At 37.8% G+C, this 72,089-nt stretch overlaps 1 pseudogene; it reads left to right on the forward strand.

The window, feature by feature from the left end:
• Positions 1-29,142: 29,142 nt before the first annotated feature.
• LOC149148502 (floricaula/leafy-like protein FL1 pseudogene) lies at positions 29,143-57,176 on the forward strand (annotated as a pseudogene).
• The last annotated feature ends 14,913 nt before the right edge of the window (positions 57,177-72,089 follow it).

Genomic DNA, 72,089 nt, shown 5'->3' on the forward strand with positions numbered 1-72,089 from the left:
TATAAATAAGATGATTAGGTTGTTTTCTCTGGGAAACAAAATCCACGTTGTGGCAATGTCATTCACTTGTTTTTCTTTATGGGGGTTTTTTTTAGCGTTGTGCATGGAGATCCAACAAGAGCCATGTGGTGGAACTGTGACTGCTTTTTTGTATAAATGTGTTTTCTGCATGTAAGTTTGAGACATACAAAAATTTGTTCTAAATAGTTGATATGAAAGGGGAGAAATTGCATGCCCAATCATTAACCTATAGTTAACTTTGGAGACCCAATTATTTTTGCAAAAATTGTGATGTACAGTCTAGAATAACAGCATAAAAGTGATCCCATATGTCATGTAGTGTTATGTTCAAATATATAGCCAAAACCTTAACAAATGGACCAATAAGTACTGGTTCTGATTCATGGTGAATCAAATCAGGTGAAAAAAATAACAACGGATAAAATCCATTGTGAATTCGAAGGAGAAAATCTTTTTGAACCTGAGAACAACTCACTTTTGATATCAATTTTAAACATTCTCGTCTAAGTAGTTATTATGTTTTATAATTGGAGTAGGTTCTAATACCAAGCCTTTCCATCCTCTGAACACAGATAATACCCACAAAAATGAAAAATAGGCATTATTCAACTAAAAACTAATTGTTGTGAAAGGACTAAATTTCAACATTGCCAAAGAAACTCAATATTTCAGATTGATTCAATGTTTCCATTATGGGCCTGGTTGTTCAGAGTAACAACTTAGCACCAACAAAACTATTATTTCAAAAACTACATTAAATCATCGAAAATTACATACCAAACTAGATTTACATATATGAAGTCTCATAAAAGAACACATAAATACAAAATTATCTAAGGAGGTGACAAAAATAAGAAATATAGACACCAACCGATAAACTTGTAGCGTTTCCATTAACTATGTCTCGGGTGCCCAATTTTTGGCTCCCAAAAATTCTGACACCAAACCTTTCTAGCTTCTAACTAAATTATACTCAATTTGGCCTCAAAAGATCAATGTTCGAATTTCATAGAATAAATTAGCTCACATTTGTAACATGAGTAGTTAAAAGACTCAAATAACTGATAGCAAGGGCTAAAGTTCTACTATCTTTTAAGGCTTGTCTTCCTTCTATCGAGATTTTTAATTATCAACATGTTTTTTTATAGAAGCTAGATTCTTCTTCTTATGAATTGTTGATGCACCAACTCCTATAGCTTCTGATGAAGCAACATTTATGCTTGGAACTTGAATATTATTGTCCTATTTGTTGTGCATGGTACAAGTGGGGTAGAAGAGGCCACAAGGGTTTTCTTGGGCCTTCATTTGAAGCAGTAGACTCTAAAATTTCCACTTTACTCTTCAATTTAGGCTTTAAAGCATGAATTATCGTATAGAGCAGGCAATATAAACCCATATCAATATATTTTGTTTGTGACATAAGCACCTCATACCTCTTATAAACACATATTTGGAAATAAGAGAAACAAATCAAGTTCTATAATTAACTAGGCGCACAAGTATGTTTGCATTTTTGGTGATACCCTTTTTAGAAGATTTGACTAGATCCACAACCTGTCTCAATAATTTGCATATTACATATTATTGATATTACTATTGGCATATGAATATCCACATAGACAATTACCAAAGTCACATTCGCATAGGAAGACCCATGTAGTTGATTACAAAAGGTAGAATCGCATAAGAAGATCTAGGTAGACAACAACCAAAGGCATATGTATAGAGACAAGTGGAGGTGTGTGGATCTAGAGCCATTAAGAACCTATCACACTATTATTTCTTTTATTGATAAAGAAAAAATTGTCACAAGGAAAATAGGTGAATGAAACTAGAGGCTAGAAAATTGAGTTAACAAGCCTAAGCTACAAGCTATGGGATACAAGTGAAAACAAGAAAGAAGACCATAAGAAAGGATGACCCACAAGTGTTAACCCTAAAAAAGGGACATGTGCTATTCAACATTAGATAGTGCAGGCAGATGTAGATGGAGATGTCGACAAAATACAACCAGGGAAGAACCTCATAAATGTAATGTCTAGACAAAACTTAAAAGTGAAATTAAAGGAAAATTTGAAGAAGTTATCGACCCTGCTTAGTAGGGGCACTGTTAGTAGAAACTATACTTAAAGCATGGTCAACTTTACATGGGGAAATGTCCAGAATTATGTCAATAACTACAAAATTGAGATTTGAAGATCAATACTCATTTCCTCTGACAGGGGTATGTTCAATGTTTCAGTTATTTACTAGTACCCCAATCACTTTGTTAATATTGAATTTTATATTGTCATACTATCTTCTGAAAGAATAGAGAGAAATATTAGGGTTAACCATATATATCCCAAAATTATATGAATAAAATGTAATCATGTAAATACTTTCCAGATATAGATGAAAAAATATAACATACCTGACATGCTTTGCATATGCTTCATAGTGTTCCATGAGCATTTTCCCAGCCTGCTCAATCAAAGCAAACTCCGAGAATGGTTGTACAAGTAGGCATCTAATGACCTACAAGAGTAATCCAAAGTTTAGAAAGGAAAAGAAATTACTATTGTTTATGGAAAAAATCATGTACTCTAGTCCCTGTAACTAAGATTCAAGAATGCATATAGACTGCATGAATGTCCATGCCAGTTTACTATTGCAGAGTTGATAAAAAGTGGAGTTCACACAATAATACAAGATGTGTTAACTATGCAACAAATAAAAATAAAAAATCTTCCAACAAAGCTTCTTCTTCTTCACATGAAGTCAAGTTAGTTCTCATTATGCAATACGCACAGATCGTTTCAAATGTGATATTTTGAATACATTTTTAAAATTCACTTCTAAATCCTAGAACCACAAATATTTCATCCCCAAGTTTCTTGGTTAATTAATTATAGAAAGTTAAAAGTGGCCACTAAAAAGTGATCCACAAGTTCAGAAAAATCCATTGTGTTATGTGCTCATGCGCAACATTAGTTTTCAAATATCATTTAAGCAATATGCAACAAGTGAAAATCCTTTAGATCACCTTGTATCGAAGCAACTAACACACAACAATTCCATTCAAATATCTTATGTGCATCTTCAATTTCCAAATATATTTTAAGAAAAAAATATGAAACAAGCACAATTGTGTTCAGTGAAATGTAACACACTACAATGCTAAACAAACGTTATGATAAATAAGATAAATTGATAAGTGGATGAACAGATACAAGAAGAACGTGTCAGAGTCCAAGGGCTGGATTCCAATTGTTCTTCAAAGTATTAATTATGGGATTTTTGAGGTATAAAATGGGCCTCCAAAGGAAATTATAAAATAATAGTGGAAATAATAAAATAAGATTAGATGACATCATCAAATTTTATAGAGAAAAAAGAGAAAACTACCTTTTCAACTCGTAATATCAACTTATCTCCCTATGGGTTTTCTCAAATTTCGAGCGTAAACACTTGGATGCATAATTTGATTCCTCATCCAATGATTACCCATTTTTCATACTTTCGATGGATCGTGCTACACGAAAAATGAGAAATACAAGAAAAACATGATTGTAATCATGTTTTTTCATGTATTTCTCAGTTTTCGTGTAGCAGGGTCCATCGAAAGTATGAAACATGTTTACTCTTTGGATGAATAATTAAATTTTTCATCCAACAAGTACTCGCGCTCAAAATTTGAGTAACACCTTAGTTGAAAATAAGAATTGAAAAAGTAGTTTTATTATTTTATTATTTTCTAATATTTTTACTTTTTTACTCCAAAAATGGTGAATCATCCCCCATGGTTGACATCATCATCTTGAATCTTATTGGTTCTTATAAAGTTTATTTTGGTTGTAAATTTTTCTTAGGAGGCCCATTTTATACCTCAAAATTCCCCTAATGGACACATATCTTGTTGAAAATGCAACAAGATGATGGATCTTAGTGGAAAGGAGTCACCTTCACTAAGTGGGCCCGCGGGCTATTTTTGGCGCAAAGTCTATTTTTAGACTATGTCTATTTTTAGACATATGGATCATGGTCTATGAGTTGCAGTATGTTATTTGTGGATGATTGGTCATGTTGGTAAAAATAGATGGACTTCTATTTTTAGACATATGGGCAGGTTTCTATTTTTAGACTGCCAGGCTAAAAATAGAACAATCGAATATTATTGTCTCATAATAACATTTGGACTATAAACATTATCTTATCCTCTTGGAGCACTTCAGTTTGAGCTACAGATGTGGCACATGCAGCTGTTAGAAGGAAATATGCTTTCTTTGTGGGTCAGTTGAGCTATTGCGTGCAGGACATCAGTTAGAACTCATGTGGTTGAGTTTGGTGGAGTTGATTGTGGAGTTGATGGAGTTGTGTTCAGTTTGACTTTGTTAAACTAGTTGTATTTTAGTCTAACTAAAGAATACCCTAGTGATGAGTTGTGTGAATTAAATTATTAATTAATTCACTAATTATTAACTCATAAAGCAACTGAAGAATACATCAGTTAACTCAGTGCATGTATAGTTCAGTGGAGACAGGTGTTAGAGGTTGAGATTGCTATCAGTTGTGACTATAGATGTGACTATAGTTGTGCATGAGATTTGCACATGCATGGATTGAGTTATGCCAATGAGGACTACGCAGTGTGGGCCAATACCAAGGTAATTGTAGCCTGTGCTCAGATGTTTTTCACTTTGTATTGTGCAGTGGAGGCAGGCAAAGCAGTGAAGGAGATTTGAACCTGTGATTGATTCAGATCTGAGCTAGTTTTGTGAGTAACGGATGGAGACAGTATTGAGTACCTGTGACGAGTATTGTACTATGTATTGTTACATGTTATCAATCATTATAATATACAGATAGTGTGTTGTTTTTAGTTGTATGCTTTCCTCAGGTTACATATTGTGTTAATGTGTGCATGCGATTGATGTTTAATTGATTTTAATGCTGCTAAATTGATGATCAACGTAGAGGAGGTTATGTATTGTGCATGTATTCCACAATAGTGCATAATCGGGATAATCTCCGTGAATAAGTGATTAATTATTCAAAATTTCTACATGGTATCGGAGCTAGATTTGTAGAGAATTTGCAAGAAAATTTTTGCATAGTATCGGAGTTGTTGATCATCAGATCTACTATTCAGAAAGTGTTTACATTTTATTTCTTCAGACAGAGTTTGTAATCGGGCTAGGTAGCCTCTAGATTCATCCTTCTTTTGGAAGGTGAGATATCCGATAAAAGCCCATACAGTCAATCTCTGTACGAGAAATACTTTTTTCTCACGAATTTTAGATCAGAGGTGGTTGAGTTTTGAGCTGGTGGAATTCGAATTTGCAGCAATGTTTTCTCGGTGTCAACGTTGCAATGTCTTTCAACGGATTGTGATTGGAGTATGCTCTTGAGGGTAGCTCCAACTATATTGCATGGAAGGACACGATGGAGGCAGTGTTAGATGATAATGGGCTGAAGGAGTTCATAGAGGCTGAGGTCCCAAAGCCTACTGATGCTGCCGAAGCTGAGGTTTGGCAAAAGAAGACAGAAAACTGTCAAAGGATTCTGTTGGAGGGTGTGAAGGATCACATTGTGTCCAGCCTGCATGGAAAGGCTTCTCCATACATGATGTGGAAAGCGTTGACAGATCTATTCCAAAACAATAGCGATCAGAGGAAGCTGGTGCTCAAAGATAAACTCAGAAACATCAAATGAGAGAAGGCAGACAGTATGCCCAAGTATCTCACAAAGTTCACTCAGTGCAGGGATGAGCTGGGAAGTGTGGGGGTGACTGTCGATGATGAGGACTTGGTGAGCTTGGCTCTCCTTGGTCTTCCGAAGAGTTGGCATTCCTATCAGGACTCTGTCAATGGTCAGGAGAAATTGCCAGGATGGGAGAGACTTTGGTCGGATCTTGTGCAGGATGAGATCAGATGGAGCACCAGAGACAGTTCTTCATGCATGCATGATGAGGAGAACTGTGTCTTAGCGAGTAAGGTGAAGAATGGGAAGGAGAAGGTTTCTCTTTCCGAATCCAGTTCTTCCAATGATGGGAAGAAGGTTGACAAGTCGAAGGTGAGATGCTTTCATTGTCATGAGTTGGGCCATTATGCTGCGAATTTCCCAAAGAAGAAATCCAAGAAGGGGTCCGGGGAAGGATCTAAAGGTGAGGCACTTGCTTCATAGTTCGAGTTGGATTTCACACTCTTCGCATGCATGGTTTCATCCATGGTGGGAAGTGGTTGGTTTCTTGACAGTGGAGCTTCTTTCCACATGACTAGTGACAAGAGTTTGTTGAGTACTTTGGAGGAGAAAGATCTCCAGATACTCATAGCGATGGGTAATGATGAGAAGCATAGTGTCTCAGGTGTAGCCACGATTATTTTTCAAAGGGAGCATGGAGCTCGCCTTACCTTGACCGATGTTAAGTATGTACCAGGACTGAAGAGAAACTTGGTGTCGATCGCGATGATGGAAGACAAAGGTTATGGTGTAGTCTTCAGTAAGGGAAAGGTTTTCCTTAGACACATCATCACTAGACAGGTGAAGCAGATTGGTTCACGGGTCAAGAACCTGTATGCTCTTGAGTTTCAAGATGCATGCAAAGCCTTGAGCAGCGAGGCAACTGATGGAGACTTGGTGGTTGATAGGGGCGTATATTACCTCTCAACATACAGAGCCAGAAGAAGTCTCAGATGATTGTGGAGGAGCCACGATTGGTGCAGTAGCTTCAGGAGGTTGTGGAGCAGCCACAACAAGGGAAGGTGAGAGGAGATCGAGTAGAGACATCTACTCATGCAGAGACCTCTCATAGGGGGAAAATTCGAGCCAGGTGGGCTGAGGGATCACATGCAGTCGTACCTCCAGGTAGGATGTGGGGAGATGTGGATTGATCGTCCCAAGGAGGAGGGGCAATATCCTTGAGGTACCCAACCTCGTGGACGAGACCTTGCTATGGGAGCCCTGATGTGGAGTACTAGGAATTGACTGATTGGGTAGAGATAGATGTGAATGGAGTGGTAGAGAGAGCGAAAGTGTAGGGAATCCCAGGAAAGCGCATAGCTAGCACTCTGCAGCAATGGGAGAGGCACACGTGTTTTTCACAGTGCTAGGTGGAACAGAGAGGTGTGCAATGGTGTGAGATGCATGGAGATGTTGCAGTAGCACAGATGTCAAAGAGGGAGCACTTGTCAGTAGCAGGTATAGCTTCAGCATCAGAGTCTGTTCCTAGCCCAACAGAGTGGTCAGTTGGGAGTGTTTTTGTTCCAAGTGTTGTTGGAGAAAGTGGACCGGGCAAATGTGTTGCATGCAGAACATTCCAAAGTTGTAGGATAGGTATTCTTGATAATCCATATCTTTTTGAGAGGGAGTGTTGAAAATGCAACAAGATGATGGATCTTAGTGGAAAGGAGTCACCTTCACTAAGTGGGCCCGCAGGCTATTTTTGGCGCAAAGTCTATTTTTAGACTATGTCTATTTTTAGACATATGGATCATGGTCTATGATTTGCAATATGTTATTTGTGGATGATTGGTCATGTTGGTAAAAATAGATGGACTTCTATTTTTAGACATATGGGCAGGTTTCTATTTTTAGACGGCCAGGCTAAAAATAGAACAATCGAATATTATTGTCTCACAATAATATTTGGACTATAAACATTATCTTATCCTCTTGGAGCACTTTAGTTTGAGCTACAAATGTGGCACATGTAGCTTTCAGAAGGAAATACACTTTCTTTGTGGGTCAGTTGAGCTATTGCATGTAGGACATTAGTTAGAACTCATGTGGTTGAGTTTGGTGGAGTTGATTGTGGAGTTGATGGAGTTGTGTTCAGTTTGACTTTGTTAAACTAGTTGTATTTTAGTCTAACTAAAGAATACTCTAGTGATGAGTTGTGTGAATTAAATTATTAATTAATTCACTAATTAATAACTCATAAAGCAACTAAAGAATACATCAGTTAACTCAATGCATGTACAGTTCAGTGGAGATAGGTGTTAGAGGTTGAGATTGTTATCGGTTGTGACTATAGATGTGACTATAGTTGTGCATGAGATTTGCACATGCATGGATTGAGTTATGCCAATGAGGACTGCGCAGTGTGGGCCAATACCAAGGTAATTGTAGCCTGTGGTCACGTGATTTTCACTTTGTATTATGTAGTGGAGGCAAACAAAGCAGTGGAGGAGATTTGAGCCTGTGATTGATTCAGATCTGAGCTAGTTTTGTGTGGAACGGGTGGAGATAGTACTGAGTACTTGTGAGGAGTATTGTAGTATGTATTGTTACATGTTCCCAATCATTATAATATACAGATAGTGTGGTGTTTTCAGCTGTATGCTTTCCCCAGGTTACATACTGTGTTAATGTGTGCATGTTATTGATGTTTCATTGATTTTAATGCTGCTAAATTGATGATCAACGTAGAGGAGGTTATGTATTGTGCATGTGTTCCGCAATAGTGCATAATCAGGATAATCTCTATGAATAAGAGATTAATTATTCAATATTTCTACATATATTTCCATTGCTTGAAATATTAGGGTGGAATATTTTTGTGAAAAAATACCCTACAATCTAAGCCAATCATTACTATTGAAGGACACAAAATTTTATTTATCCGTTTTTACAAGTCATGCATCCCCCTTATATACTTGATGATTTAGATAAGAAGTAAGCAAAAAACAAAAAGAATGTCCTATAGGAAACTAAATATCTAAATCAAACATAATATGAGAATGTCAATTGGATGAAGCCTCATTATAAGGATCAACAATTACCTCTGGGATGAGAGTTTGGAAAATCATGAGTTAGAACTAGTTTCATTCGAAAACCACCAAATTCATATGGAGTGCTAGCTGCAAGAAAAAACATCAATAAATATAAATATAGCTCATGTTCCAAAAATATAGTAATAACCATGCAAAAAAACGAATTCAGATGCATCAGTAAATGCAATATGAAAAAATGATCACTTTCACAACATAGAACATCCAAAATATGCTACATTGTTCTGGATTATTCCTTCAGAACTTGTTTCTTCAATGTTCGCAATTGTGATTAAAAAGTTGTCATCATTCACCACCACTTTTATACACCTCCATGAGGTGATTCATCAAGAGTCTTCAACTCCTTTGCAATTTCATTTATCACCCCGAGTGCGAGGTTCTCATTTTCAGCTTGTAACAGAAGATATATATGTATTTTTGTATGATAATCCACTTCAAAATGGAAAGCATCATAAACATTTATGCCTGCCAGAAACCATATTAACTTATCATGAGAAACGTGAAATATAATAGCCTACATGTAATGCTCACCACTATCCAGGATGTTGGCATTTTACATTCTGTAAATTGAAGGCTAATCATAACTCTGCACCTTTAATTCTATCATTGAGGACATGAAAGTAAATGAGACTTTCCTGCAATGTTGAAGGAAAAAAATATGCCAAAAATACATGTATTGGTAAATTCAAAACAAAGCATTCACATGCCAAGTACTGATAGTTATTTATGTATAGGCAAATGTTAATACAAAGCACATCAACCTCCAGTAAGATATGAAAGGCCCTAACTATTTACTGATGTAAGGTTTTTACTTTTGAAAGGAAAATGGACTTCCTTGTAGTAAAAGATAAAGAAATGTATGCAGAAAATCTATGTATGAGGAGAAAAAGGGATAGAAAAATTTCATAATATGATAATTTAGTTGTTGGAAAACCTTTACTAGAGAAAATTGAGTATCTATAATGAGCTAAAACGCCCCACCATCCATAAGTATGGTTAGGATTTCTACCATGCCCCAGTGATACAATTGCCTAAAATTCAACTTGTAGGAATGGCTAAAAACATCCACTTGCTGATATGGCAGATGGGACCTCCCTATCTACCAAGGAAGAAGCAATTTCACAACTCTGATTTACCTTGAAGGCTTGAGAATGAAAAATTTAGTAAGGAATGTGGAAAGAAAAGAATAGATAACATAGTCAAGGAATAATTGACAATCAACATTGAATAATTGACAATCCCAATAATTCACATACTTGAAAAAGCCCAGAATGAAAATTTCATTACACATATTTACAAATCCCTTACAAATACAACCCCCAAAAGATATTAGGAATGCATCTCTATCATAGACACAGGTTTACTATATAAAATTTCAAACTAAGAAGCAATCTAAAAAATCCCTCATCTACTGAATTGAATGCTCAAAGCCTCAATCAAAAAATTTAACCCAATTCCATGATAGAAAATCCTATCCCACATGAAACTAGGGTCAAAATGACACAAATAGAGTCGATTCAAAGTGCGACAAAGGAACCAAACCCCATACCTAAAACCCCCATGGCTACAAAACAAGATTCAACCTTCAAGATTCGTCAGATCTATTTTAGCTTGCAACATGATTGTTTATGTTGCTTCCACATGCTCCACTAACTATAAATCTCACCCAAAAATAACGCCATTGTCAACAGGGTGAATATTTTAATGCCTTTCGTGGATGTTAGAGCACATTTCAATCCATTAAAGACATTTCCATCCTTTGTGCATCATTAACCTATAAACATTGGCCCATCAATTAATCAGACCTCAAACAATAAACTCCTTTGGAAATGGTATCAAAATAGGTTGCCATGTGGATGTGCACCAATCCTTTATAACTGATTACAGAGTGGTTGTTCCACCATCACCAACAAAATGTTTAGCATAGGCTACAACATTTGACTTGATAGAGATAAATAGATCACTAACTGTGTAAATATGTGGCATAATTGATTGATAAAAAAAAATCATGTTCTATGGGAAATGCAAAATGAATAAAACACAAGGTTTTCAACTAACTGTCTAGCTACTAAAGGCATATTTTTCGTGGAATTGGTAGGATGTTGCCACTACATGCCAAAGATTATCTTTGTCATTGCTTGGATCCTCGTTGTACCTTTCATAGCAGTAACCCCATTCAGAATCTCTGCAAACATGGCCATGTCAAACAAAGCACTCTAAGAAATCCAATCGTTAATCTCATTTTGAATAAACATTCATCCAACACACTCAATTCAAGAGTCTTACATCAACTAAAGTGTATTCTCAGGTAAAATGGAATTTAGTGGTCATGAATTTATAAGAATGCAGTAGGACATGGTAGTATGCCAATGGCTAATTAATGATAAGGTAAAGTGTTCAATATTCTTACACTGGATCATTTTACTCTATCTTCAGGCCCTTGATCTCTCCCATGGTATGATTTTTTCCTGAACATTGGCTAGAGAGTCCCAATCTTTTGAATATGAAGAGAACTGTCAAGTTTATATTCTGGCATAGACAGAATTGGTAAATGTCATAGTTTGAAAGTGCTTAGATGGATTATCCACAACAATAGTGGAACAAAATACAATTGAGTACAGAACAAAAAAATACAGTCAATGCTTCCCGACCCGAAAGTTTATGAACATTGTCGCTCCCACTCCTGCTTTCTACTTCCAAGCAACCTTGGGCCAAAGATATTTTTTTAAGAAAAACTTTCAACTACATTACCTAATATGGATTGAATTTTGAAACTTAGCTATGCAATTTTGGCCATTCACGCCAATCCTATTAAGGAGTTTAACTATCACAAGCCTAAGGTTTTACCGCCTTGCGATGTAAAAATGTATCTATATCAAGGTCAATATGTCCATGGACCTTGAAGAATATGTTCTCATTCTGAATAAAATGTTCAACCAACCAATGCAATATAATAATCTATCCAACACATGTTTTATGTGTCAGACCCTTGACCACAAGATTTGGAAACATTCCTTTTTGTCCAAACGAAACAACTGACAAACCTAAGCTCCTCATGCTCAACCAACCACTTAGAATATTCCTAGAGAAATGTTGAACAAACGTTGGAAGAAATAATTCATAGACCAATAAGGCCTTATCTAGCTAGACATGTCCATATTATTAGCCACCTTCAAAGGTCATACATGTCATCAGAAGGCCATAAGCCTTTTAGAAACAAAACAAGGACACAACATGTTCTTCTCGAACACCTTCCTAAGGAAATGTAAACAAGAGTTCTTTCTAACCTCGCGCACTCTTTAATTTTTATACCTCAAAAGATCCCATGGAGGCCCTAAAAAATCCAAAGATTCCCAACTTGCATGACTTCTTCACTCATTTCTTAAGGGACAATTTCTAACTCATTTGATTCCCTAAAAGCATAGGAAAATGAAGACAACATCATGGAATATTAACAGTCTAATGGAGCACTACAGATATAGCATGTTTAAAAGAATAGGGCACTCATTTTGAGAGTCAAATATTTTTATTTATATGATGTGAAAATAAATGTTTCCAACATGAATATTGTTTTAAATTAAATTTGGCTGAACTATGGTGCTTGGTTTGCTAGATGTAGATGAAAAGGGGGATCTTTTCAAATATTGTTTAGCTAGAAAGAAACATAGATTAGCTTTATATGAGGAGAATGCTTGAAGGACTAAGGCAATGCTGGAACTGGTCAACTATGAAATTTGTGGTCCATTGAGGTGACTGTAAATATTCGGCGCAATTTAATTTTTTATCTTTGTAGATGTTTCCTCTAGGAAGATGTGGGTTTACTTTCTTAAATTTAGACAGATTCATATGTTGAATTTAAGAATATTAATACAGAAGAAAATAAATCAAGTAAATTATAAAGATCATTCGGTTTGAGAGTCAATGTTAATTCCACTCTAATGAATTTGTCAATTTTGTAAGGAGGAAGGTATCCAAAGACTTGTTTCTACAACATATATACCTCAACAGATTAGGATTGTGAGAAGGAAAAAATAGGATGATTGTTGGGATGTAGGGAAGTTCAAAATAGGTACTGAGTGAAAGGAGTGCACACTGCCATGTACCATTTCAAGAGGAATCCTACCAAAGGTAGGATGGAATCTCACACCAATGCAAGCTTAGTGCACAAGAAAATTGCATGGTTGCAACTTGAAATATTTTTTATGTAGTAGCATATGTTCTAATTCTATATGAGGAAATGTCAAATTAGATCCACAATGCAGCAAATTGATGTTAATTGAATATAATGAACAATTAAAGTCCTATATCTAGTTAAATATTACATTGAAGTTATAACATGGTGCCTATTTCCCACCCAAGCAGATAACCACTAGGAGAATTGTTTTCTCCCAAATGACAACCTAACAGCCAACAGTCCTAGTACAATCAACATATAGCTATGCCTCAAATCTCTCCACATATGTTTAGTCAATGCTTTCTTCCTCACCTAGCATACATGAAGGAAGGTGGGTCATCTATTATAAGACACACTAACCATTTTTATAATGATCTATTATCATTTAATGCTAAGGGCATTCTAATATGAATCACATGTTTAGCTAGATGATTGACCACTCTTGGTTGTATCCTTGTTCCCACACTTCAGCTAGGAGGTGATTACTTTGTCTTTGGTCCAATGTGACCTTACGTAAGGCCTTTAATTTTCAAAATCTAGGAGGGGCACAAATAGGAGGCACTCATTGATACAACATGCCCGAGGTAATTCAAACCTATTACTTTAAAGCAATCTTTTTTATCCACTTCCATTTTTTGGGTTGATTGTCGTTTGTCACCAGTATTGGCACCCTTCATCCTCATATTTAAGTGAGCACCTATAAGAGGTTAATGAAACTAAAAGAAAGATAAAATAATTTATAGCCACAAATGAAAGAAAATGTAAAATGAAAAATATATCTATGATAAGTAAAGTGTTTGGACAAAGCCCTAGCCTGAGCTCGACTCCCCTCATTAGCGCTCACTTGATTCCTCACATATCATGCTCTATGTAAATATAAGAAACTTATGAATGTCCCAACCCTGATGAGCAAGGAAACACTACCTATTTAAGGGATATTTGAAAGAATCAAGCAACTAGGTTACCCAAGCTAATGCAAGAAAGTAAAAGAAAAAACATTAAGTAAAAGGCACGCCAGAGGGGTCATAAAAATAGGCCAAAGAAAGGGTAACTGAAGCGCCCATGATTATTCCATCTTCTCATCATTACACTCAAGATGTTCAACCCCATTCAATTGGTACTAAGGAAATGGCATCATCCCTAAAGTCTTTCCCATTCCATGTCCACCTTTATCACATGCACCTATGGATTGATGTGTCTTCCTAGGAACTTTCCTTCCTCTTAGGGTTAGAAACACATAATAGGGATAGTGAATAGACATCACAAACATAAGTTTGGTAACTTGCTTACAAATCATCAACTATAATGGCATTTGAAGGCAAGGTTTGTGTGAAGTATTTTGGTGCCCCTAGCGTTAAATATGGTCCACTATGACACTTTCATGGTTTCTTTACCTAATAATGTTGATCTCACTTCATATTAAGGGTATGTAGTGGTTGTTTTCTCTCAAATTCATTGAATATATCTTAATGAATGTCTTGACACTTGTACAGTAACTTGAAGAGGGAGTCTAGTTCAACATGACTGCACTTACCACCTTGCAACCACAATGTCAGCCTGACATAAATGAGTCCTCAGATAGATATATGCCAACTTCTACACCTCCAAATCTTGAAACATTAAGCATAGGGACTAGGATGTTTCCAAAATTGATGATGTTCCCTAGAGGACCTAGGATGCCCGCAATTTATCCTTGGAGCTACTTGATGAGCATTGTCGTGTTCCATATTCGAAATGAGGATGATGATGACCAGAGTGACTTTGGGAGGGTTAATACACCCTTTCAAGATGATGTCATGCACTAAGTTTGCAACATCACAATTGCAAACCCTAAAGTGATGACATGTGGCCTCTTTATGATGACATACGACTTGAGGAGTTATGGCTGACGAGTTGTGGCTTGATGATGCACCCTTTCACATTGATGGGACGTCTCAAAGTGAGGAGCACTGTTGGACACTCATTGGGATTTTTTTTGATGGAGATGTTCAATTGATGATGATGACATTTTATTATGTTTCAACATTATGAGATATATCTTATAGTTTAGCATATTACCAATTTTCCTTTTGAACACTTAAAGTTGTAATTTTACGGATTTTATGTCCAATTCGACTTGGTTACTCCCCCATAAATAGAGGGAAGTCGAATTGAGTGTATCATAGTCATGGAAACTTAATTTTTTCTCTTGCAAATAGTGCACAGTAGTTCTCTCTCTTTCACTTGGACACACTAGCTAACCAAGTATGTGAATTGTCTTGGGGAGGATATGTTTTGCATGTAGATACTTTCTTTGAATTGTTGAAGTCATTATTTCTTGAATGGTGTAAGTTTAAAGTTATTTTTCTTCCATTTTGCATTAACTGTTGAAATTAGGGTTTATCTTTTGCAATATTAAAAATTCGAATATTATCTATGTACTCTTGTTTCTTATTATGTAAAATTTGTCATCAGGTATCCACTCCTTGAATCAAAAGTCACTAGGATTTGGGAGTACAATTAATTCTCTCTCCTTCATATTTGTCCAAGGGTCCTCTTAAACTTTGTCATATTGACTCCATTTCCCAAATGATAGAAGGCACTAGTCCTTGTGTGTCCAATTGAACATAGGGGCTAGGATGTTGGAAAATTGATGATGTGCCCCAAAGGACCTAGGATGCGCCCAAGTTGTCCTTGTACCTTCGTGATGAGCATTGTATTGTTTCAAAGCCCAAATGAGGATGATGATGAATTGAGAGACTTTGGGAGGGCTGGTACACCCCGTCAGGATGATGTCAGGCACTAGATTTGCAACATCATCCTTGCAAATGACAAAGTGATGACATGTGGTCTCTTGATGATGACATATAGCTTTAGGAGTTGTGGCTAAGGAGTTGTTGATTAATGATGCACCCTTTGACATTGATGGGATGTCCAAGAATGAGGAGCACTCTTGGACACTCATTGGCACTTTCCTTGATGGAGATGTTCACTTGATGATGATGGCATTTTATTATGTTTCAACATTACGAAAGCTACCTTATAGGTCAGCCTATGACCTATTCTTCTTGTGAACACTTAAGGACGGAATTTTATGGATTTTATGTCCAATTCGACTTGGTTACTCTCCTATAAATGGAGGGGAGTCGAATTGAGTGGATCATTGTCATTGACACTCAATTCTTTTACTTGCAAAGAGTGCACATTATTTCTCTCTCTTTCACTTGGACACAATGGCTAACCAGGTATGTGAATTGTCTTAGGGAGGATATGTTTTGCATGGGGAGACTTTCTCTGAATTGTTGATGTCATGATTGCTTGAATGGTGTATGTTTAAAGTTATTTTTCTTATATTATGCATTAATTGTTGAAATTAGGGTTTATCTTGTGCCATATTAAAAATTGAAATATTATTTATGCACTCTTGTTTCTTATTATGCAGAATTTTTCATCAAGTATCCACTCATTTGAATCGAGAGCCACTAGGGTTTAGTAGTAAAACAGATTCTCTCTCCTCCCTATTTTTCCAAGGGTCCACTTAAACCTTGTCCTATTGACTCCATTGCTAAAATGATAGAAGGCACTAGTCCTTATTTGTTGATCAACCTAAACTCTCAATTTTTCTTTATTTGATAGTAAAATAGGGTTAGGATCTAGTTAAATCTGCATTTAATAGCTTGATTTCACCTATCTATTACTATCATAAAATTAAGCATTGAATATATTATGTTAAAAGGGAAAAATATATCATTTTATGCATTTTTCACCCCTATTTTTAGGGTTGAGTTCTAGGTTTTCTTTTTATCTGCATTTCCAACTACTAAAAACCTAGTGTTGACAAATTAAACCTTTCAAATTTTGTTGTCAAAACTTATAATAGGATTTCCTATTGCTATCATAAGTTTTGCATGATGTAAAAAGTGAAATATCCTAATTAACTAATTTAACAACAATCCATAAATTGATGGTGGCTAGTAAAAAAATTAACTTGAATATCTATAGGACTTATCTCAGACTCTTAGGCCTAACTAGTGGTTTCCTTCAATACATCAAATCTCCCGCCCCCAAAACCTTCCTTTACTGAAGACCTTTCTAGGGTGGGTAAATTTCTAGGCTCCTTAGAGAGCCATTTGGCTTAGAATCCCTTAGTCATCTCACCTCTAAGCTTATTGGGGAAGCCTCCCTTGTGGGGATAATATCTAACAACAAAAAAAAAGGGGTGAAGCCACCAAGGTAACAATGGTGGCTAATCTCATTGTTGTCCTAAAACTAGAGTGCCTAGTGAGGCTTTGCTATAGGCTACTAGATTTTGCAATAAGAATGACCATAAAAAATGATGTCATTATTGATTAGAAAACAAGTATTTTTCACCCTAGGGAAAATCTAAAATCTAATGTAGGTTATCGGTTTGAGACTAAAATTATCTCATGTGTAAGGTAAACAGTTGATGTAGGGAAATTGTTGGAAGTTGATGGGCATTGATGTGCATTATGCATAGTTTGATGAAGAGGTGAAATTGCTCCAAAACAAAGGTAAGACAATGTCGATTGATAGTGGATTAGGAAAGAAGGTAATAAAGTACACTACTCCATGGAGAAACGAGACACAGAGGACATGAAAATATGTGTCCTACACGTGACATGATTACCCCCAAAGTATGACACAGAGAACACATTATATATATATATATATATATATATATATATATATATATATATATATATATATATATTAAAAATATATATATATTAAAAAAATATAAAAAATTAGTGAATTACACTTAAAATATGAAAATGAAATATATAAAACATTTACATGATGATGATATAAATTCAATCACGCAACTAATGCATATAACCAAAATATCATTGAGTGCAAATGCAATCAATCTCTAAACAAAATACATCAACAAATAGGCCATAGATGGCTTGTATAGTCCCAAAAAAATCATGCTACAAAAAATAACTAGTAGTCTAGTAATATATATCATCAAAATCATTATCTATATTGGGATCCTCATAATCAATATGACCCTCTAAGCATTAAAATAAGATAGAAAAATCTTAGCATCCAACATCAAGGTACATAAAGGGAGTGGTCCTCTTAATTAAATGCTTGTTCCATACCGTCATACATTAAAAACTCCAACATAAACATTGTAACCCCCTCAATTCTAAAATCCTAAAAAACTATTAAGTTTGCTGTATTTTGAGTGTGATCTAAAATTCTATTTTCTCCATATGAAATCCAATGAGGTCGAAACCACTCTCCAACATCCTAAGTCAATTAATGGTAATGTTAAAAATTTAAGTAAAAGGATGAAAATGAAGGATAAGAATTTAACATTACCATTAATAACATCAACAGGGACAAGAAAAATCGACCTCCTAGCACATGTATTCCCTTCTAATATTGCTTAATTATCCTTAGCTACACTCCAAAACCTTTGAGAATCCAACATTGTGACTAAATTGCATGAGAATGAGGCAATAAACCAACTTCAAGATATTTTTTCACTATATATGTGTCCAAATTTCAGGACACCAGTAGCGTTCATGTCTGGCACGAATCAAACTCATGTCCTACAAATAGGAGATGAGTCAAACTCGTGTCACCCATGTGCCACATCTAACATGTAGGATTCAGGACGTGAGGGGCAGGAACTTGTGTGGTAGCTTAGCTACTCCCCAAAGCAGTACTAGCATTGCTTAACTACTCTCCCTTAGAGGATGTGAGGGAAAATGAACCTCCTCAAGAATATCCAAGCAACAAATGAAAAGATGAGGTAAAGAAACTAAGCAATGAGTTTATTTTTTCTTTATTTTTTGTTGTGGTAAAGTCTTTAGAGCACTAATTGATGAAAATGATGGGAAGATGAAAGCACATGACGAGTGAAGACAAAGGTGCTTCTACAGTGAAATGGGGCATAAATCTAAAACAACCATGGTAATACATAATGAATGTTGGATTTCCACTCGTAGAATGAATGTATTGACTGATAAAAATTAGTTAGAAAAGGTATACTGGACAGCTAAGAAGCATCTCGTGAATTGGACTCTTTAGATTTCATGAAAACCTCCAAATCCCATAGTAATACATACAATGAAAAGTCATATTGTGGTGGAAAAGAAATTATTGTCGTCAAATAAGTAATACTTCCCATCCTCAATTGGGAAAAAAATATTACAACAAGGATTGCAAAAGTTCTGACCTGAGGGTATGAAAGAGAATGACAACACCTTGGACAAAATCATGGGAAAAGGTTAATGATTACAGTGTTGAATTCCAAAAGAATACCATATAGTTGCAACTTTCTAGAAAATAAAAAAACATTATCTTAGAATCATCAATAAGTTTCGCAATTCCACTGAAAATGAGTTAGAGACAACAACTTGCATGGATACATTCAAAACAAGAGTTAAGAGTCACTTGATTTTTAAACCTTTAGTGAGAAATGAAAAAGCTATGTACATTTAGGACAAGGTAACATGACCCAAAGTCCATTAATACCATTCTAAAAGCCCAATTGTTTTTGCAAGAAATTAAAGAGAAATCATGTTCCTTATCAAGATGTTAATAAAAAGGTTTACAGTGGCTACAATCTTCAATCTTCAATCTAGGAAGTTAGAAGAACTTTATATTAGAGTTTTTGATTGACAAATTTATATTATATCTAAGGCCCATCCAGCTCTAAATCCCTTAGGACAATTCCATATAATGTATAGAGTTGATAGTCACAAAATAGTGTGAGTTCAAGTTCATGAGTTCTTCCTAGTTTACTAGTCAACTCGAATGTGATGTACTTCCCATGGGAATTTGTGAGATTAAGGTAGATAGTCCCTACATGTGGAGAAGATATGTAATGACCTTAAGGTGTGCCAATCAATATAAACTGTAAGAGGATGAAAAACCTTATCTGATTAATTCATACAAGAGGGAGGAGAAGGTTTCTTTGATTATAATCATGTTAGAGCAGCACCTAATCAATGTCAGTCTGAATATTAAATTGATAGCAGTTGAGAAAAAGGCAAGAGATGCATCCAAGAAAGAGACAAGTTCCAGTGAAAATCCCCAACACTTGAATGTCAATGAGGAACATCAACTTCAAAGTGGTGAGATTCAATCTAAATCAAATTTGTTGATTTCGTAGGGGTGTAAATCTCATAGACAGTTAAGTTAGTTGCAACCTATAGGACATACAAAGATGCAGTGTGCAGAGTGAAGATTTGCAAAGTGATAGGAGACTGCAAGAATGATGATCAACGTCTGATTGAGGACCAAAAAGCAACATAGCCACAATATGGTAGAAACCACAAGACCTAGCTATGCAAATCTAGAATGAATGCAAGTCTAGGTTGCAAGAAGCATGAATAGGCCTCTAAAACATGATAAGTTTGTAAAATCCACATTCGTGGGAATCCATAAGGATATATACATACCCCCACAACCCACATAGAAATTTTTTTGAAGGCATAAGAATGGTGAAATAGAAGAAATACAAGGTATAGTGGAGAAATTGAACCATACACATCAATATAGAGATCAATAGAAGCGACCGTTAAGTTAAATCAAGAAAAATGGTCCTTGGACACACACTCCACAGGTTTCCCCATTTTGGAATCTTGTAACAATCTATAAATGTAACTATAGTTGAAAACAACTATGGAGATGACTTTTTCTCCTACACCTATCACTTCTAAGCAAGCCCATTGGTAGTGGCTAAATTAAAGCAAGATAGAACTAGGAAAGTGAGATCTTAACCTATATGACAAAGTTGAAATAATTATTTGACATAAATATAATGGATGGATTCTACTATCAGAGTGCATAGGAACCTTAGAGTTACTCAGAGAAAGTTTGATAGATTGATTTGGGAGAGGATTTATATAGGTTTTCAAGAGTAGCACATAGACCGAAAATGAACCTTAAAAATCTTGTTATGCACTCTTAGTTGTAGCAGATTATTCTGAACGAGGGCTATTATTGTTTTAATTTTTTGTATGAAAATTAATCCCAATTTTCTAATCTTAAACAAATCAAATATAGTGGGATTTTTCAATTATATTCCTTCAATTATTACAAAGAGAAAACAACAATAACTACCCATATTTTGGAATTAGTCGATAAGATAAAAATTAATAATAAGATTTCCTTTCAGATTTAATCACATTATTGAAATTTGGTCTAAAAATTGACGACATATTTTATCCAAAGAAGTCTCACTATTATAATCTAGATGGAGAAGATGATACCAAGAAAATTCAAGCTACCCTAGTATTTGAAGTTCGAGTGTGGCCTTGTACTTAGATGGTATTTCCATAAGTGTCGAAGGGAAAACTCAGCGTCCTTCCTAGATCGAGGAACATTTTTTCACATGATCTCTGTAAATTTCAAAAATTGCAAAAGAAAAAGAAAAATTACAAATTAAGGTAGAAAATTAAATGGAAATATGGAAGAAAATTATACCACATCATTTCTCTCCATTTGTTTTTAAAAATCACGTCAGATAACCTAGATGTTCTCAAATGCTCGAGCTAGAATATTATCATCAAAATGCCACATCATATCCGAAGACCCATTTCCATTGCAACAAAAGAGACATGTTCAATGTTAAATATTGTGAATTTCAAAACTAAACAATGACACTATACTCTTTTATCAATATGATTAATTGGCTTCCACTATTGCATTGATTGTATTATGTTCTTATGTACTTATTCCATCTAAGTTAATAGACTTCTTGCTTGTTGGATATATACGAAGAGTTATACAAACAATATTCAAGGTTACGTTATTCAGTTTCCCTACGTGGGCATAGGATCAAAATTCCATATTTCTAGAATATTTACATTCTAAGGAAAATAAATTCCGTTGACATCAACACGCCCAGTTAAACAATGAGTCTCGCATTCAAAATCAGAAGATTGAATTAACAGATAAAAACAGCTCAACCAATATATTTTCTATTCATTAATGAATGAGGAAATTACAAGATATTTATACAATCAATAGTCTCAAGATAGGAAATTTTGGACGTACACTAGTGTGGTTGAGAGATTCTCTCAACCACACACTAAACTAGAGAAAACTAAATCCCTATTATATAGGAACAAACTCCTCAAATGGAGAATTACAACCATAGACAAGTAGGAATTAATTATTTCCAACTCCCCCCCTTAATGACTACTTGTCATAATAGTGAAATCCACCACCATCAGGCGAATATCATGTACAGAACCTCCAAAAACACAATCTGCCGCCCTCGGACAGATCCACAACTTCTCTGATCCCGCGGATCCACTTGAAGGTGAATTGGCGCGATCCTGAACGTAAAACCCGCGCCCATTGACGCGATTAATGGCCTAACAGTCGCGCCAGTTGGCCTTCCTGGCGCTGCTGTCAGCGCGAAAAACGCCAATCCCCTTCTACTCAGAAAAAATCATTTGAGTCCGAGCCAGGTGTTACTACAGCCCACCTGCTCCTACGAGCACAAAGCTCCTATGTACACACAGCGACAAAGGCAATCTGCCACCACTGGGCAAGTCCGATTTACCACCACCAAGCAAATCTGCCAACTTCAATATGCCACCACCAGGCAAAACACCGATCTGCTTCCACCGAGCAGATCACAGAGCTCTGATTCGCCACCACTGGGTAGGTCTGATCACGGAACCCCAATTCGCCACCACCGGGAAATCAAATCTACTGCCACCGAGCAGAAATCTCCACGTGCCACCACCGGGCAACTCCTGTAGCCACTAAGGCTCTATAGATGGTTTCTGGCTCACCACCAACCATCACATTACAGTGACAAAAGATGGTTTCAGGCTGACCACAAACCATTGCAAAGTGGTTTTGAGATCACCACGAACTTTCAAATGCCTTTACAAGGCTTACATTCAACATTTGGAGTTTCTGGTACATACAATGACTATTACAATAATATGCTAGGGAGTCTATTCCACAAACCACACTAAAAACAAAAAATCTACTTTGTTGTCCACCATAAACATTGTTGCTGCTCCTTTATCCCAAGTTCACATCTTGGGCATCTTTGTCAAATAACTTCTTGGAACTCCATGCTTATCCTGTCATTTGTTAGAGTCATGAATTCTAACAAAACAACTTTACCTACATTGAGTTAGCTAGGCTCAATAAGTCTCAATAATATTATCCATGATTCCAAGACATAAAAAAAAAATAGACTCAACAATCTTCTCCATGCTGGGCTGCCACTTCACAACCAATCCTCTGCCAACATAACCAGTCCACCGGTTCGACCGATCTGCTGTCATCTGCTCGGATCTCACTCTCCAAATCGCAGACACACATAAGTTGTTCTTTCATCCTCCAGTGCCTCGCGCCGGTTACTTTCCTCCCCTTTCCCTGCTAAAATTGGCAGGTTATCCTTAAGGTATATGTTGAGATAAAGCTCTGGGAGTCCGTCCCTTTCGCTCACGAACGTCAGAACGCCGTTCCCAGGCCTGCGCGTGGCAAACAACAATCCAAGGCCCGGTACGGGATGCAGCCGGTGTGAAGGCATCGATTCCCGGCGGGGTAATTCTCTCCACCGGGGCAGATGAGGAATTAACGGAGACTCTGTAAACACTCCACCACCCGTCCTCCGCCTGCCTGTGGAAGAACACGATGTTATCGTCGGCCCAAGATGGCCACCCGCCGTGCTTCACAACAAGCCTTCTATCAGAACCATCAGAGGCCCTGAATACATAAGATCGGTCTCCAAATCGCGTATTTCGCCCTGCCATCCCCGCTCTCCTTCGGAGGCCACCATGACCCACTCGCCCGAGGGGGACACAGCGGGGCTAAAATCTGCGATTTCGTCGGGCGTCAGGCACCTCGTTTCCCCTGTTTCGATTGAGGTCGAGTAAACCGCAGCCCAGCTTTTTCTCGAGGACTTTGCCGACCTGCGGGTCGAAACGTAGACCATGCTGTTCTCGGCTAAGATAAAATTAGCATGAAACTCCTTAAAATCTGAAATGTTAAGGGAAAAACCATGAATCAAAGCCAAACATGGATGTGCAGGCCAAGTGTCTATGACGTGTAGGGAGCCCATATGCAAAGACTTTGTCCTGCCGTCCGCCAAGTAATAAAAATTTCCACCACCATGAAAAAACTGTACGTATGATTATAGTGCACGGATAAAAAAAAAATAAAAAAATCCCAGATTCAAAAAGACAACATTCGCATTCTTAAGCTCAAGAACTTCTCCAACCGATCGACTCCACCGTGGCGAGTTTCTCCGGCTTCTATCCCCAAAGGAAACCGAAAGCTGGTCTGGAATCGCATCCAAACTCATTAAATTGAATATCACCAAAGGCTTTATGAACACGTGCTTTTTCCACGCAAACTGTGCAGATTTGGTAAGACCCAGCCCATAAACAGCAAATACCTTTCCATGTCGGCACTCAAAGCTCCACCATCACAGCTCAGACGTCCACCACAGCCCTGAATTGATTTTGTGCTATGTGATCTGCAATCCCATGCTCTAACTGTATGATCATATCCGTCTGATATGATTGTTGCACCATGCTCATTGAATTTTACTGAATTCACCTCATTATCATGTCCACGAAATTTTTGAATCACGCAACCAGTTGACACATCCAAATAAAAAATATTTCTATTTACTCCAATACGAAAGCAGCCATCTCAGACTCACCATTGTAAAATATGAGAATCCAGATTCCATCAACAGATCTATAATGCATCCTCCAGCTCCTTTCAGAGAGGCACAGCGCCGGCCATCACAATCTGAATGGGCATCAGATCATAGCCTGACAAGCCAGCCTTCTCTTCAATTTGGTTGGCCTCTTTTTCCAGCCAAAACGATTCCTACCTCGCTGAAGTACTGGTATTGCATCCACCATCCTCAATCCAAAAGGCGACTCCAGAGACCTTGACACCACTTCCTTTTTCTCCAGAGCCAGCTCGAACAATCCACCGCATTCCTTCTCGGCCCTCTCGGCCACATCGCAAGAAACGCCATGGTTTATCACCTGAAAGCACCCGAACTCCGCAGCAGAATCGGCGATCCTGCGCACCAAATCATCCCTCGCCGAAGACAAATCAATAACAGGAAGATCGCACTCCCTCACACTCGTGTCATGAGGGGATTCTTCGGCGAGACGGAATAACAGTTTCCAATGAAGACCTTCCGGCAGCTCTAGGCCTCGGCTCTGTACCAGGCCTTGCACAACGAAACCTAATGCTAATGGCAGCGGCTGTACCAACAACAACATCTTAACCTCATCTGTCATCTGTCAGAGAGATGAATGGAGTTACCCACTCACCCTAGATACTCAGAAACTCCCAATCAGGTTCGAACCAGTAGAACACAAACACATCAAATTCTGCGCTCGCAGATAGCTCCCTAACGTCCACGCAAACAAGAGACAACGCCTCCATAGTCGATCAACACAGGTTCGATCAAGCACTTGAACAGACCATAAAATAGATGGACAGACAATATATAATAAACTCTTTACTTTCCCTCAGCCTAGGAGGGGCCAGGCCCAGGAGGGGCTAGGCCCTCACAGGCTCTGATACCAAGATAAAAACAACTCAACCAATATATTTTCTATTCATTAATGAATGAGGAAATTACAAGATATTTATACAATCAATAGTCTCAAGATAGGAATTCTATCTTGGACGTACACTAGTGTGGTTGAGAGATTCTCTCAACCACACACTAAACTAGAGAAAACTAAATCCCTATCGTATAGGAACAAACTCCTCAAATGGAGAATTACAACCATAGACAAGTAGGAATTAATTATTTCCAACTTTAACTGCCAGATACTGGACAAAAGTATGCCATTAATTTTTAGGATATAACTATGCTTAAACCTCAAGATAGAGTTGAACTTGTTTTTTCTCTTCTCCTATCGAGGTTGCAATCAAGACAATGCTCTCTTGTATTTGTTATATTACAGTTGTTTTGGAAGAAATTGAGTGTTGTTGTATTACCTTAGAAGGATTTTCCATGGATAGATCTAACAAGAATGGTGAAGTTTTGGATTTGACGGAAGAGGTGCTTAACCCTTTCGTAGGGGGTAGTTCGTCTCTAAAGAGAGAGTTCATGGTAATCAGGCAGGTCAAACTCTAGCTGAGCTTTTGCTGGTTGTGAAACACCAATCGATGCATTCATAAAATCTCACCGGTCATTCACAAAGGAAATGAGGAAATAGAGCCTTCTCCACCATATGCAAAAATTCTCATCAACAAAGTTATACTCAAATGAAAACAAAAAAACCCTAATCATTATCAATAGCACAAGAATAATTTTCTTTAGCCCAAAAATGAAAGCTAGTAAAAATACCTGGAATGTTTTTTCACATTCGATTACCAATTGAAAGCTCGCCCAATAGACATATACTATGAACACAGGTATCCCCTTACAAGATTGTGAATATAGGTGTAGCATGTTTTTTTCTTCCGAACAGAGGTTGCCAATGTCTCGCCCAATTCAAGACTCCGTCCCGTGGTCTGGTTGCTCAAATTGAATGTTAAAGCGATCAAGCTCCGAGAATGACTACAAAATTTTTAGGACCAACTCTACCCACTCAAAATACAAGTGGACGTTGAATCTGCGATGTGCCATTTCGAGAACTGTCCATTCGAACCATTACGAGTACTTTGAAAATTTGAATTTGCAGTAGACTCTCTGTCAATCTCGCCCATGAATCACAACCAAACATAAAATTATTAGTACTTTTCATATCTTATGGAACATATTCCATTGAAGGCCATTATCCAAATCCTTCAAACCAAACTGCATACCAAGAATCGAATTCAACACACAAAGTCTAACACGTCAAGCGCCAAGCAATAAAAATACTAGGCTGATAGCCCGATCTTCGGGTCATCTACCAAGCTATGCAAACCAAAGTCCAATGTTGGAATATTAATTCCAACTGCGACGGCAACAGGAAAACCACTTCAGCAAAACCAGCTGACACTCATCGGACCACCTTTTGCTGTGAAGCTATTTCCGTACACGCAAGCCCGATGCAATAAGATTTCTCCACGCGTCCTATGTATGTTTGCAAAACCACTGCTCCATCGGGACATAAAGGTTGGTCATGTAAAGGCTTCCGATATCCACCACAACCGTCCGATTCAGTTCAACGTTCTCCGCTGTCGATCAATCCAAGTTACGTACAGGTCTACAACAAATAAATATTGCGTGGAGTGAAAGTCTTCCTGTTCCGTCCGATTCAGTTCAACGTTCTCCGCCGTCCATCAATCCAAGTTACGTACAGGCCCGCAGCAAATAAATATTGCGTGGAGTGAAAGTCTTCCTGTTCCGTCCGATTCAGTTCAATGTTCTCCGCCGTCCATCAATCCAAGTTGCGTACAGGCCTACAGCAAATAAATATTGCGTGGAGTGAAAGTCTTCCTGTTGACCACTGTTTGCGTCAGTAAAACATTTAATTAAATTTACTGTGGTTCGTAAATGGTTGGCTAAAAATAAAAAAAAATTCATATATTTTTTTATTATGTATTGTGACCAGTCGCATGAAAAAAAGAGTTTTTTCCCTTGACTGAAAAAAATGGAATGTGCAGTAAATCTTTTTATTGAGTGTTTTTTTATATGCACAGTAGTGAGACGAAGCTGCATTAAGTTTAAAAGGCAGAAGCCGTGAAGGTATGTGCGAGTAATGACTGTCAAGTGAAGATATGAATTGTAATTCAAGAAGAAGTGGAACGCATATGCTTTAGATATGTTTTTGGTGATGTGTTGACCATGTAGTGTGAATATATTGTAAAAAACTCACAGCAGTGCCAGTGTAGAAGAACAGGGAGCAGCGTGGAAGTTTTTGGCATGTGTTGACTTCGTTTTGTAAGTAAGGATCGCACAGCAGTGCGAAAACGATTTTGATGTAAATCATTTGCATTGTAATGCAAAGAAAGAATCGTACAGCACTGCGAAGAAAATGAAACTGGAGCAGCTTGCAAATGAAGTATAGATTTTTCACACAGCAGTGTGAATGAGAATGCACAACGTGGTAATTTTTGTGGAGCTCATGCATTGGAATGCATAGCAGTTTTATGCAATGTGAAGAACGGATTTGTAAGTTTTTATTTTTTACAGTAGTATATGTAAAAGTTTTTTTTACAGTAGTAAATGTAAACAAAAATTTACACACAGCTGTGTAAATTTTTTTTTATAAAGGAGACAGAGTAATTTTGCTGAAATGTTTTTTGGTGAATCCCTCTCAGCAAAGAGGATGAAGTTTGTATTAGGCATAATGTTTTTAATGAATACAAATATTTGTGTGGAAGTGTAATACTCTGTTCAAAGAAATTTTTTTTAAACTTCCGTGTGCAAAAGATCCTGTGGCAAGGAAACAGAGCATTGCCTCTGTGTGTTTAGTTTTTTTTTTGTTTTTAGGATTTTATCAAAAAAATCCCCAACAGTGGTATCAGAGCTAGTCCAGGCTCTTTGAAGACCTCAAAGAAGCTAAAGGAAGGACTTTATTTGCTGCAGTAGCTTCTCCAGCAGAGAGAAGTCTCAGCCAAAAGGATTCAGGTATTTCTCAAATTAATTTTCTGTGTTGCTGTTGAAGAAACAGTGAGTCATTTTAAAAACACAGTCAAGAATTTCAAGCATAGTTAAGAAGTGCAAGGAATGGCCAACACCAGCACTAGCATGGGTATGTTTAACACCCAGCTCCCACAGCTTAATGAAAAGAACTATGACTATTGGGCAATAGTTATGAAAGCTTTTCTTTTCTCAGAAGATTTATGGGAATTTGTTGAGGATGGTTTTGAAAAACCAGCAAATGATGATGAGTTTAATAGCTTAACTCAGGCAGAGAAAGAGCTGTTGAAGAACTATAAGAAGGAGGATGCTAAGGCCCTCTACTTCTTGTATCGAGCAGTGGATGAGAGTGTGTTTCCAAGGATAGCAACAGCTAAGACATCCAGAGAAGCATGGGAAACTCTCAAGACAACCTATCAAGGCATGGAGAAAGTAAAGACAGTAAAACCTCAGTTTGAGAGAAAGCTTGTGATGAAAGCTTAGAGAAAACAGTAAATGTTAAAAACTGTTTGTCTCATGATGAAGGTGATGAGGAGATGGCTGAAGTACATCCCCAAACAGCAGTGCCAACGCAAGGGCAGCAAGAGACACCCTTGAGGAGAAATGAACAAGAGGCAACAAATGAAGGTATGAATACTTTGTTTGCCTTATCTAGTCATGTTGATGACCCTGTTTATTTAAAAGATGGAGTTAAAGATAAGAAATGGACAGAACCCATGAATGGGAGAAAGGAATTAAAGTTTCTTGAAGATCTGTTTAAAGAATATAGAGTTCGATATGTAACTCTTGCCAAGATGGTTGAGATGGGCTTCACTGCCAACACCCTTATCAATATGACAGAAGAAGAGATTGAAGATTTGATGAAGACCCTATTAGAACTCTATCATATGGATCATCTTATAGGGGAGAGATACGAAATTAAAACTCCCATGAGAGCAGAGAAGGAGCAGGTAGCAGATATACTGACCAAACCATTGGATCAGAAGAGTTTTGAATTTTTGATGAAATGTCTGGGTATGTCTAAACGCCCAGCAGTTGAAATTAAAGGGGAGTGTTGGAATATTAATTCCAACTGCGACGGCAACAGGAACACCACTTCAGCAAAACCACCTGACACTCATAGGACCGCCTTTTGCTGTGAAGCTATTTCCGTACACACAAGCCCGATGCAATAAGATTTCTCCACGCGTCCTCTGTATGTTTGCAAAACCACTGCTCCATCGGAACGTAAAGGTTGGTCATGTAAAGGCTTTTGATATCCACCACAACCGTCCGATTCGGTTCAAAGTTCTCCGCCGTCCATCAATCCAAGTTGCGTACAGGCCTGCAGCAAATAAATATTGCGTGGAGTGAAAGTCTTCCTGTTGACTGTCGTTTGCGTCAGTAAAACATTTAATTAAATTTACTGTGGTTCGTAAATGGTTGGTGAAGATTTAATTTTAATGTTTTGTATTTGGTCACGAGAGTATGGCTAAAAATAAAAAAAATGTCATATATTTTTTTATTATGTATTGTGACCAGCCGCATGAAAAAAAGGGTTTTTTCCCTTGAGTGAAAATAATGGAATGTGCAGTAAATCTTTTTATTGAGAGTGTTTTTTTATATGCACAGTAGTGAGAGGCGAAGCTGCATTAAGCTTAAAAGGCAGAAGACGTGAAGGTATGTGTGAGTAATGGTTGTCAAGTGAAGATATGAATTGTAATTCAAGAAGAAGTGGAACGCATATGCTTTAGATATGTTTTTGGTGATGTTTTGACCATGTAGTGTGAATATATTGTAAATAACTCACAGCAGTGCCAGTGTAGAAGAACAGGGAGCAGCGTGGAAGTTTTTGGCATGTGTTGACTTCGTTTTGTAAGTAAGGATCGCACAACAGTGTGAAAACGATTTTGATGTAAATCATCTGCATTGTAATGCAAAGAAAGTATCGCACAGCAGTGCGAAGAAAATGAAACTGGAGCAGCTTGCAAATGAAGTATAGATTTTTCACACAGCAGTGTGAATGAGAATGCACAGCGTGGTAATTTTTGTGGAGCTCATGGATTGGAATGCATAGCAGTTTTATGCAATGTGAAGAACGGATTTGTAAGTTTTTATTTTTTACAGTAGTATATGTAAAAGTTTTTTACAGCAGTAAATGTAAACAAAAATTTACACACAACTGTGTAATTTTTTTTTTATAAAGGAGACAGAGTAATTTTGCTGAAATGTTTTTTGGTGAATCCCTCTCAGCAAAGAGGATGAAGTTTGTATCAGGCATAATGTTTTTAATGAATATAAATATTTGTGTGGAAGTGTAATACTCTGTTCAAAGAAATTTTTTTTAAACTTCCGTGTGCAAAAGATCCTGTGGCAAGGAAACAGAGCATTGCCTCTGTGTGTTTAGTTTTTTTTTGTTTTTGGGATTTTATCAGAAAAATCCCCAACAGTGGTATCAGAGCTAGTCCAGGCTCTTTGAAGACGTCAAAGAAGCTGAAGGAAGGAGTTTATTTGCTGCAGTAGCTTCTCCAGCAGAGAGAAGTCTCAGCCAAAAGGATTCAGGTATTTCTCAAATTAATTTTCTGTGTTGCTGTTGAAGAAATAGTGAGTCATTTTAAAAACACAGTCAAGAATTTCAAGCATAGTTAAGAAGTGCAAGGAATGGCCAGCACCAGCACTAGCATAGGTATGTTTAACACCCAGCTCCCACAGCTTAATGAAAAGAACTATGACTATTGGGCAATAGTTATGAAAGCTTTTCTTTTCTCAGAAGATTTATGGGAATTTGTTGAGGATGGTTTTGAAAAACCAGCAAATGATGATGAGTTTAATAGCTTAACTCAGGTAGAGAAAGAGTTGTTGAAGAACTATAAGAAGGAGGATGCTAAGGCCCTCTACTTCTTGTATCGAGCAGTCGATGAGAGTGTGTTTCCAAGGATAGCAGAAGCTAAGACATCCAGAGAAGCATGGGAAACTCTCAAGACAGCCTATCAAGGCATGGAGAAAGTAAAGACAGTAAAACCTCAGTTTGAGGAGAAAGCTTGTGATGAAAGCTTGGAGAAAACAGTAAATGTTAAAGATTGTTTGTCTCGTGATGAAGGTGATGAGGAGATGACTGAAGTACATCCCCAAACAGCAGTGCCAACGCAAGGGCAACGAGAGACACCCTTGAGGAGAAATGAACAAGAGGCAACAAATGAAGGTATGAATACTTTGTTTGCCTTATCTAGTCACGTTGATGACCCTGTTTATTTAAAAGATGGAGTTAAAGATAAGAAATGGACAGAACCCATGAATGGGAGAAAGGAATTAAAGTTTCTTGAAGATCTGTTTAAAGAATATAGAGTTCGATATGTAACTCTTGCCAAGATGGTTGAGATGGGCTTCGCTGCCAACACCCTTATCAATATGACAGAAGAAGAGATTGAAGATTTGATGAAGACCCTAGTAGAACTCTATCATATGGATCATCTTATAGGGGAGAGATATGAAATTAAAACTCCCATGAGAGAACAGAAGGAGCAGGTAGCAGATATACTGACCAAACCATTGGATCAGAAGAGGTTTGAATTTATGATGAAATGTCTGGGTATGTCTAAACGCCCAGCAGTTGAAATTAAAGGGGAGTGTTGGAATATTAATTCCAACTGCGACGGCAACAGGAAAACCACTTCAGCAAAACTACTTGACACTCATCGGACCGTCTTTTGCTGTGAAACTGTTTCTGTACACACAAGCCCGATGCAATAAGATTTCTCCACGCGTCCTCTGTATGTTTGCAAAACTACTGCTCCATCGGAACTTAAAGGTTGGTCATGTAAAGGCTTCCGATATCCACCACAACCGTCCGATTCAGTTCAACGTTCCCCGCCATCCATCAATCCAAGTTGCGTATAGGCCTGCAGCAAATAAATATTGCGTGGAGTGAAAGTCTTCCTGTTGACCGCCGTTTGCGTCAGTAAAACATTTAATTAAATTTACTATGGTTCGTAAATGGTTGGTGAAGATTTAATTTTAATGTTTTGTATTTGGTCACGAGAGTATGGCTAAAAATAAAAAAAATGTCATATATTTTTTTATTATGTATTGTGACCAGCCGCATGAAAAAAAGGGTTTTTTCCCTTGAGTGAAAAAAATGGAATGTGCAGTAAATATTTTTATTGAGAGTGTTTTTTTATATGCACATTAGTGAGAGGCGAAGCTGCATTAAGCTTAAAAGGCAGAAGCCGTGAAGGTATGTGTGAGTAATGGCTCTCAAGTGAAGATATCAATTGTAATTCAAGAAGAAGTGGAACGCATATGCTTTAGATATGTTTTTGGTGATGTTTTAACCATGTAGTGTGAATATATTGTAAAAAACTCACAGCAGTGCCAGTGTAGAAGAACAGGGAGCAGCGTGGAAGTTTTTGGCATGTGTTGACTTCGTTTTGTAAGTAAGGATCGCACAACAGTGCGAAAACGATTTTGATGTAAATCATCTGCATTGTAATGCAAAGAAAGAATCGCACAGCAGTGCGAAGAAAATGAAACTGGAGCAACTTGCAAATGAAGTATAGATTTTTCACACAGCAATGTGAATGAGAATGCACAGCGTGGCAATTTTTGTGGAGCTCATGCATTGGAATGCATAGCAGTTTTATGCAATGTGAAGAACGGATTTGTAAGTTTTTATTTTTTACAGTAGTATATGTAAAAGTTTTTTTTACAGCAGTAAATGTAAACAAAAATTTACACACAACTGTGTAAATTTTTTTTTATAAAGGAGACAGAGTAATTTTGCTGAAATGTTTTTTGGTGAATCCCTCTCAGAAAAGAGGATGAAGTTTGTATCAGGCATAATGTTTTTAATGAATACAAATATTTGTGTGGAATTGTAATACTCTGTTCAAAGAAAAAAAATTTAAACTTCCGTGTGCAAAAGATCCTGTGGCAAGGAAACAGAGCATTGCCTCTGTGTGTTTAGTTTTTTTTTGTTTTTGGGATTTTATCAGAAAAATTCCCAACATCCAACACATCAAGTGCCAAGCCAAGAAACAAGGGAGTTATAATATGTGCAGTAAAAATGTCACAAGCTAAGCACCAATTTTGACTAATCGACACTCACGGTCTATTCTTTTAGCGCTTATATGAGGCGCCAAGGGAGGAGCCCATGAAGAGGACAACGCATGTTCCCAATCGAACAACAGATGTGCCCAATCGAACAAATCGTGGAATGTCATCCCCATGGACCCGATCCACGGACCACGATACTCCCGCTTATTTTTCTAGAATAATTTTTTTAACATAAATGAATTTACGTTCAACTGGTAGTTCGAGATTTGAAACTAGTAAAGCTAGCCTAGGAAAACCCTTGATTTTTCCCGGCCCCTCAACCATGGTAAGGCGATCCTTGAAGGGAGGAATCATGTAACTAAACCGATCTGGAAGTAACGAGGAGCTTATTTGTGCTCGCCAAGCCATGGAAACCATAGCACGCAGCTAAAAAATGTCGCAAGCATACCTGCAATAGTCAATACCATAAAGAACAACAAAATTATTGAATTGAAACATCTCCAATCGAAATTAAAAGAGAATATACACCCAATGCACTGGAGGATGAGGAAAGGAAGTATTACCTTTGTATTGGTTGCAGAAAAAAGACCTCATTGTTGTAGTTGAGCCTTCACATCAGAACCGCCAAAACAATTGTGTTAGTGCAAATGAACTCACAAATTGGGTAAACAAGCTAGCCATGCTTACAAGGGTGGGAATTTTCACTGAGATACCGGTTGGAGGACTGAAGGCGACTAGGTACTGGTCGTTAGAACCCCAAGATGACCCTGTGGAAATTGTCACCTCCATTCCTGTGAAAAAAGGAAATTAGAACAACGTTGGAGACAAAAGTGTTTACCTATGAGCATGAAATTACAAAGAGCGAGGAAGAAAACTACCTAGGTGAATAAAACCGGTGTGAATGACATCCATTGTTTTCCAACTGGAATTTTGACACTATTATTAAATCAAATGCGTAACAAGAATGGTAGGTCTAGCCACCTTAACGCCAGACAGATCCCAAGCCGTGGCAAAGCCTTGGCTCAAACACAGATACCCTACAATGGAAAACAACGATAACAAAGGCATGTAGTGAGGGTAGAAGAAGAGGCCACAATTCATTGTTGCAGAGCAAAGGACTAGGGTTTAAATGGAGGGCAGGCAAAGAAAAGGACTAGGGTTTGAAAGAAAGGTTTTACGCCCTTAATGAGTAAAAAGAGATATGGGCCATTGGTGTTCCATGGTCTCGACTATCGTGAAGGCCATGTGACATGGTACTGAGTTTACATGGCCATGTAATTGTTAGGGTTTAAGAGAAATAAATATAACAATCAAGAAATACACATTCAAACCACATACGCTATGATTATTTGGAAAACCCTAAATAGGGAAAAACCAACCAACAATAGATCTATTATTGTCCTTGGCTAAAACACAGCCAAGCTGGCCAAAAACTTGAGCTTTCACTACTCAACCATGGCTACCTACAATGGAGAATACACAAGCCTTTTAAGGGCTTCAACTACATGTAATACCATGAGCTCAATACCATGAGTAACCAATAATAGGTGCCCAAAACCACAACCGTTAACCATAACTATTGACATAACCTCAACTCCACCATAGGGTCAAGTTTATCTAACAATCGCCGCTTTAAACTTGACTTTGGGTTTTCCTTGGCCAAATCTAGCCAAATCTACCAAATGAGCCAGCCACGACTTACCTCCAGGCCCTACCCAGTCAAGGTTAGGGTATTTGATAATCTCACACGCTGTCGTAGTTCAGCAGGCTTCATCATATCACCACATGCATCCCCATATCACCCAAGTGGACATTCAGACTTTACTAGTGATTTACTCCGGTACGCATGCCTTACATGGTATACCCATTTACATGAAAATTTTCATTTTATTTTTTATTTTGTTGCTCTCTTGACCCACACACAACTTGAACTTCTGCAAGTTTAACCATGCATTTCATCCTGTAAGACTCCTATCCCACTATTTAAACTTTCTCTTGTAACTGAATTTTTATTTAAAATTCCTGTTACTATTTTAGAATAGAAATTTTTTCTTTAACCATAAAAGCCCTTCCATGAACTATTTTGGGAAAAAAAAAATACACTTTCTTGATTTTTTGAAAACAATGCTCTACTAATGCAACATTTCACGCAGAACAAATAACGTCCTCACGCAGAAGCGTACTCCTCTTCAAACGCCGAAGGACACAGATGGCGTCCTCCTCACATGCATAGAAGACAAGCCTCAAGCCTCTCACGCTCTGACCTCTGCGTGCTGTCTCACTCTGTCACATTATAATTTTCTTTTACACAACCAGGCTCATGCTCAGATAATGAGTTCTCTCCCTCACGCAGATCTGGCAACGTAGAACTGGCTGGGCACATAGATCTTCTTGTCTTCACGCAGAGACACCTTCACGCAAAGAATGCAGCCTTCACACTGAGAATACAGGGTTTGGCACAATTTTCTTGACGTCCTCCCTTTCATGCAGCCTCTCGATAGCACTTCTGGACTCCAGACTCAGACTCAATTCACTCGCTCTAATTTAAACTTTCAAAATTTAATTTAGATTTCCAAAAAATATTATCAGGGCTTGGCAAAGGCTCGAGACTTCATTTTCTTCTTGCTCCTCATCGAACCATCACTCAACGAACATTGCTGGTTTGTGCAACCAGCTATTGCTTCAACCAGCGCCACCACTTCGTCGATGGGAACATTTCGAACAACTATCCAAGGCCCTTGCCAACTAGAGTTCTAATACCACTTGTTAGGGTTTAAGAGAAATAAATATAACAATCAAGAAATACACATTCAAACCATGTACACCATGATTATCTGGAAAACCCCAAATAGGGAAAAACCTACCAACAATAGATCTATTATTGTCCTTGGCTAAAACACAGCCAAGCCGGCCAACAACCTGAGCTTTCACCGCTCAACCATCACTGCCTACAATGGAGAATACACAAGCCTTTTAAGAGTTTCAACTACATGTAATACCATGAGCTCAATACCATGAGTCACCAATACTAGGTGCCCAAAACCACAACTGTTAACCATAACTGTTGACATAACCTCAACTCCACCATAGGGACAAGTTTATCTAACAGTAATGAGCCAATTAAAAGAGTGTTGAGGGTGTGGAACAATTGCGGTGGAGAGTAAGAGTTTCAACCATAGAGAGAGTTAAACATAGTCTTATGCCGAAGTAACAAACCATGAAGAGGGACCAATTACATGTGCCGTTAATATTGAAACAAAAGTTACGCATAAAGTTGTTAACTATGAAACAAGTGTTATGGATATAATTTGTTGACTATGTAACAAGTGGGTTGCATATAGTTTATCTTTGAATCCAATGATGTGCATATAGTGGGAGGAACCACATATTTACATCTAGCTCATTATAACCGAACTTAAATATGTAGGTCTAGACCAACATGAAGTGTAACATTCCTCACGAAAGTTTGGACGAGCGCTAGGTAGAGAAAACATTGATCTCAATTACAAAGTGAAAAAAAATGTTATACCATCTCAAAAGGGAGAATGGAGGCAATAGAAGTGTTGGTCGAGTCTGAAATGTGATTTCAATTACAATCAAACAAAATGTTATACCCTCTCGAAAGGGAGGATAGAGGCAATAGAAGTCTTGGTCGAGTCTGAAATGTTATTAACGAGAAAAAAAGGACTTTTGATGATTGATCAACATACCAATAACACAATAAAAAACAGAAAAAATAAGACAATAAAAGTCCTCCATTCAACTCCAACTCGCTTACCTTTTTAGGAGGAAGAGGAGAAATTGGGATTGTAGACTGAGTGGAGGGCATGAAAGATTCCTTTAGCTGCGGATCTGCCTGCAAATTTAATTGAAGAACCCAGAAAATTTATAGTGGATATTCATTGCAACAAAGGAGACATGTTCAATGTTAAATATTGTGAACTACAAAACTAAACAATGACACTATAGTCGATAAGATAAAAATTAATAATAAGATTTCCTTTCAGATTTAATCACATTATTGAAATTTGGTCTAAAAATTGACGACATATTTTATCTAAAAAAGTCTCACTATTATAATCTAGATGGAGAAGATAATACCAAGAAAATTCAAGCTACACTAGTATTTGAAGTTCCAGTGTGGCCTTGTACTTAGATGGTATTTCCATGAGTGTCGCAAGGGAAAACTCAGCGTCCTTCCTAGATCGAGGAACATTTTTTCACATGATCTTTGTAAATTTCACAAATTGCAAAAGAAAAAGAAAAATTACAAATTAAGGTAGAAAATTAAATGGAAATATGGAAGAAAATTATACCACATCATTTCTCTCCATTTGTTTTTAAAAATCACGTCAGATAACCTGGATGTTGTCAAATGCTCGAGCTGGAATATTATCATCAAAATGCCACATCATATCCGAAGACCCATTTCCATTGCAACAAAAGAGACATGTTCAATGTTAAATATTGTGAATTTCAAAACTAAACAATGACACTATACTCTTTTATCAATATGATTAACTGGCTTCCACTATTGCATTGATTGTATTATGTTCTTATGTACTTATTCCATCTAAGTTAATAGACTTCTTGCTTGTTGGATATATACGAAGAGTTATACAAACAGTATTCAAGGTTACGTTATTCAGTTTCCCTACGTGGGCATAGGATCAAAATTCCATATTTCTAGAATATTTACATTGTAAGGAAAATAAATTCCGTTGACATCAACACGCCCAGTTAAACAATGAGTCTCGCATTCAAAATAGGAAGATTGAATTAACTGCCAGATACTGGACAAAAGTATGCCATTAATTTTTAGGATATAACTATGATTAAACCTCAAGATAGAGTTGAACTTGTTTTTTCTCTTCTCCTATCGAGGTTGCAATCAAGACAATCTTCTCTTGTATTTGTTATATTACAGTTGTTTTGGAAGAAATTGAGTGTTGCTGTATTTTCCATGGATAGATCTAACTGTTGGATATTTTGAAATGGAGAAAATACCAAAACCAAATAAAATTCACCACAGAGCCAATGCTCTGTTTATTTTGTCCAGGATATTTTGCAGAGAACCTCTTTAAAACTAAAATGACTCACAAGACAGCATTACACAGTCACAAAGCGTTTCTATTAATTTAAAAAAAACTGAAACTCTGTTACATATTTCTTCCTCTGTGCAAAGAGGGAATCTCAAAAACAACTCTGCTGCTCTCACAGATTTTCCACTGCTGTGGAGATTACATAAACAGCATGGTGTTCCTCTGTTCTTCAATGAGAAGAGGAAAACATTACATTCTGATTTCTATATCGCACTGTTGTGCATTTACAAAAGAAATCGCACTCCCGTGCGTAGCCACCACTCACAATACAAAAGGAACAACAACACACACTCTCGCACGTAGACTATATTTTTTAACATATGACAACGTGTATATTAAAAAAAATTTAAAAAAAATACAAAGCGTATGCCCATAACTATATTAAAGATATGCCCATAACGATATTGAAGGCATCCATCTAATCTACGTACAGCATTAAAAACCATAAATTCATCACCTACAGCGGTCAACGGGAAAGACGACAAAATTTGATGTGTCGTGGGCGGACAGCACCTTCGGAAAATTGACGGCTGAGATCGAGCGCCCTGATCACTTGGCTGATCCAACGAGGTTCGCACACCAACCTCGGGAAAAACAAACAGACTTTAGCGTCCGGGGAAAGCGGTTTCGTCGTTCGTACTGGGGACGCATGGCAGAGTGTGATTGCAGCGGCTCCCTTCATACGGAAACAACCATTTGCAAATGGCGGTGCGGGGAAGACCGGGCGGTTTTCCAAAACCACCGCGCTGTTGAAATTACAATTTAACACTCCCCTTTAATTTTAACAGCCGCGCGTTCGGTCATTCCCAAGAATTTTCTCAAAAATTCGAAACTCTTCTGAACCAGTGGCTTTGTCAAGATGTCTGCAACCTGTTCCTGGGTCCTGCAATGTTCTAGGACGATTTCTCCATTGCTCACTAATTCTCTGATGTAGTGAAACCTTGTATCAATGTGTTTCGTTCTCTTATGAAACACTGAATTCTTTGACAAAGCAATAGCAGAGCTATTGTCACAAAAGACCACTGTCGCTTTTGCCTGCCCTTGGCCTAAGCTTCTCAACATCCTTCTCATCCATACTGCCTGACATGCTGCTGCTGTGGCTGCCACATATTCTGCCTCTGCTGTAGATAATGCTACAATGGACTGCTTCTTAGAATCCCATGAAATGGCTCCTGAACCCATATTAAAAACATAACCGGAAGTGCTCTTCCGATCATCTACACTTCCAGCCCAATCGCTATCTGTGTACCCAACCAAATCTGAATGTTCTGAGGCATGATATAGAATTCCAAACATTTTGGTACCTTTGACATACCTTAAAATTCTCTTTGCTGCCTGCCAATGTGCCTCCTTCGGCCTCTCCATGAACCTGGAAATTAAACTAACAACATACATTAAATCAGGCCTAGTTGCTGTTAAATACATAAGCCTGCCCACAATGCTTTTATACAAGCTAGGATCAAAATCCTTGCTGTTGTCCTCTCTGCTGAGTTGTAATCCCATCACTGTGGGAGTGATTGCTGCCTTGCATTCTTCCATCTTAAATCTGCCCAAAACTTGATTTACATATCTTGCTTGAGATATAAAAATTCCTTTTTCATTTTGATCTACTTCTATGCCTAAGAAGTATCTCAACAAACCCATGTCAGTCATTTCAAATTCATCCTTCATGACTGATTTAAAATTCTCAATAAGATAAATATCATTTCCAGTGAAAATAACATCATCTACATACAAGACAACAATTAAAATTTTACCATCCTTTTCCTTGATGTAGACTGTGGGTTCTCCTTCACATTTGTCAAATTCATTCTCCAAGAGATATGAATCTATCTGGCTGTACCATGCTCTTGGCGCTTGCTTCAGCCCATAAAGAGCTTTCTTCAATTTGCACACTTTGTGCTCTTCTCCTTTCTTCTCATATCCGAGAGGCTGTTCCACATAAACCTCTTCCATTAACACTCCATTTAGGAATGCTGATTTCACATCCATTTGGTAGACTTTCCATTTGTTTTGTGCTGCTATGGACAACACTGCTCTCACGGTTTCCATTCTTGCAACCGGGGCGAAAGTCTCCTCATAATCTCTCCCATACTGCTGCTTGTAGCCTTTGACAACCAGCCTTGCTTTATGCCTTTCAATCTTGCCTTCAGCATTGCTCTTGGTCTTATAGACCCATTTCACACCAATGAATTCTTTGCCTTTTGGTAACTCAACCAAATCCCATGTTTTGTTTCTCTCTATGGCATTCATCTCCTCATCCATAGCTTCTATCCATTTCTTATTTTTAATAGCATCTTCGAAATGAATAGGATCATCAACATGACAAAACAAGGCAAATAAGGAATTCATTCCTTCATCATAAATGTCACTTAGATTTCTAAACTTCTTACCTCGTTCACTTGGTGTGCAAGTGCTTGAAGATGCACTTGAATTTCCTCCTTGTGGTGTGCTTGGAGAAGCACTTTCATTGATCCTCAATGGTGTACCTTGTTGTTCTTATGTTGGTGCTGCTGTTTGGGGATTCATTTCAGCCACCTCCTCTTCATCCTCATCATGAGACCAACAGTTTTTAATGTTCACTGTTTTCTCTATGCTTCCATCCCAAGCTTCCTCTTCAATGAATTGAACATCCCTGCTAACAAAGAACTTCTTGGTAGATGGGATGTACAGCCTGTAGGCTTTGGATTCATCAATGTATCCAATGAAGATGCATTTCTCCCCTTTGCTGTCCAACTTCCTCCTTAGCTGATCCGGAATGTGTGCATAGGCCACACATCCAAAAACTCTCATGTAGGTGACTCCTTGCTTTCTCCCACTCCATGCCTCTTCTGGCACTTTGTTCATGACTGCTTTTGTAGGACACCTGTTCAGTATATAAACTGCACAATGTACAGCTTCAGCCCAATACTCATTTGGAAAATGCTTTGCCTTCAACATGCTCCTTGCCATCTCCATGATGGTTCTGTTCTTCCTTTCAGCAACTCCATTTTGCTGTGGGGTGTACCGAGTTGTGAACTATTTATGGATTCCATTTTCTCTACAAAACTTTAGGAATTCATTGGAGATATACTCACCTCCTCTATCAGTTCTCAAAACTTTTATATGCAGCCCGCTTTGGTTCTCCACAAGTGCTTTGTAATTTTGGAATTTCTCAAACACTTCACTTTTGTTCTTGAGGAAATATATCCAAGTCTTTCTTGTAAAATCATCAATGAATATCAAGAGATATAGGCTGCCAGCTAATGATGGAGCTTGCATTGGTCCACACAAATCTGAGTGGATAATCTCTAAGGGTGCCTTTGCCCTTATACTTTTCCCTGATGGAAAACTTTCTCTATGTTGTTTGCCCAATATACAACCTTCACAAAGGTTGTCCGGCTTCTCTATCAATGGTAATCCTCTTACCATTCCTTTTCTGCGCAATAAGTTTAGACCTCCAAAATTTAGATGCCCGAATCTCAAGTGCCATAACCAGTTCTCATCCTTTGGCACACTTTGGAAGGCCTCTTGGGTGACTGCTGCCATTTCCCTTTTGTTCTTCATGTCTACCCTGATCCGGAGAGGGAACATCGTGTTCCTTGTCATCTTCACTTCAGCAATGCATCTTTTGCTGGGTGGTATATCCTTGATGGTGCACACATCATTTACAAAGTAAAAATTGTAACCCTTTTGGATAAGCTGTCCAACACTCAATAGGTTACATCTCATTCCGGGGACATAGTAGACATCTGCTATGGTTTTCCTTTCTCCTTGCTTTGTAAATATTTTTACCTCCCCTTTTCCCATAACAGACACTTTACTATCAGTTCCTACTGTGATCTCTGATTTCAAATTCTGATTTAAGGCTGAAAAGAGGGCTATATTCCCTGTCATATGGTTGTTGCAACCTGAGTCTAAAAACCATATGTCCTCACTATGTGTTTCAGCCATGTTACAAGCTAACAAGACATTTTCTTGACTGCTATTTTCTCTTGTAACATTTGCATTTTGTCTGCTATTCATATCACGCTGTTTCTTTCTACAATCACTAGCATAATGTCCATACTTTTTGCAATAATAGCATTGAACATTAGATTTATCATACCTTTGTCCTTGAGCCTGATACTGATCTCTTTGTTGGCTGCTGCCTTGACCTTGGTTCTGATTGGGATTGCTGCCTCTTCCTTGTGCATTTGATGGGTTGTTCCTTCCACCTCTGTTCTGGCTTCTGCCTCTTCCTCTTTGGTTTCCTCTTCCTTGACCCCTTCCTCTTCCAAAGGACATCTGGGTCTTGAAGGCTTGTTCAAGGGATGAGTTTTCATTCCTACTCAACCTCTGCTCATGAGTTATTAGTGATGCATGTAGCTCATCAACTGAATAGTTTGAGAGATCCTTTGTCTCTTCAATGGTGGTGACTATGGCATCGAACCTTGAGGGTAAGACCCTCAATATTTTCTCCACTATTCTTCTATCTTCAATTGTTTCTCCATGAGTTCTCATTTGTGTGATTACACCAATCACAGGAGTGAAGAATGAGTCAATGTTATCTGACTCCTTCATGTTCAAGTTTTCAAAATCCTTTCTCAGCATTTGCAATTTTGCTGTCTTCACTCTCTCCATGCCTTGATAGGTAGTTTTTAGGGTTTTCCATGCATTGTGTGATGTTGTAGCTGCTGCTATCCTTGGGAATATACTCTGGTCCACTGCTTGATACAATAAGACAATGGCCTTTGCATCCTTCTTCCTATTGAGCTTCAATAGGTCCTTCTCTCCCTGAGTTAGGTTATTAAATGTTGTTTCATCTGCTGGTTCCTCAAACCCATATTTTACTAGTTCCCATATATCTTGAGAGATGAACAAAGCTCTCATGGTTATAGACCAGTAGTCATAGTTCCTCCCATTAAAGTGTGGGAGCTGGGTGTTGAACATACCCATGCTTGTGCTTGCCATTCCTTGCATCTTGAACTATGGTTTTAAATCCTTGACTGTGATTTAAAAAAAAAAAAAAAAAACCACTGACTGTCTTCAGCAATAACAAGAAAAATGCTTTTGGGAAATACCTGAATCCTTCGCTGTTTGAGTCTTCTGTCTGCCTGAGAAGTTTTGCTGCAACAACAACCTTCTCCCTTCAGCTTCTTTAACTTCTTTAAAGAGCCTGAGCCTGCTCTGATACCACTGTTGGATATTTTTAAATGGAGAAAATACCAAAACCAAATAAAATTCACCACAGAGCCAATGCTCTGTTTACTCTGTCCATGATCTTTTGCAGAGAACCTCTTTAAAACCAAAATGACTCACAAGACAACATTACACAGTCACAAAGCATTTCTATTAATTTAAAAAAAACTGAAACTCTGTTACATATTTCTTCCTTTGTGCAAAGAGGGAATCTCAAAAACAACTCTGCTGCTCTCACAGATTTTCCACTGCTGTGGAGATTACATAAACAGCATGGTGTTCCTCTGTTCTTCAATGAGAAGAGGAAAACATTACATTCTGATTTCTATATCGCACTGCTGTGCATTTACAAAAAAAATCGCACTCTCGTGCGTAGCCACCACTCACAATACAAAAGGAACAACAACACACACTCTCGCACGTAGACTATATTTTTTAACATATGACAACGTGTATATAAAAAAAAATATAAAAAAAATACAAAGCGTATGCCCATAACTATATTAAAGATATGCCCATAACGATATTGAAGGCACCCATCTAATCTACGTACAGCATTAAAAACCATAAATTCATCACCTACGGCGGTCAACGGGAAAGACGACAAAATTTGATGTGTCGTGGGCGGACAACACCTTCGGAAAATTGACGGCTGAGATCGAGCGCCCTCATCACTTGGCTGATCCAACGAGGTTCACACACCAACCTCGGGCAAAACAAACGGACTTTAGCGTCCGGGGAAAGCGGTTTCGTCGTTCGTACTGGGGACGCGTGGCGGAGTGTGATTGCGGCAACTCCCTTCATACGGAAACAGCCATTTGCAAATGGCGGTGCGGGGAAGACCGGGCGGTTTTCCAAAACCACCGCGCTGTTGAAATTACAATTTAACACTAACAAGAATGGTGAAGTTTTGGATTTGACAGAAGAGGTGCTTAACCCTTTCGTAGGGGGTAGTTCATCTCTAAAGAGAGAGTTCACGGTAATCGGGCAGGTCAAACTCTAGCTGAGCTTTTGCTGGTTGTGAAACACCAATCGATGCATTCATAAAATCTCACCGGTCATTCACAAAGGAAATGAGAAAATAAAGCCTTCTCCACCATATGCCAAAATTCTCATCAACAAAGTTATACTCAAATGAAAACAAAAAAACCCCAATCATTATCAATAGCACAAGAATAATTTTCTTTAGCCCCAAAATGAAAGCTAGTAAAAATACCTGGAATGTTTTTTCACATTCGATTACCAACTGAAAGCTCGCCCAATAGACATATACTATGAACACAGGTATCCCCTTACAAGATTGTGAATATAGATGTAGCATGTTTTTTTCCTCCGAACAGAGGTTGCCAATGTCTCGCCCAATTCAAGACTCCGTCCCGTGGTCTGGTTGCTCAAATTGAATGTTAAAGCGATCAAGCTCCGAGAATGACTACAAAAATTTTAGGACCAACTCTAACCACTCAAAATACAAGTGGACGCTGAATCTGCGATGTGCCATTTCGATAACTGTCCATTCGAACCATTATGAGTACTTTGAAAATTTGAATTTGCAGTAGACTCTACGTCAATCTCGCCCATGAATCACAACCAAACACAAAATTAATAGTACTTTTCATATCTTATGGAACATATTCCATTGAAGGCCATTTTCCAAATCCTTCAAACCAAACTGCATACCAAGAATCGAAGTCAACACACAAAGTCTAACACGTAAAGCGCCAAACAATAAAAATACTAGGCTGACAGCCCGATCTTCGGGTCATCTACCAAGCTATGCAAACCAAAGTCCAACACGTCAAGTGCCAAGCCAAGGAACAAGGGAGTTATAATATGTGCACTAAAAATGTCACAAGCTAAGCACCAATTTTCACTAATCGACACTCACCGGTCTATTCTTTTAGCGCTTATATGAGGCACCAAGGGAGGAGCCCATGAAGAGGACAACGCATGTTCCCAATCGAACAACAGATGTGCCCAATCGAACAGATCGTGCAATGTCATCCCCACGGACCCGATCCACGGACCACGATACTCCCGCCTCTTTTTCTAGAATACTTTTTTTAACATAAATGAATTTACGTTTATTGGGTAGTTCGAGATTTGAAACTAGCAAAGCTAGCCTAGGAAAACCCTTGATTTTTCCCGGCCCCTTAACCATGGTAAGGCTATCCTGGAAGGGAGGAATCATGTAAGGAAACCGATCTGGAAGTAACGAGGAGCTTATTTGTGCTCGCCCAGCCATGGAAACCATAGCACGCAGCTAAAAAATGTCGCAAGCATACCTGCAATAGTCAATACCACAGAGAACAACAAAATTATTGAATTGAAACATCTCCAATCGAAATTAAAAGAGAATATACACCCAATGCACTGGAGGATGAGGACAGGAAGTATTACCTGTGTATTGGTTGCGGAACAAAGACCTCATTGTTGTAGTTGAGCCTTCACATCAGAACCGCCAAAACAATTGTGTTAGTGCAAATGAACTCACAAATTGGGTAAACAAGCTAGCCATGATTACAGGGGTGGGAATTTTCACTGAGATACCGGTTGGAGGACTGAAGGCGACTAGGTACTGGTCGTTAGAACCCCAAGATGACCCTGTGGAAATTGTCACCTCCATTCCTGTGAAAAAAGGAAATTAGAACAACGTTGGAGACAAAAGTGTTTACCTATGAGCATGAAATTACAAAGAGCGAGGAAGAAAACTACCTAGGCGAATAAAACCGGTGTGAATGACATCCATTGTTTTCCAACTGGAATTTGACACTGGTATTAAATCAAATGCGTAACAAGAACGGTAGGTCTAGCCACCTTAACGCCAGACAGATCCCAAGCCGTGGCAAAGCCTTGGCTCAAACACGGATACCCTACAATGGAAAACAACGATAGCAAAGGCATGTAGTGAGGGTAGAAGAAGAGGCCACAATTCATTGTTGCATAGCAAAGGACTAGGGTTTGAATGGAGGGCAGGCAAAGAAAAGGACTAGGGTTTGAATGGAGGGCAGGCAAAGAAAAGGACTAGGGTTTGAAAGAAAGGTTTTACGCCCTTAATGAGTAAAAAGAGATATGGGCCATTGGTGTTCCATGGTCTCCACAATCTTGAAGTACATGTGACATGGTGAAGGCCATGTGACATGGTACTCAGTTCACATGGCCACGTAATTGTTAGGGTTTAAGAGAAATAAATATAACAATCAAGAAATACACATTCAAAGCACATACACTATGATTATTTGGAAAACCCTAAATAGGGAAAAACCAACCAACAATAGATCTATTATTGTCCTTGGCTAAAACACAGCCAAGCTGGCCAACAACTTGAGCTTTCACTGCTCAACCATGGCTACCTACAATGGAGAATACACAAGCATTTTAAGACCTACAATGGAGAATACACAAGCATTTTAAGAGCTTCAACTACATGTAATACCATGAGCTCAATACTATGAGTAACCAATAATAGGTGCCCAAAACCACAACAGTTAACCATAACTATTGACATAATCTCAACTCCACCATAGGGTCAAGTTTATCTAACAATCTCCCCTTTAAACTTGACTTTGGGTTTTCCTTGGCCAAATCTATCAAGTGAGCCAGCCACTACTTACCTCCAGGCCCTACCCAGTCAATGTTAGGGTATTTGATAATCTCACACACTGTTGTACTTCAGCATGCTTCATCATATCACCACATGCATCCCCATATCACTCAAGTGGACATTCAGACTTTACTAGTGATTTACTCGGGTACGCATGCCTTACCAGGTCTCACATGGTATACCCATTTACATGAAAATTTTCATTTTATTTTTTATTTTGTTGCTCTCTTGACCCACACACAACTTGAACTTCTGCAAGTTTAACCATGCATTTCATCCTGTAAAACTCCTATCCCACTATTTAACCTTTCTATTGTAACTGAATTTTTATTTAAAATGTCTGTTACTATTTTAGAATAGAAATTTTTTTTCCATGAACTCTTTTGGGAAAAAAAAATACACTTTCTTGATTTTTTGAAAACAATGCTCTACTAATGCAACATTTCACTCAGAATAGATAACCTCCTCACGCAGAAGCGTACTCCTCTTCAAACACCGAAGGACAAAGATGGCCTCCTCCTCACATGCATAGAAGACAAGCCTCAAGCCTCTCACGCTCTGACCTATGCGTGTTGTCTCACTCTGTCACATTATAATTTTCTTTTACACAACTAGATTCATGCTCAGATAATGAGTTCTCTCCCTCAGCGTAGAACTCGTTGGGCACATAGATATGCTTGCCTTCACGCAGAGACACCTTCACGCAAAGAATGCAGCCTTAACGCTGAGAATACAGGGTTTGGCACAGTTTTCTTGACGTCCTCCCTTTCATGCAGCCTCTCGATAGCACTTCTGGACTCGAGACTCGATTCACTGGCTCTGATTTAAACTTTCAAAATATTCTCAGGGCTCCGCAAAGGCTCGAGACTTCATTTTCTTCTTGCTCCTCATCGAACCTTCACTCAAAGAACATTGCTGGTTTGTGCAACCAGCTATTGCTTCAACCAGCCCCACCACTTCCCAACTAGAGTTCTGATACCACTTGTTAGGGTTTAAGAGAAATAAATATAACAATCAAGAAATACACATTCAAACCATGTACACCATGATTATCTGGAAAACCCCAAATAGGGAAAAACCAACCAACAATAGATCTATTATTGTCCTTGGCTAAAACACAGCCAAGTCGGCCAACAACCTGAGCTTTCACCCCTCAACCATCACTTCCTACAATGGAGAATACACTAGCCTTTTAAGAGAGCTTTCACCCCTCAACCATCACTTCCTACAATGGAGAATACACTAGCCTTTTAAGAGTTTTAACTACATGTAATACCATGAGCTCAATACCATGAGTCACCAATACTAGGTGCCCAAAACCAGAACTGTTAACCATAACTTTTGACATAACCTCAACTCCACCAAAGGGTCAAGTTTATCTAACAGTAATGAGCCAATTAGAGGAGTGTTGAGAGTGTAGTAATGAGCCAATTAGAGGATTGTTGAGGGTGTGGAACAATTGCGGTGGAGAGTAAGAGTTTCAACCATAGAGAGAGTTAAACATAGTATTATGCCAAAGTAACAAACCATGAAGAGGGACCAATTACATGTCCCGTTAATATTGAAACAAAAGTTACGCATACAGTTGTTAACTATGAAACAAGTGTTATGGATATAATTCGTTGACTATGTAACAAGTGGGTTGCATATAGTTTATCTTTGAATCCAATGATGTGCATATAGTGGGAGGAACCACATATTTACATCTAGCTCATTATAACCGAACTTAAATATGTAGGTCTAGACCAACATGAAGTGTAACATTCCTCACAAAAGTTTGGACGAGCCCTAGGTAGAGAAAACATTGATCTCAATTACAAAGTGAAAAAAAGTGAAAAAAAATGTTATACCATCTCAAAAGGGAGAATGGAGGCAATAGAAGTGTTGGTCGAGTCTGAAATGTGATTTCAATTACAATCAAACAAAATGTTATACCCTCTCGAAAGGGAGGATGGAGGCAATAGAAGTCTTGGTCGAGGCTGAAATGTTATTAAAGAGAAAAAAAGGACTTTTGATGATTGATCAACATACCAATAGCACAATAAAAAACAGAAAAAATAAGACAATAAAAGCTCTCCATTCAACTCCAACTCGCTTACCTTTTTAGGAGGAAGAGGAGAAATTGGGATTGTAGACTGAGTGGAGGGCGTGACAGATTCCTTTGGCTGCGGATCTGCCTGCAAATTTAATTGAAGAACCCAGAAAATTTATAGTGGATATTCATTGCAACAAAGGAGACATGTTCAATGTTAAATATTGTGAACTACAAAACTAAACAATGACACTATATTATTTTATCAATACGATTAACTGGCTTCCACCATTGCATTGATTGTATTATGTTCTTATGTACTTATTCCATCCAAGGTAATAGAATTATTTCTTGTTAGATATATACAGAGAGTTATGCAAACAATATTCAAGGTGACGTTATTTAGTTTCCCTACATGGGCATATGATCGAAATTCCATATTTCTAGAATATTTACTTTCTAAGGAAAATAAATTCCATTGACATCAACACACCAAGTTAAATAGTGAGTCTCACATTTAAAATATGAAGATTGAATTAACTGCTAGCCGCTGGACAGAAGTATGCCATTAATTCATAGGATATACCTATGCTTAAACCTCAAGATAGAGTTGAAATTGTTTTTTCTCTGCTCCAATCGAGGTTGCAATCAAGACAATGTTCTCTCGTATTTGTTATATTACAGTTGTTTTGGAAGAAATTGAGTGTCGTTGTATTACCTTAGATGGATTTTCCATGGCTAGAGCTAGCAACAATGGTGAAGTTTTGGATTTGACGGAAGAGGTGCTTAACCCTTTCTTAGGCGGTAGTTCGTCTCTAAAGAGAAGGTTCATGGATCTCTGGCAGGTCAAACTCTAGCTGAGGTTTTGCTGCTTGTGAAACACCAATCGATGGATTCATAAAATCTCACCGGTCATTCTCAAAGGAAATGAGTAAATAAAGCCTTCTCCACCATATGCCAGAATTTTCATCAACAAAGTTATACTCAACCGAACAAAACAAAACTCGAATCATTATCTATAAGACAAGAATAATTTTCTTTAGCCCAAAAATGAAAACCAGTAAAAATAGCTGGAATGTTCGTCCACATTCGATTACCAACTGAAATCTTGCCCAATAGAAATATACTATGAACACAGGTATCCCCTTACAAGATTGTGAATAGAGGTCTGGCCTCTTTTTGGCCTGCGAACAGAGGTTGCCAATGTCTCGCCCAAAAAAGACTCTGTCCCACGGTCTGGGTGCTCGAATTGAATGTTAAAGTGATCAAGCTCGGAGAATGACCGCAAAACTTTTAGGACCAGCTCTATCCACTCAAAAGACACGTGCGTTGAATCTGCGATGTGCCGTTTCCGTAACTCTCCGTTCAAATCATTACGATTACTCTGAAAATTTGAATTTGCAGTAGACTCTCCGTCAATCTCGCCCATGAATCATCAAATATAAAATTATTATTACATTTCATATCTTATGGAACATATGCCATTGAAGGCCATTATCCAAATTATTCAAAAGAAAGTGCATACCAAGAATCGAAGTCAACACACAAATTCCAACCATCAAGCACCAAGCCAAAGAACAAGGGAGTTATAATACGTGCACTAAATGTCACAAGCCAGGAATCCATTTTGACTAATCGACACTCACAGTCTATCCTTTTAGCGCTTATATGAGACACCAAGGGAGGAGACGACATAAAATGTTCCCAGTCAAACAACAGATGTGCCCGATCGAACAGAGTGTGCATTGTCATTCCCACGGACCCGATCCACAGACCCCGACCCACAGACCACGATACTCTCACCTGTTTTTGCCTCCGCTTGACCAATTTTTAATATATATATATATATATATATATATATATATATAAAACAAACAAAACCCCTCTAAACCCTTATTATAAGGTCAATATATTGTTTTATGTTCTTTGATTTTTTTATGCCCCAATGTTAACGCACTTGATATCATATTGCTTTGTCAGTAAGCCCCCGTGAGTTTGAATCACAGAATAAGTGTGAAGATACAATATTTAAGGAGGCAACAACATGCATTAGTTCCCAATAGGCACAAATTTTAGCTTTTGTGTTTGAACCCAATTAAAAATTAGTCTAAATACGATAAGAAAAGTTTCCCCGATTGGTTCAATTGCAACAGAAGTGGTCCCCCACCACAGGAATAGTTTCGTGAGGCTCCATCAAAGAAATCCACATTATTAGAGAGTGGGCTCGACATGTAATAGAAGGGATGGGTTCTCTTAGGATACAAAGGTCTCTAGTAATCCATAAAGAATCCTAAAATATGAGACATAATAAAAGGGAGTTTGACGGATCGCTCTTCAAAATGAGAAAGTTACAAACCTTCCGGATAGCCCAAGCCCATTTTACTATCCCACCATCGCAAACTTACCTCTAGGAAGGAGAGGGGACCAGAATATCGTATTTGGAGAAAAGAAAATAAAGCCTCCCGGAGTGATCTCGAATATGAACACTAGAAAAATAGATGATGAATTGATTCAACATCTCTATGGAATAAACAACACATATTAGAACCATTGAGACCCTTCGAATCATGTTTTCCCATGTTAAGGTACGATTTTCTAGGGAGAGCCAAATGAAGCATCTCAATTTTCGCATAGTTGACCATTTCGAGATTTTTCTAGTCCACCAACTCACCCTAGGCTACAGGAAAGAGGCTGAGATTGAATGGTAGGCCAGTTGTTAGTGATATGGTCAATGAGGATCTTCCATCTACAAAGTAAGGAATCTTGTTGGTCCTTCAAGAATAGACCATTTGACTCGAGGTTCTTGATGAATGATTCCCACTCTGAGTCCAAAGTCTCCTGCAACTCTAAGGTCGAAGAGCGTTTCCAGCCTCCAGGGCGTGGTACAAACTGGGGGACGAGGAGACATGACAAAGCTGAGAGATGCCCCATGGATTGATACAAGCAATTAGTATGAGGGATAAACAATCCTTAAAAGAACCATCTATAAAAAGTCCTTTCCAAGAGTGACCAACTACCCATTTCCAACTCTCCAAGAAATCCATATATGAATCTAGGGAAAGGCCTCCACCAAGCCTTTCTAGATATTCGAACCAACAATATATTTCCTTTGATTGAGAGACGACAACCACTTCAAGCATGGCTTGTTATTTCGATACTTATCCACAATGATGTGACACCAAATGCTTGAGCCTCTAATGGTCATCTAGAATCTCATCATGGTGAAAACAATTCCAAGCAAATGTAAATTTTTGAGTCCCCATCTGCCACAATTTTTGCGCTGAGAAAGTAGATCCCATTTAGCCAAATGCATTCGAACCCGTTGTTTCTTACCTGGAGATTAAACAGACACTAAATAATTTTCTAAATGGTGCATTTTGCAATTTTAGATAGTGAAAGCCAACATATAGGAATGCTCTCCCGGACCACTTTGACTAGGGTCATCGTGCGACCTATTACACCAACTGCTAATTTGCTTTTAATCGGCCAAGATCAATCCTCCAATGAATAGAAAGTGGGCTTTAGATGATAGAATCCATATTCAACGGATACCATCTCGAAAGAGAGGATGGAGGTAATAAAAGACTTGGTCGAGTCTGAAAAGTTATTAAACAGAAAAAAAAAGACCTTTGATGATTGATCAACATACTAATAGCAAAATAGAAAACAGAAAAACTTGTTGAAATATTAATTTCAACTGCCGAACAACGACCGCGTACTTTCCAGGAAACCGCCGGTGTTCATCGCACCGCTTTTCACGCAAAGATGGTTTTTCCTCCGAGGGCTCTGATCACACTCACCTGTTGACGCGTGTCCACAGCAGTCCTTGCCAAAACCGCCGTTCCCCGGAGCTTAACGTTCAGCAAATAAGGCCGCCCGATATTGCCAGCAGTCGTCCGATTAATGAGGAGCAGATCTACGACTATGGCAGCGGGGCACATATTTTTTGTTGATTATCGGGAGGACCTCCAGGCCGTATGAGAAATTAATTTACCGCCATGCTGAAGTACCATCGTTCCAGAAATAAATTAACGTGAAGTAAAATTTTTGGTTTGACTGCCAGATTGTCAGTAAAGTAATTTAATGGAATTTACTGCATTCGTAGAATGTTGGTAAAAGTTTAATTTTATTGTTTTATGGGAGTATGGGCACAAGTGAACGTATGGTCATGTTTTTTGTTTAGTTGTTGAATATGTAATGTTTGTTGTTCATTGTGTGTGTAAAGAAACGCACAGCAGTGCGAAGTGAAAGAGGGTAGACGCAGCAGCGCCAAGGAGAAATTTTTAGGCACAACAGTGCTATTGTATTTGGTGTTGTTGTTCATTGAAACAGAAAGGAAATGGTATGCGCAGCAGCGCGAGTGAAATATAATTTCTTTTGATTATGCAATGCAATGTATGCAACGCAGCAGCATGAAGCAAGTGAAATGTAATGTAAGGTGAAGATACGCAGCAGCGTAAATGATTTTTTTTGGGTTGTTCGTTGGTGAGAAAACAAAAGGGAATGCGCAGCAGCGCAAAGGTCATTTTTGGTTGAACATGAATGTAATATAATACATGCAACAGCGTGTATGTTTTGTTTTTGTTGTGAAAACAAAGGGGAGACACAGCAGTGCGTATGAAAGGAAACAAAGACAGAGTTCCTTTTGGTGTAATGCACAACAGTGCAAATACAATGCTCCATCTCCGTGGTGGCTTTTAGATAGGCTATTGTGTGACAATATAATGTAGTGATGTTTAGTGTTTTTCCTGCTTAATGCATTTTATGTATGCATGTGTTCATTATTGTCTATTGTTGAAATGTGAGTGAGGCGCAGCAGCGCGATAGCAAGAAGGAGAAGCACAACAGTGCGAATGTAAGCAGCTTGAATGTTTTTTTTGTAATGGAATATGCAGCAGGGCATATGTATTGAAGAATTTTTTTTTACACAGCAGTGTGTAAAATATTTGTAGCAGAGACAGAGTAATTTTTGTATGGAACTGAAGCGTTCCCTAGTTGTGAAATCCCTCTGTTAGAGGAAGATGTTTTTGTAACAACAGTTGTGAAATCCCTCAGTGTGAGGAAGATGATTTATGTAATAGTTGGTTTCCTGTTAATGAATAGATTTTTTTTTTTGTGTTGCTGAAACTCTGTCCTCAGCAAAACAATTTTTTTTGGCTTCCCTGTGCTAAGGTCCTGTGTGTTAAAAATAGAGAATCAGTCTCTGTTCTGTTCAGTTAATTTTATTTTGGAATTTAGCAGAAAATTCCCAACAGTGGTATCAGAGCGAGGTTCAGGCTCTTTGAAGGTGTCAAAGAAGCTGAAGGAAGGTTCCTTTTGTTGCAGCAGCTTCTCCAACAGAGTGAAGACTCAGTCAAGGAAGATTCAAACGTATTTCTCAAGCTAGTTATTTAAATACTTGACTGTATTTTGAAGCATAGTTAGGAATGGCAAGGTCAAAGAAGAAAGTCTGCAATCCTCCTAAGGATGTGTCTCCCTCTACAACTAAAATAGAAGACAATCAATTTGAAAGCATTCTATTTGAGGTTCCAATGCTCAATGGGAACTTTAATATATGGGAAGCAAAAATGAGGACTTTCTTACAGTCTCAAGGGATTGAAATTTGGGAATCAGTGATTGATGATAGCAGGATGGATAGAGAATCCAATGAGTACATTGCAAAAGCAACAAAGACAATCTTGAATGGGCTACCTGATTCTGCAAAGAAGAATCTAGGAAAACATTCATCAACAAAGGATATATGGGACAAACTTCATAACCTTCACTCAAAAGCAACACTCACGATGACCATCAATCAAAAGGGAGATCATGAACCCATCATAGGAGTTGAAAATGAGAATGATGACATCAAGGTTGAAGCAGACCTAGGAGATAAAAAGAATGAAAAGGACTTTGTAGAAGAACTCCTTGCTCAACTTATGACTGCCATGGAAGAGATTAACAATTTGAAAAAGGAAAATGAGGCACTTAAGAAGAAAGCTCCAGTTGGTAACCAAGATCAAAGAAGGAAGAAAGTTGATCTCATCAAGCTTCAAGTACAAGAAAGGGATGAAGAGCTTGCTAAACTTAAGAAGGAATTTCATCAAAGCAAAAGGAAGCATCATGAAAAATTCATATCCATGACAAATCAATTGAATAAAGTAAAGAAGCAGGAAAATACCTTGTCAAGTCAACTTGAATAAAGGCACAAGAGTGTGAACAAACTTGAAGAAGAGATTGGTCAGTACAAGGTAGAGGTCTCCTCCCTTAAGTCTCAATTAAAAGAAGCCAAGAAACAGGCACAAGAAGCTGAGAAGAGAATGGAGAGCAGTGAAGCAAAGAATGAAGAAATCTTCAAAATGAAGTTAGATATCATCTCCCTTAAAATAGTAGCCGTTGAAGCTACTCGTAGCAAGGAAGAAACTGAGGAACAACTTGCAAAGAAGAATAATGAGTGTGAAAGATTGGAAAAAGAGATTGTCCTCCTCGGAAAAAAGGTTGAAGGGATGAACAAAATCATGAAGAGATCTGAAGCCTTAGATGACATGCTCAGTTATCACAGATGTCCATCTGATAAATCAGGACTAGGGTATGCAGGTGAACCCTCAAACAAGAATGAAAATGCTTTAAGCAAAAGAGATGTGAAGAAGCCAGAAAGAAATTGTGATGCTCCTAGTTCCAGCAAAGGCAAGGAGAAAAATCAAGGCTACAATAGAAGAAATCCTATTCCAAGAAGAAATCTTGCTCCAAGTAGAAAACCAGCTCCAAAAAGAAATGTAGATGATGTCAAAGAGGCAAGAGGCAATGGTTATCATCAAAGGATCTCAAGGCAGAAAGGCTTCAGAAGTACATCAAGGAAACCTCCATCTCCCAGGTACCAAAGTTCATTTTTTAGTTATTATTATTCTTGTTCAAACTTTGGTCATATGGCAAAACACTGTAGAGCATTTCATAGAGATAGATGTTATGGTCTCCGACAACCTCCAAGAAAAAATTTTACAAGAAGAATCATGAAATCGTATTCATGAACAATGTAAAATGCTTCAATTGTCATAACATTGGTCATATGGCACATAATTGTAACTTAACATGGGCTCTTACACAAGCTAGAACCATGCAAAAGAAGAAAGTTACACAAGTATGGAGAAGGAAGGAAATATAGTCCAAAAGTCCCTTAAGCTCTCCAGCCAATCTAGGTTTCTTTTGAGAAGACTCTGCCAAAAGGAGACGATGCATACAGTTAGGGGGAGCCTGTAATTCTTGATCATTATTGCTGAACTAAATTAACAGTCATTCTTTGATGAAGATCTTCTTATAGAGGAGAGATATGGAATTAAATCTGCCATAAGAACAAAGAAGAAAAGGTTGCAGGATAGATTGAAGACGCAAAGGTTGGAAACCTTGTGTGAGGCAAAGAGAAAGAGGACATTACATGATGATCAGAATACTTTTGCAGCTGCTATGGCATCTAAAGGAACATCTAAGAAACTGAGAGCAAATGACCCACTGATTTTCTCAGAAAGAACAAGTGCAGATCATGCCCCAATGGATATAGCCAGGTGTAAAGACAGTACTCTTATTCTCCAGAACAGTAACCAGGCACAGTTTTGTGGCTCGGGATTGATTAGAGTGCCTGAGCACAGTAGTAAAAGCGATGAAAGGAAAGCTTATATGAATAGGCAGAAAAGCGTTGATCTTTTTAGAAAATGTCTGGGTATGACTGATAACCCAACAATTGATATTAAAGGGGAGTGTTGAAATATTAATTTCAACTACCGAACAACGACCGCGTACTTTCCTGAAAACCGTCGGTGTTCATCGCACCGCTTTTCACGTAGAGATGGTTTTTCCTCTGAGGGCTCCAATCACACTCACCTGTTGATGCGTGTCCAAGCAGTCCTTGCCAAAACTGTCGTTCCCCGAAGCTTAACGTTCAGCAAATAAGGCCCTCCGATATTGCCAGTAGCTGTCTGATTAATGAGGAGCAGATCTATAGCTATGGCAGCGGGGCACATATTTTTTGTTGATTATCGGGAGGACCTCCAGGCCGTATGAGAAATTAATTTATCGCCATGCTGAACTACCATCATTCCAGAAATAAATTAACGTGAAGTAAAATTTTTGGTTTGACTGCGAGATTGTCAGTAAAGTAATTTAATGGAATTTACTGCATTCATAGAATGTTGGTAAAAGTTTATTTTTTTTGTTTTGCGGGAGTACGAGCATAAGTGAACGTATGGTCATGTTTTTTGTTTAGTTTTTGAATCTGTAATGTTTGTTGTTCATTGTGTGTGTAAAGAAACGCACAGCAGTGCGAAGTGAAAGAGGGTAGACACAACAGCGCCAAGGAGAAATTTTAGGCACAACAATGCTATTATATTTGGTGTTGTTGTTCATTGAAACAGAAAGGAAATGGTATGCGCAACAGCGCGAGTGAAATATAATTTCTTTTGATTATGCAATGCAATGTATGCAACGCAGCAGCATGAAGCAAGTGAAATGTAATGTAAGGAAAAGATACACAGCAACGTAAATGATTTTTTTTTTTGTTGTTCGTTGGTGAGAAAACAAAAGGGAATGCAAGGTAGTGCAAACATCATTTTTAGTTGAACATGAATGTAATATAATACATGCAGCAGCGTGTATGTTTTGTTTTTGTTGTGAAAACAAAGGGGAGACGTAGTAGTGCGTATGAAAGGAAATAGAGACAGAGTTTCTTTTGGTGTAATGCACATCAATGCAGATACAGTGCTCCATCTCCATGGTGGCTTTTAGATTGGCTGTTGTGTGACAATATAATCTGGTCATGTTCAGTGGTTTTCCTGCTTAATGAATTTTATGTATGCATGGGTTCATTGTTGTGTGTTGTTGAAATGTAAGTGAGGCGCAACAGCACGATAGCAAGAAGGAGAAGCACAACAGTGCGAATGTAAGCTTGAATGTTTTTTTGGTAATGGAATATGCAGCATGGCATATGTATTGAAGAATTTTTTTTTACACAACAATGTGTAAAATATTTGTAGCAGAGCAATGTGTAAAATATTTGTAGCAGAGGCAGAGTATTTTTCTGAAGAGACAGAGTAATTTTTATGTGGAACTGAAGCGTTCCCTAGTTGTGAAATCCCTCTGTTAGAGTAAGATGTTTTTGTAACAGCAGTTGTGAAATCCCTCAGTGTGAGGAAGATGATTTATGTAACAATTGGTTTGCTATTAATGAATAGAAGTTTTTTTTGTGTTGCTGAAACTTTGTCCTCAGCAAAAGAAATTTTTTTGCCTTCCGTGTGCTGAGATCCTATGAGTTAAAAACAGAGCATCAGTCTCTATTCTGTTTAGCTAATTTTGTTTTGGAATTTAGCAGAAAATTCCCAACAAAACAATGATGATAAAAGCTCTCCATTCAGAAACAATGCCCTCCCCAAAGATTATCAAGTAATCCATAGAAAGTAAATGTTGAAAACACACTGACCTAGAAACGGTGATCAGAGAAAGTTAGCTTGATATTTAGGTGCTCGTGACAAGGTGAAGCTAAGTACGTAGCAACAATATCAAGATTCCAAGATTTTATTTAGATAGAGACCAACATCGCATACAAACAACATCATGACTTAGTAAAATTAATTGAATTATGACAAAAGTTTTGTGGCTATTGTGGGAGGACGGATATGTAGAGAAATTATTCTACGACTATGTGGTAAGGGCAAGAGCTAACCAGCCTGCCATAGGGCATTTAATGCCTCTATGGTTGCTGGTTCACATGGATGATGGTCATACATAGTATGGCAAAGATCAGGGAGTGGTGGTTCTTTTCCGACTGATGTGTTGGTCGACTACTCCGTCTCTCTAACGGCGTTCGTCTCCCTCCCGTCCAATACTGTTCCTTTTACATTTATTGATAGAAAGTGCAGGTTGTCCTGATCCGTGTGACAGGAGATGAGGATCACAAGGTCAGTCGTCGATTAGAAGTAGACTTTCGACGGTATAGATCTAGATGTGTGGGCGCGCAATTGAAATTTGAATTAAATAATAAATTAAAAAAAGAACTGCAATTGTAAATAAAAAGGAACTCGATTCTACGACAATGACAAAATCCTTGTTGTGTTTTGAATTTGCAGAGCGGATGAAAAGTAAAAGAGATGGCGAGTACGAAGGAGACAAAGAGCTCAGGTTTGGGAGGACCTTAAATTTTCTGAATACTAATACAATTTTTTTTACTGTGATTTTTTTATTATGAAGAAACTTTTTCGTAGGTTTTTCACCCCTCTGCCCCATTCAAGTCAATTTTTAGGCTCAGGTGCCTCACTCAAGTCAAGTCAATACGCTCAAAACTCTGTAATTGTCTTCCAATTTCCCAAATCGATTTCTCCAATTTTCATTTTCCTTGTTTTGTATCTCCAACTCAGCGTTTGACGAAGGATGGAGTTTGCCAAAACTGCAACGTTGTGATTTTCTCACTTTATATCTCGTTATCACAATCACTTAGAATACGCATCCACGTTTATGCAAATCAAAAGAAACGCATCAATTCTAGCTGCTATTTCCGAAGAAAGACTGAGTTTCAACGTGAACGCAACTTTTCAGGACTCTAGAGATCATTGGAGATACATTTTATTAGATTTATAATTGAATAACCAAGTTAAATAGGCATTAATATTATTTTAAAATATTTTCAATTTAACGTCTAATATTAAATTAAATTAGTCACTCAATCTAAACTCTCTCGAATAATCATAATCATATGCACGGCTACGATATTTTTGCTCATTTTTCTTTGGTGATGTTGTTGATTTGAGCTGATTTGAGCTGTTGAGTAATTATATAACTAATTAACAACAACACTTTTAATTTGTATTTTTCACTACTTTTATTTTGAAATTCAAAGTAATACCACATCATCATGAGCTTATAATATTTTTGTAAATCTTTATTATAAAGAATGAAAATTAACTTTGTTAAAAAAAAATTATATCATTTTTTAAATTACACATATAAAATATTAAAATAAATTAAATAATCTTATTTTTTTAATAGATTTTCAGATATCGAATTTATTTTTCTAATAATTTAAGTAAATATTAGTAATAAATAAAATTTAAATCTTCACTAATAATGATGAGTTCCAATATTGATTTGACAAAATTTTTTAGTATTTAAGAGAACACTAAAACATTACCAAAATAAAAATATTGAGATCAAAATTTGTAAATTTTTGTAATTGATTTAAATGTATATTTCATTGATAATGAAGTTGCCATAAAAAGGACAATTAAAAATGGAGAAATTGTTAGCAAATTTTATTAAAACTTAACCAATAATAGGTTGTTGATGAGATAAAATAAAACGTTTGAAAAAATCACTATTGATGGCCTTTTAACCACATCCAAGAATCAGAAAGAAGAATATGACATCTCTACAAGAATTTAGAAAGAAAAATAATTCATAGATTTGGAAGACCTTAGACTCTCTTGATAACGTAAAGTTCTATTAATATTGCAATTTATTTTCCTTATTAACCTTCTTTGCTCCTCCTCTACCTCACTCAAGTCAAGTCAATAAACTAGATTTTCAATTTTCCAAACCAACGAGCAATAATACCGTGTTATTGGTTATTTAATGCACCAATAGGTATCCCAGAAATACCATGATAGTACCTGATAGCATGTCCACCATACATATATGACCATGGTGATGTCTGACAACTCCAGGGTCCCTCGATTTATTGGCCACTCTGCTCTAGCTTTTTTGGTAGCTTGCTTTACAACTTTGACTCCAGATGTGATCACAAGTGTTGGACGATGAGACAAATCCATTATAACATTCAATGCTAGCTCTGTGCGAAAATTTCAAATGCTATCAGCTTGCCCAAGATTTCAAACTAAAGGGTATCCCGCAAGATTTTTGAAATGAAATTTCAAACTAAATAGTTGCCCAAAAGATTTTTAAAATGAAATGAACCCATGGCAGAATTGTCGTTGAGTTCCTGAATACAAGTTTATCCACGATGTCATTTATGTCATTAATTGGTAGAATCCTGGGGCTAAATACAAGAGATCCAAAATGGTGTGATATTGAATGGGATGCAACAACCGGACCATTGCAGATGAACTATTATCCTCCTTATCCACAACCATTTCATACAATGGGAATGACTCCTCAAGCAGAATCTACACTCCTCAACCTCCTTTACCAGGGCCGAGTAAAAGGTCTTCATTTTTAGTTGTAGGATGAAAGATGGATTATCGTGCCTTCTATAACCAATTAATTAGTAGTCAATATGGGAGAATTACTACAAGTAATTGTACATGATAATGATTTAAGTTGTTGTTTGATGGATTAAATGCTTAGATAAATTATGGTGATTGTTGCTACTTGCAGGTGTTGAGTAATGTAAGATGCATAAGTGTTGTTCTTAGGGTTGCATCGAATAGAAGAAGCAACATTCTCTTTATTACATATCTATGGGGTCCCCCTTCTAGGAAATTAATAAGGCATGCACGAGTGCTGGTAGATTTAGAGCATCCACTATTGTACAAACCACTTATGTGAGGCACAAGAGAAAATAAGGCTAATAAGGAAATAAAAAACACAATATTAACATCAATTGACGTTATTAAGAGAGTCTAAGGTCCTCCAAACCTGTGAATTATTTTTATTTCTAAATTCTTGTAGAGATGCCATATTCTTCTTTCCGGTTTTTGTATGGGGTTAAAAGACCACCAACAGTGAATCTTTCAAATGTTTTACTTTTTCTCATTAACAAATTATTATTGTAGAATTGAGGCTTCTGTGATCCATAACAATTATATGATAGGGGTTTCGGCGTAAATCACATTATTTGACAAATGATTTATAATGTGATTTACGCCAAAACCCCTATCCTATAGATTATTATCGGTTAAGCTTTAATAAAATTTACTAAAAATTTCCCAAATTTTACTTGTCTTCTTTATGGCAACTTCATTATCAATGAAATATACATTTAAATCAATTACAAAAGTTTACAAATTTTGAAATCAATATTTTGATAATGGTAATGTTTTAGTATTTTTTTAAAATACTGGAAAAAATAGTCAAATCAATGTTGTAATTCATTGATGATGGTCAATACTAACAAAATTCACAAACCATTGTGATGCCTAAAATAATCCTCCCCTTAAATAATGTGTCTTGTTAAAAGGCCTAATAGGTGGGACCTCTCTTAAAGATATACCTCTCAAATAATATTATTCAAGAAATAACCGATTATGATTAATTGTATGGCATCAGAGCTATGTATTATGGCTTGGATATATATGTGATCATATGGCTTATGGTATGATTGAAGGGTGGATGAAGTTGTTGTTTAAGAGCATGAGAACAAACATTTTATATAAGATTATAAATTTATGCATTGTGAACATTATGGTAATTGGTACGTGAGTATGTTGTCAAGTTGTATGTAAATTATATGTGCCATGCAACAATTGGATTTCCAATGTTATATATCTTGCACGCCAACTATAAAATATTTCAACCTCTCATTGACATATGTTTGAGTGACATTTTAGCAATTTGTTTTCCGGAATCAATATATTAGAAATCCATAGATTAGTATTGCAACTATTTGTTTTCTGACAACAAACTTTCAATTTAATTAAATGTTACACATTCCAATACAATGCCCATCCCATCGTGCCTTAATGCAGTGTTTTGATTTACGTTGATAGAGTGATGGGGCAAGTGATATGGCTCATTCTAATTGGTTTGATTGATCAGTTCATTGGTTGGCAGCTCTTCTGTGGCACGTTGTAGACCCAAGTCAGCTCCTCGACACGTAAATGTTATACTTTGGAAACTCAATATTTACCTCGCTCTTCTCCGGCATTTACTCTGCCACCCTTCAGTTCTTTTCTCGATGCTTGGAATTTTGAAAACCTTCCAATGCCTTGACTCATTATGCTGCAAATCTCGTTACCCCACGAGGTTGGTTTCATGAGATGTTGGTAGAAAAGTTCATTGCTTCAATGGTTCAATAACGCGATGTGGAATTGAGTGTATAAACGCAGTTTCTTTTTTACACATTGCACCAGGTATGTATCTACACACCACCATTGTTTTCATGTGAAGCACACAGATTTTTCTTCCTTCCTCTTTCAACCTCTTCCCCTTGACTGTTTGCGAACTATGTATGCATGTTGGTCTTTCTTGGGCGATTATAGAATTCATTTGTTGGGTTGTGTGTCTCTTAGGGTTCAGTTAGAAAATATTTGCATGGTTTCATAAGCTTAGTCCCTGTGCATTAGAGACTTGGAGCCTTTGAGGCCTTCGAGCCTTGGGCTAATTGGTTTGGCATTTACTTAGGTGTTACCATAATGGTCATGGTAGTTTATGTGAATGTAGTTGTTAGTTAACAAGTAGGGATTAACCCCTACTTACAATATACCAGCCCGAACAAAAATGATATTATTTTCCCTCCTCAAGAACTGTCAACACATCTCGCTATATTTTGTGTCGTTACGATTTGTGTTTATGGCTAAAAATGGGTTTATTGTTATTATTCCTCATCGAGTGTATTGTTCTTTGTTTACTCTAATTAACTGCATGCAGGAACTCTAGGGCCTCAGGGTCCTGAGCACAAAACCCATGTGAAGGCCATGCACAGGGAACTGCTCAGATTTTCATTTGGTGTGGTCATTGGAAAATTTGAATGCACATTCCAACTGAATAAACAAACCCACAACTCTGAGGGTTTATATGTTTCTTGAGCCATTATGGTATGGTTTTGTTAAACATTCTTTGAGTCTATTTTAGCCCCTGTCATATTACAATTACCTATGAGGCAACCTGTAAGCGTTTTACTGTCAAATCATAATGGACCATTACATTAGGGTTCTTGATTCAACCTTATGTTGAAAATTGTATAATTTTGTTGTTGGGATCTTTCAATTATGATGTGTCACTTCGTTTTCATGTCCTCCATTACAGGTTTGTTCTAAAAATCGTAAAATAAAAAAGGTATGGACCCTTCATGTTGTTTCTCTTACTTTTATTTTTTATTACGAAGACTCATGATTTCGTATATATGTTGGCATTTGTTTTTTTGTAAAATAAAAAAGGAGAAAAGGCATCTACTTCGAATTGACCATCAAATTTGTTTAAAAGTTCATGTTGTTGCTTAGATTCCTCTTTCTGCATACAAAGTTTTTCCCTATCCTTATTCGATTACTTTTTCCCTCTATTTTTTCTTCAAGCTCAGTGTTTCATTCTTGAAATAACAAATGGCATTGAATCATTAGTTGCATGTGTGTAATTAGTCATTCATTTCTGTAGAATGAGTTTTTTTAATATGAACAAAGGGAGAGGCAGGCGAAGAAGGACCAAAAATAGAGATCAACATTTTGGTATAAGAAGGGATAGGAGACGAAGGGTCTCTATCCACTTTGATGCAAATCCCCAAGAACTAAGAAAATTGCTTGACAATGGTGTTATTAATTTTCTGGGCTAGATAGAACCTTCGTCTATGGTACAATCACAAACAAAACAACCTCCTTTGGTACAACAACCTTTTATAGGCGTTCTTGTTCCCCCACATGTTTCTTCCCTTGTTGTTAACCCAAATAATGATGATTGGGGACCAACGATTTCTGCACAGCCTGTGCAGTCTATAAATGGTTGGCCCACTGTTTTACCACCTAACCCCCCTCACCACTCCCACATATCACACTTACAATATGATGCCTCACGAATAGCTCACACTCCTCCTACAACACCCCTACTACTCATCATACTCCTTTTACACATCAGAATTCTAAGCAGCTTGTAATAATGGTTGGTCCTATTGCTCAGCCATCAAAATGCCTAGTCATTCCCATGCCAGTTACCTGTGAACAAGAACAAAACACATAAGCCTCACCCTATGGTTCTTCTCACACACCATCTCACTCAGTCACTTCACACCCACAACAAGAGGAGCAATAAGCAGAATCATCTCCTTCTCATGGGAAAAGGAAATGATCAGGGTTCTTTTTTATGCACATCACTTATGCTACAATACAAGTTACCTTACTTAGCTTGCAGTTGTGTTAATATGTTTATGAGGTGAGGCTATCCATCTAAACTGATCACTAGATACTATGCTTATCATTTTGACAACTTATCAATTTGAGGAGAATGTTTATATTTATGTGCATATTACGCTTTGTATTTTGTGGTACCACTTGGATGTGAGTTTTATGGAGTAGAATGGAGCATGGAGGTACAAGGAGTCATTTTTCTTTTTAGTTTATGTGATGATTACTTTAATGATGCATTATATGCAGTGGTTGTTTATTTGTGATGGTTAATTCTTATTTGTGTTATATGTTACAACCAACAATTTGATTTGAAATGAAAAAGTTCAACAGATAAATGACACATAATGACTATTTATGATAAAATAAAGAGGAAACTTGATTGAATGGATTATAGAGGGTCCCACCTATTAGAGTCTAGTCTTAATTTAATTATTTTAACAACCTTTAAAATTTTCTCCTCTTATTTATCTAATCAACTTTGATTAGAAAAACTAAAGAAACTAATCATTTTAAGACTAAAGAAAAAATACCAAAACTACTTGAAGCCTTCTTAAAAGAGGATAAATCTATGAAGGAAAAAGGAGAATTGTTAAGGGAGAGGTATGCTATAACTTCTAGCCACTATTTTTTATAGTTTCTCACAAACTCTGAAGCTAATCCTGATGGTGACAACAAATCTATATCATCTACGGGCAACAAGCTAGGTGACTCCTTTGAAATTACTAATTATTATTTAGGTATATTGTGTCTTTCTGATTATTTTTATTGTTGTTTGAAGGTCAAGCTAATCTACTGCCAGTGCTAACTACTAGTTAACTACTAGTTATTTGCGGAAAAACAAGTTGGCCACATCTTACTTGCTTGAAGGATTTCATTTTGCTACTACTCTTGTTTCTTGCTCGAATTATTATATATGATAGCTTTACATTGCAATAGTCTATGATTGGGTTAGTCAAAAGTCTTCACAAAGGATTGAATTTTAGAATTTTGGTTGTCTTTGTCTCATTTCAATAAAAATCGGCCATTGATTCATCAAATACCTGTTTATATACCTCTCTATGTCTGATTTGTTTTATACTATTTCTCAGTAGTTTACTTAATTTTTTTCGTAGTTTATGCTCTACATGATACAAGGTTGTTGCCCCAATCCTGATTAGCTTACTACCTTGTTTGTAATTATAACAACTTATGTTGTACAAAACCTTGGGCTCTGATTAGTTTGCTACTTTTGTCTAATCTTTCATTTTGAATTTTCTATTTATATGTTGCATATTTCTTTGTTTCAATTGTAATTACTGTAGTTAATGTATATACAACTATTTTAATTGCTACTCTGTGTTTTCTACACTTGATAAAAATCCAAAAAATTCATAAAATACATAAAATAATCCCACACCCCTTAATATACGAGCTAGCGTCTCATTATCTCATTGTGAGAACAATATTCGAGGTAGTTGATTTGTTAATCTTATAATAACATAAACATCTTTTTTGGTGACCATACTAGTGAATGATTCATTCCCTCAATATTTTGAAATCTCATTACTTCCAGGAAAATTCAGTCTCCAGAACAACCTAACCTTGGCTTTTGGATCCATGATCAAACTAACATTGGCCATTCTCTGCTTGATTTTATTTTGAAAAATTCACTTTCCAATGAATAATGTGCTAGGAATTGGGCGATTATTTCCTGAGACATTGAGGCGAGGACGACATTCAGAGAGTTCTCATCTCAAAAAACAAGGCTGGACGAAAGATCGGGAGCTTCGGCTCTGTCCAGCCAAAAAATTACTCCCTTACCTTGGAACTGGTTAAATGGCACAAAAGGATTAGGATACGTGTCTACCCATGAGCTAGCATGAATGGTTGATGTCGAAACCCAGCAAGAGTCGTCACGACGATAGGTAAATGTGCATTGATGAAATAGCGGCTTTGCAGATGGCGAAAGGGAACATGCATTGGTCCGTCGAAATTACCTACCTATCAGTGATTGGTCATGGCCATGGGCGCTAGAGTTGTGAAAGTCTGGTTCGTTGAACTTCGATTGCATCTCGACACGCCCTCCTCCCTTTAATTCCTCCTTTCAAAGACTTTACCTTACATTAAAATTTAAAAAATTCACTATTGTGGTGGAAGTTGCCACTTCATATCAGTTTACTGGAAATTTGTCAAAATCCAAGTTGGGAGAAATTCAAACCATGGATTATCTTGTAAAGGCCCAAAGCTATAGAATTAACGCGACGTAGAGAGAGCTATTTAGCTAAAAAATACCAACACCCCCAGACTAAACCATCTCTATACTTCAGAAGCAATACTTTATTCCTTAACAAATGCATAGAAACACAACAAACTGTGTAGGATTAAAAAGATAACTGACCTCTTACCAGGCGTATGCCCAGGGGAGCGCGTGATATCCGCCAGCAGAAACGAAAACCAGAAGGTCGGAGACCAATAAATAGGAAGCCAGAACAATAAAAACCAGAAGACTGGGCGACGACGACATTCAGAGAGTTCTGATCTCAAAAAACAAGGCTGGACGAAATATCGGGAGCTTTGGCTCTGTCCAGCCACAAAATTACTCCCTTACCTTGGAACTGGTTAAATGGCACAAAAGGATTAGGATACGTGTCTACCCGTGAGCTAGCATGAATGGTTGATGTCGAAACCCAGCAAGAGTCATCACGATGATAGGTAAATGTGCATTGATGAAACAACGGCTTTGCAGATGGCGAAAGGGAACATGCATTGGTCCGTCGAAATTACCTACCTGTGAGTGATTGGTCATGGCCATGGCCGCCAGAGTTGTGAAAGTCTGGTTTGTTGAGCTTCGATCGCATCTCCACACTCGATACACCCTCCTCCCATTAATTCCTTCTTTCAAAGACTTTACCTTACATTAAAATTTAAAAAATTCAATATTGTGGTGGAAGTTGCCACTTCATATCAATTTACAGGAAATTTGTCAAAATCCAAGTTGGGAGAAATTCAAACCATGGTTTATCTTGTAAAGGCCTAGAGCTATAGAATTAACGCGACGTAGCGAGAGCTATTTAGCTAAACAATACGAACACCCCCAGACTAAACCATCTCTATACTTCATAAGCAATACTTTATTCCTTAACAGATGCATAGAAACGCAACAAACTGTATAGGATAAAAAAGATAACTGACCTCTTACCAGGCGCCTGCCCAGGGGAGCGCGTGATATCCGCCAGCAGAAACGAAAACTAGAAGGTCGGAGACCAATAAATAGGAAGACAGAACAGGAAAATCCAGAAGACTGGGCGAGGATGACATTCAGAGAGTTCTCATCACTAAAAACAAGGCTGGACGAAAGATCGGGAGCTTCGGCTCTGTCCAGCCAAAAAATTACTCCCTTGCCTTGAAACTGCTTAAATGGCACAAAAGGATTAGGATACGTGTCTACCCATGAGCTAGCATGAATGGTTGATGTCGAAACCCAGCAAGAGTTGTCACGACGATAGGTAAATGTGCATTGATGAAACAACGGCTTTGCCGATGGCGAAAGGGAACATCCATTGGTCTGTCGAAATTACCTACCTGTCAGTGATTGGTCATGGCCATGGCCGCCAGAGTTGTGGAAGTCTGGTTCGTTGAGCTTCGATCGCATCTCCACACTCGACATGCCCTCCTCCCTTTAATTCCTTCTTTCAAAGACTTTACCTTACATTAAAATTAAAAAAATTCACTATTGTGGTGGAAGTTGCCACTTCATATCAATTTACTGGAAATTTGTCAAAATCCAAGTTGGGAGAAATTCAAACCATGGATTATCTTGTTAAGGCCCAGAGCTATAGAATTAATGCGACGTAGCGAGAGCTATTTAGCTAAACAATACCAACACCCCCAGACTAAACCATCTCTATAATTCAGAAGCAATACTTTATTCCTTAATAGATGCATAGAAATGCAACAAACTGTATAGGATAAAAAATATAACTGACCTCTTACCAGGCGCATGCCTAGGGGAGCGCGTCATATCCGCCAGCAGAAACGAAAACTGGAAGGTCGGAGACCAATAAATTTGAAGCCAGAATAGGAAAAACCAAAAGACTGGGCGAGGACGACATTCAGAGAGTTCTCATCTCAAAAAACAAGGCTGGATGAAAGATCGGGAGCTTCAGCTCTGTCCAGCCAAAAAATTACTCCCTTACCTTGGAACTGGTTAAATGGCACAAAAGGATTAGGATACCTGTCTACCCATGAGCTAGCATGAATGGTTGATGTCGAAACCCAGCAAGAGTCGTCACGACGATAGGTAAATGTGCATTGATGAAACAGTGGCTTTGCAGATGGCGAAAGGGAACATGCATTGGTCCGTCGAAATTACCTACCTGTCAGTGATTGGTCATGGCCATGGCCGCCAGAGTTGTGAAAGTCTAGCTCGTTGAGCTTCGATCGCATCTCCACACTCGACATGCCCTCCTCCCTTTAATTCCTTCTTTCAAACACTTTACCTTACATTAAAATTTAAAAAATTCACTATTGTGGTGGAAGTTGCCACTTCATATCAATTTACTGGAAATTTGTCAAAATCCAAGTTGGGAGAAATTCAAAACATGGATTATCTTGTAAAGGCCCAGAGCTATAGAATTAACGCGACGTAGCGAGAGCTATTTAGCTAAACAATACCAACACCCCCAGACTAAGCCATCTCTATACTTCAGAAGCAATACTTTATTCCTTAACAGATGCATGGAAACGCAACAAACTGTATAGGATAAAAAAGATAACTGACCTCTTACCAGGTGCGTGCCCAGGGGAGCGCGTGATATCCGCCAACAGAGACTAAAACGAGAAGGCCGGAGACCAATAAATAGGAAGCCAGAACAGGAAAAACCAGAAGACTGGGTGAGGACGACATTCAGAGAGTTCTCATCTCAAAAAACAAGGCTGGACGAAAGATCGGGAGCTTCGTCTCTGTCAAGCCAAAAAATTACTCCCTTACCTTGGAACTGGTTAAATGGCACAAAAGGATTAGGATACGTGTCTACCCATGAGCTAGCATGAATAGTTGATGTCGAAACCCAGCAAGAGTCGTCACGACGATAGGTAAATGTGCATTGATGAAACAACGGCTTTGCTGATGGTGAAAGGGAACATGCATTGGTCCATCGAAATTACCTACCTGTCAGTGATTGGTCATGGCCATGGCCGCCAGAGTTGTGAAAGTCTGGTTCGTTGAGCTTTGATCGCATCTCCACACTCGACATGCCCTCCTCCCTTTAATTCCTTCTTTCAAAGACTTTACCTTACATTAAAATTTAAAAAATTCACTATTGTGGTGGAAGTTGCCACTTCATATCAATTTACTTGAAATTTGTCAAAATCCAAGTTGGGAGAAATTCAAACCATGGATTATCTTGTAAAGGCCCAGAGCTATAGAATTAACGCGACGTAGCGAGAGCTATTTAGCTAAACAATATGAACACCCCCAGACTAAACCATCTGTATGCTTCAGAAGCAATACTTTATTCCTTAACAGATGCATAGAGACGCAACAAACTGTATAGGATAAAAAAGATAACTGACCTCTTCCCAGGTGCATGCCCACGGGAGCGCGTGATATCCGCCAGCAGAAATGAAAACCAGAAGGTCGGAGACCAATAAATAGGAAGCCAGAACAGGAAAAACCAGAAGACTGGGCGAGGACGACATTCAGAGAGTTCTCACCTCAAAAAACAAGGCTGGACGAGAAATCGGGAGCTTCGGCTCTGTCCAGCCAAAAAATTGCTCCCTTACCTTGGAACTGGTTAAATGGCACAAAAGGATTAGGATACGTGTCTACCCATGAGCTAGCATGAATGGTTGATGTCGAAACCCAGCAAGAGTCGTCACGACGATAGGTAAATGTGAATTGATGAAACAACGGCTTTGAAGATGGCGAAAGGGAACATGCATTGGTCCGTCGAAATTACCTACCTGTCAGTGATTGGTCATGGCCATGGTCGCCAGAGTTGTGAAAGTCTGGTTCGTTGAGCTTCGATCTTATCTCCACACTTGACACGCCCTCCTCCCTTTAATTCCTTCTTTCAAAGACTTTACCTTACATTAAAATTTAAAAAATTCACTATTGTGGTGGAAGTTGCAACTTCATATCAATTTACAGGAAATTTGTCAAAATCCAAGTTGGAAGAAATTCAAACCATGGATTATCTTGTAAAGGCCCAAAGCTATAGAATTAACGCGACGTAGAGAGAGCTATTTAGCTAAACAATACCAACACCCCCAGACTAAACCATATCTATACTTCAGAAGCAATACTTTATTCCTTAACAGATTCATAGCAACACAACAAACTGTATAGGATAAAAAAGAAAACTGACCTCTTACCAGGTGTGTGCCCTGGGGAGCGCGTGATATCCGCCAGCAGAAACGAAAACCGGAAGGTCGGAGACCAATAAATAGGAAGCGAGAACAGGAAAAACTAGAAGACTGGGCGAGGACGAGATTCAGAGAGTTCTGATCTCAAAAAACAAGGTGGACGAAAGATCGGGAGCTGCGGCTCTGTCTAGCCAAAAACTTACTCCCTTACCTTGGAACTGGTTAAATGGCACAAAAGGATTAGGATATGTGTCTACCCATGAGCTAGCATGAATGG

Source organism: Pinus tabuliformis, chromosome 9 (genome assembly GCF_031772625.1).
Source record: "Pinus tabuliformis cultivar Carrire ecotype Pingquan chromosome 9, CPIR1, whole genome shotgun sequence".
NCBI lineage: Eukaryota > Viridiplantae > Streptophyta > Pinopsida > Pinales > Pinaceae > Pinus > Pinus tabuliformis.